Source organism: Balaenoptera physalus, assembly GCF_965194825.1.
Source record: "Balaenoptera physalus genome assembly, chromosome: 3".
In the NCBI taxonomy this organism is placed as follows: Eukaryota; Metazoa; Chordata; class Mammalia; order Artiodactyla; family Balaenopteridae; genus Balaenoptera; species Balaenoptera physalus.
This window is the reverse complement of record NC_138890.1, coordinates 16441394-16513482: the sequence shown is the minus strand read 5'-3', so window position 1 is coordinate 16513482 and position 72089 is coordinate 16441394. Positions and strand designations below refer to the sequence as shown.

The 72089-nt window shown below is 40.6% G+C and overlaps 1 protein-coding gene across 5 annotated transcripts; it reads right to left on the bottom strand.

Annotated features, from left to right (window-relative positions):
• Positions 1-51127: 51127 nt before the first annotated feature.
• On the bottom strand, positions 51128-62185 carry LOC309658760 (olfactory receptor 2T27-like). 5 transcript variants are annotated; one of them, XM_082457776.1, is made up of 4 exons: positions 61732-62185; positions 59166-59305; positions 53835-54783; positions 51128-52059 (listed from the first exon to the last, which is right to left on the bottom strand). In XM_082457776.1, the coding sequence occupies exons 2-4, from the start codon at positions 59192-59194 to the stop codon at positions 51988-51990; spliced, it is 1050 nt and encodes a 349-aa protein (XP_082313902.1). In that variant the 5' UTR covers positions 59195-59305; positions 61732-62185; the 3' UTR covers positions 51128-51987. The 5 variants fall into 5 exon arrangements, 4 of the variants coding, with proteins under 4 accessions (XP_082313902.1, XP_082313901.1, XP_082313900.1 ...); XM_082457775.1 differs by having other exon boundaries at positions 59166-59298; XM_082457777.1 differs by having other exon boundaries at positions 51130-51147; positions 51983-52059; positions 59166-62185.
• Between the last annotated feature and the right edge of the window lie 9904 nt (positions 62186-72089).

Sequence of the window (72089 nt, the reverse complement as noted above, 5' to 3'; positions counted from 1 at the left end):
AGACTATACTAAAAACCATTGAATTGTATACTTTAAAATGGGTGAATTGTATGATATATGAATTACATCTCAATAAAACTCTTTTAAAAAGACTATTATTTTATATCTTTAGAGAGATAAGAAAATACTATAGAAGAAAAGTAGTCTCCTAAAGCAGACTTTACAGTAAGTGAAACACTGGAGCATTGTGTTGCAGACTGCACAGGTGATGCATGCCCCTTTCTTGCCAACTGTACACTTTCAATAATGGCATCAAATAATGGAGGCCATTATAAGAAAGGCAAAGGCAAGGCTAAGAGTCTCACAGATTTGGGAAGTTCCTCCCTGCCGACTGGTACATTTGGCAGCAGTTTAAATTGTTGAACTTTTTCCTTTTTGTTATATGTATAGAGTTTCACTAAAAGTTTCACAAATAGAAAAGCTACCATTCTTTAAATTTTGTTTTAAATTGAAGTATAGTTGATTTACAATGTTATATTAGTTTCAGGTGCACAACATAGTAATTTGATATCTTTATAGACTATACTCCATATTAAAGTTATTATAAAATATTTGTTATATTCACTGTTCTCTACAATACATTTTTCTCTGTTATTTATTTTATACATAGTAGTTTGTGCCTCTTAAACACCTTCCCCTATCTACCACTTCCCACATCACTTTCCCCCACTGGTAACCACTAGTTTGTTCTCTGTATCCATAAGTCTATTTCTGGTTTCTGATATTCATGAATTTTTTTTATTTTTTAGAATCCACATATAAGCGATAACATACAGTGTTTGTCTTTCTCTGTCTGACTTACTTCACTGAGCATAATACACTCCAACCATGTTGTTACAAATGACAAAATTTCATTCTTTTTTATGTCTGAGTAATATTTGATTGTGTATATATATATATATATATATATATGTAATTTTCTTTTCCATTCATGTGTTGATGGACACTTAGGTTGCTTCCATATCTTGGGTACTATAAAGAGTAGTAGCCAAGTTATGGGTTGTTTATTTTTTTGATATTGAGTTGTATGAGCTGTTTGTATATTTTGGAAATTAACCCCTTGTTGATTGCATCATTTACAATTTTCTCCCATTCTGTGGATTGTCTTTTCATTTTGTTGATGGTTTCCTTTGCTGTGCAAAAGCTTTTAGGTTTAATTAGGCCCCATTTCTTTATTTTTGCTTTTATTTATTTTGCCTTGGGAGACTGATCTAAGAAAATATTGCTACGATTTATGTCAGAGAATGTTTTGCCTGTGTTCTCTTCTAGGAGTTTTATGGTGACCTGTCACATTTAGGTCTTTAAACGATTTTGAGTTTTTAGAAAATACGGTGTGAGGAAGTGTTCTAATTTCATTGATTTACATGATGCTGTCCAGCTTTCCCAACACCACTTGCTGAAGGGATTGTCTTTTTTCCATTGTATATTCTTAGCTCTTTTGTTGAAGATTAATTGACTGTAGGTGTATGGTTATTTGTTGTCTTTTTTGACAATAGCCATTCTGACAGGTGTGAGGTGATGTCTTGTGGTTTTGATTTGCAGTTCCCTGATGGCTAGTGATGTTGAACATCTTTTCATGTGCTGGTTGGCCATCCGTATGTCTTCTTTGGAAAAATGATTTCTACTCAGGTCTTCTGTCCAGTTTTCAATTGGGTTGTTTGTTTTTCCATATTGAGTTGTATGGGCTCTTTATATATTTTGGATATTAACCCCTTATCAGTCATATGATTTACAAATATTTTCTCTCATTCAGTAGGCTTGCTTTTCATTTTGTTGATGATTTCCTTTGCTGTGTGAAGGCTTTTAATTTTAATTAGATCCCATTTGTTTATTTTTTATTATGTTTCTTCAATTTGTATTTTGGTTTATTGATTTTTTTAACATCTTTATTGGAGTATAATTGCTTTACAATGGTGTGTTAGTTTCTGCTTTATAACAAAGTGAATCACCCTTTGTTTATTTTTGCTTTTCTTTCCCTTGCCTGAGGAGATAGATCCAAAAAAATATTGCCAAGACTTATACCAAAGAGTGTACTGCTTACATTTTCTTCTAGGAGTTGTATGGTTTCTGGTCTTACATTTGGGTCTTTAATCCATTTTGAGTTTATTTTTGTATATGGTGTGAGAAAATGTTCTAATTTCATTCTTTTACATGTAGCTGTCCAGTTTTCCCAACACCACTTATTGAAGAGACTGTCTTTTTCTATAGTGTATTTTGGCCTCCTTTGTCATAGGTTAATTGACCATATGTGAATAGGTTTATATTCTGTTCCACTGATCTATGTGTCTGTTTTTGTGCCTACCATGCTGTTTTGATTACTGTAGCCTTATAGTTATAAAGTAATATAGTCTGAAGTCAGGGAGCATGATACCTCCAGCTTTATTATTTTTCTCAAGATTACTTTGGCTCTTCAGGGTCTTTTGTGATTCAATATAAATTTAAGAATTATTTGTTCTACTTCTGTGAAAAATGTCATGGGTATTTTGATAGGGATTCCATTAAATCTGTAGATTGCTTTGGGTTGTATGGACATTTTAACAATATTAATTACTCCAGTCTATGAACATGAAGTATCTTTCCATTTCTTCGTATCGTCTTCAATTTCCTTCATTAATGTCTTATAGTTTTCAGAGTGTAAGTCTTTCACTTCCTTGGTTAAGTTTATTCCTAGGTATTTCTTTTAAATGCAATTGTAAATGTGACTGTTTTCTTGCTTTCTTTCTGGTAGTTCTTTATTAGTGTATAGAAAAACAACAGATTTCTTTATATTAATCTTGTATTCTACAACTTAACTGAATACATTTATTAGTTCTAATAGTTTTTGTGGTGGAGACTTTAGGGTTTTCTATGTATAATATAAAGTCATCTGCAAATAGTGACAGTTTTACTTCTTCCCTTCCAATTTGGATGACTTTCTTTTTTTTTTTTTTTTTTTGGTCTGATTGCTGGGGCTAAGACTTCTGATACTATGTTAAGTAGAAATGGCGAGAGTTGGCATCCTTGTCTTGTTCTTGATTTTAGAGGGAAAGCTTTTAATTTTTCACCATTGAGTATAATGTTAGCTGTGAGTTTGTCATTGTGACCTTTATTACGTTGAGATATGTTCCCTCTATACCAACTTTGTTGACTTTTTTTTTAAAGAAATTCACGTTCTTTTATTTATTTATTTATTTATTTATGACTGTGTTGAGTCTTCGTTTCTGTGCGAGGGCTTTCTCTAGTTGCGGCAAGTGGGGACCACTCTTCATCGCGGTGCGCGGGCCTCTCACCATCGCGGCCTCTCTTGTTGTGGAGCACAGGCTCCAGACGCGCAGGCTCAGTAATTGCGGCTCACGGGCCCAGTTGCTCCGCGGCATGTGGGATCTTCCCAGACCAGGGCTCGAACCCGTGTCCCCTGCATTGGCAGGCAGATTCTCAACCACTGCGCCACCAGGGAAGCCCCAGCTATACATATACATATATCCCCATGTCTCCTCCCTCTGGCGTCTCCCTCCCACCCTCCCTATCCCACCCCTCTAGGTGGTCACAAAGCAAGGAACTTAGGGAGGGGTAAGCTGGGACGAAATGAGAGAGTGGCATGTTTCTAGGTATTTGTTGATTTCCTCTTTGATTTCTTCAGTGATCTCTTGGTTATTTAGTAGTGTATTGTTTAGCCTCCATGTGTTTGTATTTTTTACGGTTTTTTTTTTTTTTTTTTACTGTAATTGATATCTAGAGTCATAACATTGTGTTTGGGAAAGATACCTGATATGATTTCAATTTTCTTAAATTTACCAAGGCTTGATTTGTGACCCAAAATATGATCTATCCTGGCGAATGTTCCATGAGCACTTGAGAAGAAAGTGTATTCTGTTGTTTTTGGATGGAATGTCCTATAAATATCAATTAAATCAGTGTTGTTTAATGTGTCATTTAAAGCCTGTGTTTCCTTATTTATTTTCATTTTAGTTGATCTGTCCATTGGTGAAAGCGGGGTGTTAAAGTCCCCTACTGTTATTGTGTTACTGTTGACTTCCCCTTTTATGGCTGTTAGCATTTGTCTTATGTATTGAGGTGCTCCTATTTTGGGTGCATAAAGATTTACAATTGTTATATCTTTTTCTTGGATTGATCTCTTGGTTATTATGTAGTGTCCTTATTTGTCTCTTGTAATAGTCTTTATTTTAAAGTCTATTTTGTCTGTTATGAGAATTGCTACTCCAGCTTTCTTTTAATTTCCATTTGTATGGAATATCTTTTTCCATCCCCTCACTTTCAGTCTGTATGTGTCCCTAGGTGTGATATGGGTCTCTTGTAGACAGCATATATACAGGTCTTGTTTTTGTATCCATTCAGCCAGTCTATGTCTTTTGGTTGGAGCATTTAATCCATTTACATTTAAGGTAATTATCAATATGTATGTTCCTATTACCATTTTCTTAATTGTTTTGGATTTGTTATTATAAGTCTTTTCCTTCCCTTGTGTTTCCTGCCTAGAAAAGTTCCTTTAGCATTTTTTGTAAAGCTGGTTTGGTGGTGCTGAATTCTCTTAACTTTTGCTTGTCTGTAAACATTTTAATTTCTCTGTCCTTTCTGAATGAGATCCTTACTGGGTAGAGTAATCTTGGTTGTAAGTTTTTCCCTTTCATCACTTTAAATATGTCCTGCCACTCCCTTCTGGCTTGCAGAATTTCTGCTGAAAGATTAGCAGTTAACCTTATGGGGATTCCCTTGTATGTTATTTGTTGCTTTTCCCTTGCTGCTTTCATTATTTTTTCTTTGTATTTAATTTTTGATAGTTTGATTAATATGTGTCTTGGCATGTTTCTCCTTGGATTTATCCTGTATGAGACTCTCTGTCCTTCCTGGACTTGACTGACTATTTCCTTTCTCATATTAGGGAAGTTTTCAACTATAATCTCTTCAAATATATTCTCAATCCCTTTCTCTTTCTCTTCTTATTCTGGGACCCCTATAATTCGAATGTTGATGTGTTTAATGTTGTCCTAGAGGTCTCTGAGACTGTTCTCAATTTTTTTTCTTTCTTTTTTCTATATTCTGTGCTGTGGGAATTATTTCCAGTATTTTATCTTCCAGGTCATTTATCCATTCTTCTGCATCAATTATTCTGCTATTGATTCCTTCTAGAGAATTTTTAATCTCATTTCTTTTGTTCTTCATCACTGTTTGTTTGCTCTTTAGTTCTTCTAGGTCCTTGTTAAACGTTTTTTGTGTTTTCTCCATTCTATTTCCAAGATTTTGGATCACCTTTACTATCATTACTCTGAATTCTTTTTCAGGCAGACCACCTATTTCCTCTTCATTTTTTTGGTCTGTTGGGTTTTTACCTTGCTCCTTCATCTGCTGTGTATTTCTCTGTGTTCTCATTTTGCTTAACTTACTGTGTTTGGGGTGTCCTTTTCACAGGCTGAAGTTTCATAATTCCTATTGTTTTTGTTGTTGACCCCTAGTGGGTAAGGTTGTTTCAGTGTGTTCTGTAGGCTTCCTGGTTGAGGTGACTGGTGCCTGTGTTCTGGTGGATGAGGCTGGATCTTGTCTTTCTAGTGGGCTGGACAGTGTCTGATGTTGTGTTTTGCAGTGTCTGTGAACTTATTATGGTTTTAGGCAGCCTCTCTTCTAATGGGTGGGGTTGTGTTCCTGTCTTGCTAGTTGTTTGGCATAGCGTGTCCAGCACTGGAGCTTGATAGTCATTGATTGGAGCTGGGTCTTAGCATTGAGACGGAGATGTATGGCACAGCTCTCACCGATTGATATTACATGGGGCCGGGAGATCTCTGGTGGTCCAATGTCCTGATCTCGGCTCTCCCACCTCAGAGGCTTAAACCTGACACAAGGCTGGAGCACCAAGCCCCTGTCAGCCACAAGGCTGGATGCAGTTGGTGGCAGCAGAAGTGGTTTCATGAGCATGGCGACGGCTCCTGTGCAGGGGTGGCAGTGGCAGTATTGGCCCATTGTATGCTTTTTGATTGAATAATTTATTCCATATACATTTAAAGTAATTATTGATAGGCAAGGACCTACTAATTCCATATAATTTGTTTCCCAGCTATTTTGTAATTCCCTTCTTCCTTTCTTTCTCTCTTCTTTTGTAAATTAATGATTTTTTTTAATTTATATATTTATTTTTGGCTGTGTTGGGTCTTCGTTTCTGTGCGAGGGCTTTCTCTAGTTGTGGCGAGCGGGGGCCACTCTTCATCGCGGTGCACAGGCCTCTCACTATCGCAGCCTCTCTTGTTTTGGAGGACAGGCTCAAGACGCGCAGGCTCAGTAGTTGTGGCTCACGGGCCCAGTTGCTCCATGGCATGTGGGATCTTCCCAGACCAGGGCTCGAACCCATGTCACCTGCATTGGCAGGCAGATTCTCAACCACTGCACCACCAGGGAAGCCTGAATTAATGATTTATTTAGTGGTGTGCTTTTATTCTCTTTTCTTTATCTTTTGTGTATCTAATGCAGGTTTCTGCTTTGTAGTTACCATGAGGCTTTCATAAAACATTTTATTGATATACAGTCTATTTTATGCTGCTAACAACTTAACTTCAATTGCATACAAAACTCCATCCTTTTATTCCCCACCCCAACAATTATGTTTGATGTCACAATATATGCAATTTTACATTGTGTATCGATTAACAAATTATTATAGCTGTAACTAAAAAATACTTTTTGCTTTAACCTTTATCCTATAGTTAAGTGGTTAACAAACCACAATATTACAGTATTAAAGTATTATGAATTTGACCATATACTTACTTTTACCAGTGTGTTTTCTGTTTTCATCTTACTTATTAGGTTCCTTTTATTTCAACTTGAAGGATTTTCAGCATTTTTAGAAGGCGGGTCTAGTTGTTATGAACTCCCTCATATTTTGTCTGTTTCTGCAAGTATCTCATCTTCATTTCTGAAGGACAACTTTTCTGGGCAAAGTATTCTTGATTGGCAGTTTTTTCTTTTAACACTTTAAATATATCATCTTATTCTCTCCTAATCTGCAAGGTTTCTGGTGAGGAATCTGCTGGTAGCCTCATGGGGGTTTTCTTGTATGTGAGGAACTTTATTTTTCCTGATGCTTTGAAAATGCACTTTTTGTCTTTGATTTTAGACAATTTTAAAATAATGTGTCTTGTAGGAGATTATTTTGGGTTGAAATTTAGTGGTGGGGGTTTATGAGTTTCGTGAACTTTGATGTCCAAATCTGTTCCCAGATTTGAGAAATTTTCAGCCATTATTTCTTTCAATAAACTTTATGTCCCTTTCTCCCTGTCTTCTCCTTCTGGCACTCCAATATGCATAGGTTTCTTCTTTTCGTGATATCTCAGTTTTCACTAGACTTTCTTCACTCTTTTTCATTCTTTTTTTCCTTTGGTCTTCTCTGAATGGATAATTTTTAATGACCTGTATTCTTCCTCATAGATTCTTTTCTCTTCTTAGTCCAATCTTTTGCTGATGTTTTCTATTGCAGATTTTATTTCATCTTTGTATTCTTCAGTTCCTGAATTACTATTTAGTTCTTTTTAATAATTCCTATCTCTCTGTTAAAGTTCTTATTTTGTTTGTGTATAATTTTCTTGATTTCATTGACTTGTCTTTCTGTGTTTTCCTGTAGATCACTTAACTTCCTTAAAACAACTATTTTGAGTTCTTTATTGGGAAAATCACAGACCAAATCATGGATATCCATTTCTTTCTTTTTGAATTTTTCTTGCTCCAACTCTGTGCTAGAATTTCTCTGCTGGACTCCCAGACTTCCACAAAGGCACTCTTGTCTGTGGGTATTTATTTGTCAAAATTAGTGTTCTTTGAGAGAAGACAGTAGAAAACTCTTATTCTGCCATGGTAATGATGCCACTTCTCCTAAATTTGGGTTTGACTTTAGAGAACATAGTGAGCCTTTTGGCTCAGAAATGTCTTAGCCGTTCTCACTGCTCACAATAGACTAAGGCTGGGTGATCAAATAAGTAGAGGCAACACAATTTCAATGATCTCCTTTGCCATATTTTGTGTCTTGAGTCTTAAACAATAGAAATTTATTTTTGTACAATTCTGGAGGCTAGAAGTGTGAGATCAAATTCTTGATTTCAGGGTTGGTTTCTCCTGAGGCCCCTCTCCTTGGCTTGTAGATGGCCATCTTCTCCCTGTGTCTTCATATGGTGGTCCCTCTATGTGTGTCTGTGTGCTAATCTCCTCTTCTTATAAGGACATCAGTCATGTTGGATTAGGACCCACTCTAATGACCTCATTTTAACTTAATTATCTCTTTCAAGACACTATCTCCAAATACAGTCACATTTTGAAGTAAAGGGTATTAGGTCTTCAACATATGAATTTTTATGGGACACAACACAGTCTATAACAACTAATAACGTTCAATTTCCATGCTTCTATTTGTCTAGCCTCATGTGTGAAAATTTGGCCTATGAGCTGCCGAATACACTCTGTCTGTATACAACAATCAGGAAGGTTTAGAAGATTTGAAAGTTCAGAAAGTTCAAAGATTGAGGACACCAGTTGGTAAAACTTCAGGTCAGAAACTGCAACTTTGAAAGGATACTTTGTGTTGGGTTGGGAGACCACTGCTTGAGGAGAAGTTGTAGAGCTGTTGCCCATTATTTGATATTTGGAAGTATTGCAACAAATAAGTGTAGAGTCTGTGATCACTTGCTCAGACATATTTTTGGAGCCAGCAGATGGTCCACATTTTGTAGATATCAGACGGGTGGGCTGATTCTGCATAACCTGTTCATCTTCTTCATGTCTTTAGCTGAAATATAGACTTTATGTTTAATATGGAACATTGCCTCATTAGTATTTGGGGGACTGGCAGCTATGTAAATAGTTGGCTGATTTCTAGTAAAGTCTGGCTGTCAACAAAAGAGGAAGTGCTGCAGGTTCAAAGCCCAGACAAATGCCATTTCAAAGAATTCTTTCTTTTTTTTTAATTTTTAAAATTTTAATTAATTTATTTTTTAATACAACAGGTCAAATAATTATTTATTTTCAATTATTATTTTCAACTTGAACCTTCACAAAGGTTCAAGTTGAATTTCAATCTGTTTTTTGAAGGTTCTGTTGAAATATTCTGAATATTATATTGACTAATGCATAGATGATTGTGACCTACCAGATGAATGAACTCTTCGTGGTTGTAGACTAAATGGTGAGCTGATGGACACAGATGAGAATTCTGGTGGCCTTGCTGACCTGGCTGTTGGATTGTTGGGTTAGATGCAGGACAAAGGGTCCACACCTAGGCTGGAAAGGTAGACAGACTTGTTGAGGGTGTATGCAATTATACTGAGACACCAGCCAGAATGCAGCTGGTTCTATACAGTTGTGTTAATAAAATCAAATTTCCCTCCATACTCTTATCACAGATGGAAGGATACCATCTATGTGCAAATACGTTGGAGCATTATGGTCAGCTGGGATATTTTGGGCTGAAGTTACTATAATGGGATTGAATCTGGGAGTTTGTTGAGGAAGCCTAGATTCTTTAGCTGCCTGAGTAAAATCTAAGATATGGTACCAAATTTGAAGCACCAGGTAGACTGGACATTCTAAAAACCTTAATGCCTTGGGGAACTTGAGCTGCTGCTGTCTGTGGTTCTTGCTAAAATCATTCACTATGGAACTGCCCACCTTGAAGTTGCCTATCAATGATGCTGCATATTCAAATCCTACTTCCTTTTTTCATTTCATTCTTGTCCATGGTGGTCAGCATTCTGAGACTACATGTCTAGGTTGAGAAAAGTCATGTGATTGTGGAGACCATACATTTCAAAGCCAACTGTGACATATGGGTCTCCTCTACAAACAGGCTAGTTACTTTCCCAAGGGGAAGCCTGGATATTGTCATCCATAGCATGCTCTTGGCTACTATAGCCACAGATGCTTCAGAACATTTTGCTTTAGGACCTATAAGACCCAAAGATCAACTTGGTGGCTTTCTGAACCATTTGGATATTGTCTGATTGGACCTACTTGCACAGTGGGTAATTCTAGGCCTCGATGGAAATAGTACTCATCTTTTCAGTCAGGCATTTTCCTCTTTACCAGTCATCTTGCTGGTACTATGGTCAAGAATAATAGTTGGACAAGGTGGTCCTCCTGATGCCTCTTTCCCTCCCTCTGCTTCCACACCCCATTCCACCCTCTTTCATATATATATATGTTAACATCTCATTTTACATTTCATTATTCCTATTGATTTTCTCTCATCTCATGAAGTTTTCCTGTTTCATAAGGTCTGTTTTCCCTGACTTCCTCAAGTCCTACCTTCCAATTCATCTTCTGACTGTGTATGAGTGTGTGAATGTGAGTGTGCACGAGTGCATGTGAGAGTGTGCATTGCCTCTGCTTTCTTATATCTCTATAGAGAGAAGTCTTTCCATGCAGTCCTGAGTTCCTTTGAGTTCTGTCAGGAATAAGGTGGCACCTGCCCTTTTAGATTTTCTGGACTCTGATCAAAGGAGAGGGGACATTTTAGATTTGTGTGTTTGCTTTGCCAGACAAAAGGCCCATCTGTCAGGGGTGTAGGAGTGTGTTTACTAAGGGAATTCAGGCTGGAGGTGGTCATCGGGTAGAGCTGAACAGCTGGAGCTGAACAGTTTTGTGTTTGTGACTTTCTCAGGGTAGAAGAAGACCTGGGCCACTTCTATAGTGGATGCAGCCTGGGTTCTACTTACAAAGTCAGGACCTTTAGGGAAAACCTTATTGTAAAAAGGTAACTGCAATCCCTTTCAGGAATTCAGGAAACTGATTGTATTTTATATTTCTTTCAGAGAAATATCAGTGTTTATTAAAGGAAGAAAAGGCTAAATTCAAGAAATGTGGCCCTATTTACATTTGAAAAGTTGAAATCTATCATCACATCATAGTACATGTTTATCACATGTTTCAAGAATTAAATAGGAAGCATCAAATAATAGAAAATTGGTGTTCTTAGATCAAGAATAACAGGAACAATCATTCACCAATATTACTGAGCACTAACCAGGCATTAGCATCAAAGATGCTGAGAATACAAAAGTGAACAAAGCAGATGGAAATCCCATCCCATGGAGCTTGCAGAAAGGAAGCTATGTGACTTGTCTATGTAACAATTAAAGGCATTGTATGCACAGTAAAGGAAACCGTCAATAAAACAGAAAGAAAACCCACAGAATGGGAGAAAATATTTGCAAATGAAGTGGCTGACAAGGGATTAATCTCCAAAATATACAAACAGCTCACGCAGCTCAATATTAAAAAAACAAACAACCCACTCAAAAAATGAGCAGAAGATCTAAATAGACATTTCTTCAAAGAAGACATACAGATGGCCAAGAGTCACATGAAAAGATGCTCAACATCACTAATTATTAGAGAAATGTAAATCAAAACTACAATGAAGTATCATCTCACACTGGTTAAAATGACCATTATCAAAAAATCTACAAACAATAAATGCTGGAGAGGGTGTGGAGAAAGGGGAACCCTCCTACACTTTTGGTGGGACTGTAAATTGGTACAGCCACTATGGAGAACAGTATGGAGGTTCCTTAAAAAACTAAAAATAGAACTTCCATATGATCCAGCAATCCCAATCCTGGGCATATATCCAGAGAAAACCATAATTCGAAAGGACACATGCACCCCAATGTTCATTGCAGCACTATTTACAATAGCCAGGACATGGAAGCAACCTAAATGTCCATTGATGGAGGAATGGATAAAGAAGATGTGGTACATATATAACATGGAATATTACTCAGCCATAAAAAAGAATGAAATAATGCCATTTGCATCAACATGGTTGGACCTAGATATTGTCATACTGAGTGAAGTAAGTCAGACAGAAAGACAAATATCATATGATACTGTTTATATGTAAAATCTAAAATATGGTACAAAAGAACCTATTTACAAAACAGAAATTGAGTCACAGATGTAGAAAACAAACTTATGGTTACCAAGGGGGAAAGGGGGGGATAAATTGGGAGATTGGGATTGACATATACACACTACTGAATATGAAAGATAACTAATTAGAACCTACTGTATAGCACAGAGAAGTCTATTTGGTGCTCTGTAATGACCTGTATGGGAATGGAGTCTAGAAGAGCGTGGATACACGTATATGTATAGCTGATTCACTTTGCTGTTCAGCAGAAACTAACACAACATTGCAAATCAATTATATTCCAATAAAAAAAATTAATTAAAAAAAGAAACTTCTTTTGGACTTCTAGCCTTCAGAACTGTAAGATAATAAATATGTATTGTTTTAAACAAAAAAACAAACCAAAAAAGATATTGTAATGGGAAAATATTCTCCTAAATGTATTGTTAAACAATAGACTTTGAACCACATAACAGTAATATAATAAAGATCAATATCTTTATGAATTTTATACATACATATGTTTTATGTAGACTGTCATAAACTTTAACAAAAATGTCAAGGTGTTAATATATAAATGATCAAAGAGCTTGAAGAAATGTGAAACCTCACAGAACTTGCTCACTGCCTTGACCTGCATATGACTTGCTGATATCTGGCTTTTAGTTTCTGAAGAGAATAGGCCATTGTTCAGAACCTGCAGGTGAAGCCTTATATGCCTGGGTCATAAAAGGAGAGAGGTGAGAACAGCAGACAGGGAGGATAGTGGAGACCTTCTGCAGACCACTGTTTCCAGGATGTCTCAGCTGGGTTTGGCTTTGCTTTCTGTGCTCTCTCAGCTCCTGCATCTGGCTCTAAGGGACCTGCACTCATGAGTGTCCCCATCCCAACCACTTTTCCCAGATGAGGAAGCCACAGGTTTAAAACCTGGAGAGTGAATATGCCACTATCCTCTCCTGGGTCAGCTCTGGTCTTCCCCAGAGGTGGCCTGGGCCCAGTGCTCCCTGCGGCTCATCCTGGCCTCCGGACATCCTTGGGCTTGTGGGCAGTAGACAGCAGCTCTCTCTGAGTGCCCTCCTGTTTCCTTCTTGGGGAGGGCTTTGTCAGGCCTCATGGGCCCCACGAAAGACCCACTGCTCCCCCTACCATGCTACCGAGTCCAAACTCATTCTGCTCACCACATGACAGGTCAATAAATCAGGAGATGAGCTGTGTTGGGGCAAGGAATAATGACTTTATTCAGAAAGCCAGCAGACCGAGAAGATGGCAGACTAATGTCCTAGAGAACCACCCCAGTTAGAATTCAGGCTTCTTTTATGCTAAAAAGGGGAAGGCAGAGGATGGGGGAGTTGGCTGTTGCAAACTTCTTGGTGCAGGAATCCTTTGTTCTTGCAGCTGTCCACATAGGTTTTGTCACAATGTTCTTGTAAACCTTTAACAAGACAAATGTTATTCTCTGTTCTGCAACTTTTTATCTCTATATGAATGGAAAAGTGTTATACTCTTAAAGGTCAAAGCCTTAAGAATAAACTATCCTGTATATTTTAGGCTATAGGCAACATTCTTTTTTTTTTTCTTTTAATTAACTAATTTATTTTTGGCTGCGTTGGGTCTTTGTTGTTGCGGTGAGGGGGAGCTACTCTGTGTTGCAGTGTGCGGGCCTCTCATTGTGGTGGCTTCTCTTTGTTACAGAGCATAGGCTCTAGGTGTGCGAGCTTCAGCAGTTGTGGCACGCGGGCTCAGCGGTTGTGGCTTGTGGGCTCTAGAGCGCAGGATCAGTAGTTGTGGCGCACGGGCTTAGTTGCTCTGCAGCATGTGGGACCTTCCCAGACCAGGACTTGAACCCATGTCTCCTGCATTGGCAGGCAGATTCTTAACCACTGCACCACCAGGGAAGACCTAGGCAACATTCTTAACTCAAAGCAAAAGCAATAGAATACAAAGGTTAAAGTAAAAGAAACAGATCTAATATGGAGTGAGATTTGTTCTTTCCTGTTACAACCAGGCTTGCCATTCCTGGGCAGTGCCCGGGCTGAGTGAGCATCCTCCTTATGGTGTCCCTCATCTCCAGGGAACCTCTTCAGCTGCTTCCCTCTTCTTCTTCTCTCTTACCTTCTCTCTTTGAAGATAAGGTCTGTGCCCATTCATTGTTGCTTAGCATTTCAGACACAAAATAGGTGCTCAATAAATGATAACATTAGCTGCTCAGTGAAACAGGCACCGTTTGCTCTAAGTGCTGTTTATATGTTAATTCAGATAAGCTTCAAAACCACCCCATGAGATCACTCCCATATTATCTTTATTTTATAATTGAGGAAACTGAGGCACAGAGACGTTGAGTCACTAGACTAGGGTCACACAGCAGAACCAGGATGTAAACCCAGATTGTCTGACTCTGAGGTCGTTAGACCAGGGAGCAGGATGGTCTCTGCTCTTTCTTAACACTGTGGACTCGGGGAGTGGTGAGGGATAAGCAAGATTCACACTTGGGCCTCCCACTCTCATCCCACTCAGCACCAGCCTCATGGCCAGCAGATAGAGACAGGGCTTCTAAGGGCAAATCTCTTGGCACCAAAAGCAACAAAAGTGACAAAGCGCCCTGGATGACTCTAGAAAGTATAAAGTCAAACGGGTCCCAGGTGGCAGCCCTGGAACCCCATCCATCTATCCCCTACTGCTTGGTTTGGTTCTCCGCCATGCTGAAACTCTGATCCTTCGGCAGGTTCCAGCTGCCTCACACAGCTGGCCTCCTCTCTGGGATCTTAACATGTTCACTTCAGCATTTTCCTCATCAAAGGATCAGATGATACCTTGGAGATCCCCCGAGATTGGAGAAAGAGAAGAAGCCAGAGAATAAAGAATGAGAGCAAGGGCAGTAATGGGAAGAAGGGCAGGCTGGTGAGGAGGCATCTGAGGGCTGAGACTGTATTTACATCTCACTTGACTATGACAATGGCTTCTCATGCGTGAGGTGATGGGTCAAACCTGAGTGCCATTTGCCCTGAGGCTCAAGCTCTGGCGGTAATGGCCATTTGTCTTTCATCACTGAGACCACACCATCCCCATGCTGCCTGACGGCACACGGTGGTCAGCAAGGGGCTTAGGGCTGGGTCCAGGGGTAATTCTTCACAGAGGGTCACACACTGGAGCAAAGACACCACACAGCAAGACAATACCAAGAAAGAACAAGGTGAGTTGACACCCAGTGTCCCAAGCCTCTGGTCACACGGAGCATACTTGAGCAATGCAGAGCTAGAAACCAGGAAGGTGGACAGGATGTTTGCTTCCTGCTGAACCTGTCTTCCTCCCAGAACAATGCCCACTCTCTCTGCCTGCACCTTGTGTTGTCAGAAGCCCCATTCCTCTGTAGCTTCTGTCTCCACCTGCCCTGGGCATTTCTGTCTCAAATCTTGAAGGCTTAACCAGGGTCTGGTGCTAGCCCCTCACTGAACCCAAAGGGTAGAATCCAGCCCAAGTGAAAATAGAGGGTCAACTCCTCTTGGTCAGTCACTGACTGGGCTGGTCCCCATGCTCTGCTCCTCCCTCCACCTCTCCTCCAGCCCTCCTTCAGGGTCTAGTTTTTATTTGGAATGGGACATAGTCACTGCTCCTGTTCCCTTCCTTAGTGCTCAGCCTTGTGGGGAATCCAGGCTTCCACTACAAACTCCGAATAAGCATCAGCACTTCACCACCCAGCCCTTGTCGGTCTCAGCTCTGACATCCTGACAAGTCAGGTGCCTCTTGAGATGGACCACAGTACTTCCCCTGTCCCTCTGACTCAGACCACTGAGGACTTGTGGCTCAGGTGCCCGGTTCCTCTAACCAGAAGAAATCTCTCAAGAGAAGAAAGACTTTATCCCAGGCAGGGGTTTCTTGGGGTTCACTGTGGGCCAGGGTCTCCCCTCCAGCCTGAGGCTCCCACAGCATGTCTGGATAAAGGGGTTGCCACCTTCTCTTCACTGGCCTTGTAAGAGAGACCACCCTGTAGCCCTGCATCCAACTGGTCTGGTTTGGAGACTTTGACCCCCGGAACAGTCCAGGGACCCAGTCAGGAAGCAAATGCTCCATAAGAAATGCTGACTGATCTGTGAGAGTAAAGAGAACAAACAGGGAGATACTAGTTGATGCTGGTGTCAACAGCTGTTCTCAGTACAGTGGACTCATGTCACCCTCACACCAAACTAACCTAAGAAGTGGGGTTCAGTCTTATCCCCACTTTCCAGAGGGGGAAACGCAGGGCCAAAGAGGTGGGTGAGTGGCTCCCACGTGTGTATGCTTAGCCCAGCACATGGCAGGGAGAAAAGGGAGTGGGTCCCTCTCAGAACTGTGCCCAGGAGCTGAGCTGATAGGAGGGGGATAATTCCGCATCACATGGTTTTTATCTGGGACATGGTACATAACATCATTTCTGGTAACAGGAATGGGCACAGCTGACTTGAGAGAGTGGGATCTCTGCAAGGAGGTTGGCGGGATGATTCTGAAACCAAGGGTGAGTGGGGGCCACAACTCAAAGATAGTGAACACCTGGACACTCCCATGCTTTAGGCGTTCCCCCCAGGAATTGGTGTGCCCTAGGTGGACCTCTGGCACCCTCCCACAGTAACCACAGCCCTGAAGGATTTGCTGAGAACTCACCCTGAGAAGCAGGACGTTGGCACAGAGTCAGGTGGTCCCAGGCCTTGCTCTGTCCTCCCTGGAGTTGAGAGATGGGGCCAAGGTTCTCCATCAGTGATGACAAAACTGGCTCATTTCACCCAACCATCTCTGCTTTCCTGAGCCTGGTCTGTGCTTCAAGTTCCAGACCACACTGAGAGCCAGGCCGAGTGGGTGGCCAGCATCATTGAATGACAGCAGGTAGTTGGATTTAACTGGTGAACTTCTAATCCCAGACCACACTATAAGTTTGGTCTCCCAGCCTCACACTTTCTCTGCCAGAAATCATCCTTGTCTCCAGCACCTCAGTTGGTCAGGAATTCATAAGCAAGTAGCATTAGGAGAAAGGGGAAAGTTTGATGGGCAGAGGAAATAAGAGAATCATAAAACGTACAGCTTGAGCCACACCTTCTTCTTGGGCATTAGGGCAGAGCTCTGCTTTGGGAAGCAGGCGGTGCTTTTGCTATTTCCAGAAGTGGGGTGGCAACCGTCTGTGACAGGGGGCCCAGGCAGCCTGGTGGAAGCTACGGACCCCTTCTCATGAAAACAATTAAACCACATAGGATTATTATTATTATTTCTTAACATTTTTATTGGAGGATAATTGCTTTGCAATGGTGTGTTAGTTTCTGCTTTATAACAAAGTGAATCAGCTATACATATACATACATCCCCATATCTCCTCCCTCTTGCGTCTGCCTCCCACCCTCCCTATCCCACCCCTCTAGGTGGTCACAAAGCACCGAGCTGATCTCCCTGTGCTATACGGCTGCTTCCCACTAGCTATCTAGTTTACATTTGGTAGTGTATATAAGTCCATGTCACTCTCTTACTTTGTCCCAACTTCCCCTTCCCCTTCCCCATGTCCTCAAGTCCATTCTCTACATCTGCGTCTTTATTCCTGTCCTGCCCCTAGGTTCTTCAGAACCATTTTGTTTTGTTTTTTTTTTAGATTCCATATATAACCACATAGGATTATAATTACAGTTGACCCTTGAACAACATAAGGGTTAGGGTGCTTCCTCTCCATGCAAAATTTGCCTACAATTTATAGTTGGTCATCTCTATATGCGATTCCTCCTTATCCTTAGTTCTTCCGTATCCACTCTTCCATATCCATGGATTCAATCAACTGCTGATCATGTAGCAAGTACTATTGAAAAAAATCCTCATATAGGTGGACCTGTGCAGTTCAAACCCCTGCTGTTCAAGAGTCAACTGTACATTGAAATACAGTTATAAAACTCTATTAATGTATGGAATAGTAGCCAATATGCTTCTTTATTAATGTATCAGACACCAGGCTCCAGCAGGGGACTGATAAGGACATAATCTGGAAGTAGTTGATGAAGGCAAAGAATACTTTATGTCTGCAGATGTCATGTGATAGGAAAACCTCAGAAATTTCTAAGGGTGGGTGGTTTTGCTGTGGTTTGTGGACTCCATTTATGGAAGGAAAGGCTAAATTTCAGTTAGAGGATAGTGAAAAAAGATGCAATCCTTCTTCCTATCCAAGCATGGGAAGACCCTGTGTTGCACCTCACAGCTCCAGAGTCCAAGACTTTGGGGGTTTCTGGGCATCTGGTCAACCAGAATGAGGTTAGAGGTGGTTCTTGAACAGGTTTCATATATATATGTTTGTCTCTAAGACTATTTGGGTCAGCTTATGATAATTATGGAAGATGAGACCTGGAATTCAGAGTGTGAAATAGGTTTTGTCATTTCCTGAAAACCTGCCTTCAGGAAGGAAAAGGTGGAGGGGCCCCAACTACTCCTTGGTCCTTACACTGTGATGTTTCAGACTTTTTCTCAGAGGACGAGTCTGAAGGTAAGTGGGGCTTGTGGCTCACGATTTCTACAAGACATGGAAGCTGAATTTCCTTCCTAAGTTGGCAAAATTCAAAATGGGCTTTTGGAAAGGAGCATTGATGACACAAGGTTAGAAAGAATATCAGAATTCATCTAGCGAATCCTGGCTCTGTCATTTTGTTAGAGAACCTATGTGTCTTGAGGGATGGTGAGTAACAGATGCAGCGGGAACTGGCTCTTTGGGGGAAGGTGACTTTGGAGTTGAGAAATCAGGGTCCTTGGCTAAGGGGCTATTTGTCTCAGAGTACGACAGGCTCAGACCTTAGAGTGGTTTCTGCTTCTTGGCCAGATAATCCTATTTCAGCTATGGAGGGAGCTCCAACACCTTCCATATCCATCCAAGAAAGAAATCCCTCATGTGAATTCTTCTTAAGGAAGGAAGGCCCTGCTCCTGTGGGCCTCTTGATGACAGAGATAGCATCCTTTTCACCTTTACATCCCCCAAAAGAGGCATATCTGGCATAAAGCGAGGGCTTGACAAATTCTCACTTGTGAAACAAATGAATGAATACATGGGCAACCCTGTATAGTGCTTGGGTTGTCTGACAAGAGACCTGGACCCCATAGCCCTGACCCTTCTGCTCTCACTGGGGCTTCTGCAGTGCCACCACGCCTCTATCTGCAACCCCGAAGAACCTCCTCACCACCTGTGTTCTCACCACCTTGGTTTTCAGCTCTGTAGGTAAGAATAAACAAATGGCCCCTTTCTCTCAAAGACTGGAAGGGTAAGGTGGCAGTACAGGAGAGGAATGCCCACTTAGGAGAGACCAGGTTCAGCTCCAAGTGCAGTGATGAACACTTCAGAGATGGAGACCCCCATTAGCATCCCAGGCCATGGGCAGCTGAGAGGGCCTGAGCCTGTCCAGAGGGTGGTGGGTCAGTATGAGTGGGGCCTTATGTGGCCCTGGGGAGGAACTGTGGACTGAGTGGAGGAAGGTAGGTATCCAGCCCCACAGGGAACAGGTTTCATGGCACTTTGACTCTCAGGAATGTTTGGCTATTGGAAACATCAACTACGATTCTTGACAGTTTTCATTCCTGAATTACTTTCTGAACAATTTTAATTTCTTTTTCATAGAGAGTTACCAATGTGTAAACTGCTCTATTTATACATGTACTACTGACCCACAGACAACTTGTGAAACGTCTCAAAGCTGCTTCAGCTACAAGCAAGAATTGAAGGCAACAGGTATGCTGTGCCAGGCCCCTGCCCATGCTGCTAGGCATGTGGGACGGACAAGGAAGGTGTTTAGAGTGAGGGAGGTTGCTGTGTTCCCCAGCTTGATGGAGCTCCTCATTTCCCTGTGTAACAGAGTTCAAACCTACTGCTCGCCACATGACAGGCTGATAAATCGGGAGACTAGGTGTTGGGCAAGGAATGGTGATTTTATTTGGAAAGCCAGCAGAAGATGGGGACTAGTGTTCCCCAAAACCATCTTACCCAAGTTAGAATTCAGGCTTCATTTATTTATTTATTTATTTATTTATTTATTTATTTATTTATTAATTAAAGATATTTGCCATGTATTTCTTCTTTAGGTCCTTTTTTTTTTTTTAATTTATTTTTATATTTATTTTTGGCTGTGTTGGGTCTTCGTTTCTGTGCGAGGGCTTTCTCTAGCTGCGGCAAGCGGGGGCCACTCTTCATCGCGGTGCGCGGGCCTCTCACTATCGCGGCCTTTCTTGTTGCGGAGCACAGGCTCCAGACGCGCAGGCTCAGTAGTTGTGGCTCACGGGCCTAGTTGCTCCGCGGCATGTGGGATCTTCCCAGACCAGGGCTCGAACCCGTGTCCCCTGCATTGGCAGGCAGATTCTCAACCACTGCGCCACCAGGGAAGCCCCCAGGCTTCTTTTATACTAAAAGGGGAGCGGGTGTAGCTGGTAGTTGCAAACTTCTTGGTGCCGGCCAGACTCTGGAGGGGATATGATGATCCTTTGTTGCTGCAGCTGTCCATGTAGGTCTCGTGACCTGCTCCTGTAAACCTCCAACAAGACAAATGTTATCTTCTGTTCTGCAACTTTTTATCTCTAGGTGAATGGAAAAGTGTTTATATCTTTAAAGGTCAAGCTGGGAGGACTTGAGAATGGGCTATCATATATATTTCAGGCTATAGGCGACATTCTTTTACAAAAGGTGCAGAGCCAGCATGACCGAACACAGGAAACAGAGCACAAAGGTTAGAGCTAAAGGAATAGATCCAATATGGAGTCAGGTTTGTTTTTCTTTGCTACTCCTGTGCATCTTCTATTTTACCTTGCTTCCTTATGTCATGCCCTACCAGGATGGGGCTGGAAGTGTGGGGTGGGTATGAGGTGGCAGGGAGGGAGGCTCCAGGAAAAAGGATAGGCCATCCTGGTTCATCATGAACCTCACTGAGATATGACACTCCCATTCTAACAAATGCTAAGGTTACCATGTGCAAGTTCATGTGCCTGACACACAGTGAGGTCAAAAAAACTGAAATGTCAGAGTTTGGAGCAGAGGAAAGTTCATTGCAGGGCTATGCAAGAGGAATGGTGGCTTGTGCTCAAAAAACTTTGAACTCTAAGGTTTCAGCAAAACATTTTTAAAGGCACAGTGAGGGAGGGGTATCCGTGAGGCATGTGATCATCTCATGCACAATTCTCTGATTGGTTGATGTTGAGGTAATAGGGTGGTTAATGTTATCCATCCTTAGGCGCCAGAAGGTCTGGGGGCTACGTGCTCATGATCATCAAGTAATTAATTTCTTCCACTTGGTGATGGTTTTTAGCGTCTGAAAAACTCAGGAAATATGTATGAGATACTATTATCTGGGCACTTCCAAGAGGAGCTACAGCAGAGGATATGGGGGAGGGGTTTGTCCCCGGAAGGCCCCACAGGATGCTCTTCGGTTACACTAACAAACCATCCCTCCGTTTCATTCCACGGACCAATGCAGAAAGACTCTTTTGAAGAAGTGAAAAGACTGAAAACGAAGTGATTGGAGGCACAGAATTCTTTAATACTTGCTGCCCATTTGGGATCACTCTCTCTAAGGCTCAGAGGGGAAGTTCCCTCTGGGATTGGTTCTTTGCAGGGCAGCTCTTACAATTTTTCGAGGAGAAAGGCTGTTCTTCAAGTTCGTGTGTCCCACTGGTCTTCTCAGCATCACTGGGGGATAATCAAACATTTGGGTACAAGCGTCAGTGCTGCCAAGATGAACTGTGTAACCAAGGGGAATTACAAGGTGAGCGCCAACACGTCTCTACTCTCTCTCCCTTCCCAGCCCTGTTCCCAATTCATTGCCTTAAGTCTCTGCTTTCCAAGTACCTTCCTGTGACACGTGTCTCTGCTTCTGAGCTGCCCAGTGATTTTGCTCACTGATTGCCTTTCCTCCCTGTGAAGGGACGGATACAAGCCCTTCTGCACAGGAGACTGAATGACAGTTAGGTGGCTGGAACTGGTCTTGGGGATTTACTCTAAGTGTGATTAGAGGTTAAATTATTTACTTTCCCATTCCAGCTGAAAAGTTGTCTTTCCTCACCTGTTTAATTCCTCACTCCCTTAAGAGTACTTTTTAGACCATAGCTTATCTTCTCTCCATTATCTGAGTACTTTTCTCCAGCCAAGGCAGAGAAGAACAGGTAACATCAAATTACTAGAAGATCCTTTTGGCTACATCTTCCCACTTAATACCTACCTCCCCTGCACCCTCCATGCCATCCTAGTTGTAAATAATTTTGATTTTGGGGGGGAGGAATCCTTGAATAACCATGACTCAAGGAGAGGGGCTAATGTTTTCAGCTCTTTTTAAAACTTATTCTTTAAGATGAAAATTTTCTCTTCATTCAGTGCCTCAGAAATCCCTAAACCCCAATGGCATTAAATGTCCTGCATGCTTCGATGTGGATGACATTTCCTGTGAACCAGTTTTACTCACCCGTACTGGTGCAGAGACAAAATGTCTCAACGTTATTGGTCAAGGTACGGATATTTTGCCAGGTGTTTTGATGTTCATCTTAAATGTTATATTGTATTAACTATCTATTGCCGTGTAACAAATTACTCCAAAACTTGACAGCCTAAAACAAAACAGTCATTTGAAAAAGGAAAAGAAGAAGGAAAAGGAGGGGGATGCGGAGGAGGAGGAAGAGAAGGAGGAAAAGGAGGAAGAAGGGGAGAGAGGGAGGGCAAAAGTGCAGTTTTTAAATAATCTAATCTCAGAAGTGACATTATCATTCTGCTGTATCTTGTTGGTTGCACAGACTAACCCTGATACAACAATGGAGGAAACTACACAAGGGTGTGAATACCAGGAAATGGAAAACATTGGGGGCCATCCTAGAGAATAAAAACCATAGACAGCAAGGGCTAGTACAGGGGCAAGTGCTGGTTATCCCTTCAGGGTTTGGAGGAAGCCATCTGTCAGGAGAGGAGAGGATAACACAACTGCTTCCCATAGCAGAGTCTGAGACTTGGGAACATGTCATATCACGACCTCCTGGAATTGGGCCTTGACTCTTTGGCAATGAAGAGGGTGACACTTCAGTTCTGGCTTTTCATCATCACTACCATTATTGCTATTACCAAACAACCATAATCAAACACTTAATTTTTACATGGTGTCATTCCGAAATCTGTAGAGGGATGTGTAATTTTCCTGAGTAGGATAAAAGTATATATTTGTGATAAAGAGCAAATGTGCCATTCAGATAAGAATTGGGAGAATAACCATAGTATTGGACTGTACAGCTAGAAGGGGCACCATCAGTTCTTTTCTGATCAATTTGTAAAAGGTTTCATGAAATTAGTGGTATTTTAGGAGATGATTAAATGATGGGAGAGAGAATGTGGTGGGAATGGAGGCAAGTTATGCCTTTTCTTTTTTTGAGAAGATTTTGAAGAAGGACCTAGGGCTATCAGATGAATTGGAGATGAGTGATGAAATTGGGATGTCACAAAGGACACAAGGGAGGGCTGGGGCTTTGATAATGGGGCAGTCTCTCTACTCCAACTTGCCATGGAAAGCATAGACATGCAATGAGGTTCTACCATGCTAGCATCGCATTAAATTCATAGCCCTGGGGAGAAGGAATCTGATCCCAAGGGGGGTCTGTATTTCTTCCCTCTGGTTTCCTCAAGGAGGCAACGGTAAGGAAGAAAGCAGGCACCACAGGGACATTTTAGCTGAATACATGAGTTGTGACCTCCAGCCTTCTTCCCTAGATCAACTATCTCTCCCCTAGTCAGGACACAAGGGCTCCAGTGTTAGCCATGTGTCTGAGACTGCAGGGGTCCTTCCTAAACTGGGAAGATGTTGGGGTCGGAGGGAAACAAGTCTTGGTCCCTGAACAGAGCTAGAGCTGTGGTTGTTGCTTCTCTCACAGAGGACAGAAATCACAGACTCCGGGGCACTCTGAGCACCTTTTTCTTCGTCAAGGAAGGCAGATAGAATAGGATGTAGGTGAGGAGGTGAGAAGGATGAGAGAGAAGACTAACTCCTGGATCTTTCTCTTGGCAGTTGGTCCTTTTCTTGCAGTTTTTGCCATGGGTTGTGCTACTGAAACTGCCTGCAACTTGAAGAATATAAGTTTATTGAGTAACATAAAACTCCATACATATTGTGTAGAAAGCAATGGGAGACCCCAGGTGACGTCCATCACCTCATCAATCCTGACTGGTCTCTTTCTACTCAAAGTTTTGCTTTGATTTTTCAGGCCTCGCCAAGCCATTTTCCTACAAACCTGAAGAAGCTGGAGTACTTGGACGGCTCCCCTCCCCAACATTCCCCAGACATTGCAGAATTCAAGGGCTGATACTTAAGTGTGTGGGTAATTACTTGTACTTTAGGGAAAAAAAATCCCATTCATTCTTCTAAGGGGTTCTTTCTTCACCCAAAGTAGCACATTTCAGAGGAGGTATGAGATGACATCTATAAGAATCACTGTGATCTGACCTATGTCACTCAGTCCAAACCTTCACACACACCCAGAACACACCTCTTTCCTGACACTCTCAATTTTTACTCCTAATCCTTAATTCCTCATTGCCCCCCAACCAATGCTTTTTTTTTTAATTAATTTTTTATTTTACTTATTTATTTTTGGCTGTGTTGGGGCTTTGTTGCTGCACGCGGGCTTTCTCTAGTTGTGGTGCACGGGCTTCTCATTGCGGTGGCTTCTCTTGTTGCAGAGCACGGTCTCTAGACACACGGGCTTCAGTAGCTGTGGCTCATGGGCTCTAGAGCGCAGGCTCAGTAGTTGTGGCGCACGGGCTTAGTTGCTCTGCGGCACGTGGGATCTTCCCGGTTCAGGGCTCGAACCCGTGTCCCCTGCATTGGCAGGCGGATTCTTTTGTTTAATGGTTTCTATTTTTATTTTTTTTAATTATTATTTTTTAACATCTTTATTGGAGTATAATTGCTTTACAATGGTGTGTTAGTTTCTGCTTTATAACAAAGTGAATCAGTTATACATATACATATGTCCCCATATCTCTTCCCTCTTGCGTCTCCCTCCCTCCCTCCCTCCCTATCCCACCCCTCTAGGTGGTCACAGAGCACCGAGCTGATCTCCCTGTGCTATGCGGCTGCTTCCCAGTAGCTATCTATTTTACGTTTGGTAGTGTATATATGTCCATGCCACTGTCTCACTTTGTCTCAGCTTACCCTTTCCCCTCCATTCTCTAGTAGGTCTGTGTCTTTATTCCTGTCTTGCCCCTAGGTTCTTCATGGCCAATGTTTTTTTTTTTTTTTTTAGATTCCATATGTATGTGTTAGCATACGGTATTTGTTTTTCTCTTTCTGACTTACTTCACTCTGTATGACAGACTCTAGGTCCATCCACCTCACTACAAATAACTCAATTTCGTTTCTTTTTATGGCTGAGTAATATTCCACTGTATATATGTGCCACATCTTCTTTATCCATTCATCCGTCGATGGACACCTCTCCTCGCACACCCCAAAACAATGGTCTCTTGCCTCTTAGGCAGGTCCAGACTTTTTCCCAGACTCCCTCCCAGCTAGCTGTGGCACACTAGCCCCCTTCAGGCTGAGTTCGTGCAGCCAACCTCAGTCCTCTCCCTGGGACCTGACCTCCGAAGCTGGAGCCTCAGCTCCCAGCCCCCTCCCGCCCCGGCGGGTGAGCAGACAAGCCTCTCGGTCTGGTGAGTGCTGGTTGGCACCGATCCTCTGTGCTGGAATCTCTCCGCTTTGCCCTCTGCACCCCTGTTGCTGGGCTCTCCTCCGTGGCTCCGAAGCTTCCCCCCGCCCAACCCCCATCTCCACCAGTGAACGGGATTCTTAGTGTGTGGAAACCTTTCCTCCTTCACAGCTCCCTCCCAGAGGGGCAGGTCCTGTCCCTATTCTTTTGTTTCTGTTTTTTCTTTTTTCTTTTGCCCTACCCAGGTACGTGGGGAGTTTCTTGCCTTTTGGGAAGTCTGAGGTCTTCTGCCATCGTTCAGTAGGTGTTCTGTAGGAGTTGTTCCACATGTAGATGTATTTCTGATGTATTTGTGGGGAGGAAGGTGATCACCACGTCTTACTCTTCCACCATCTTGAAGGTCTCTCCAAAAATGAGGTGTCTCTTTCAGTTCTAAGTTGTTTCCCCCATCCTGCAAATGGAGACTATGCGTACAGAGAAAAAGTATACAAATATACAAGAAAAGACACAAAATCCAAAAGAGAAGAGAGGATGCACATGAACGCGCACACACACAAACAGCTAGAGAGAAACCCAGGCAAGTCTGTAGGTAAAAGAGGCACCTATGCAAATACAGAGGGGGAAAAAAGCAAATAGAAACAGAAGGGAAAAGTGCGGATAAACTTTTATTAAGGAAGGTCTCCATCTTGTGGCGGTGCTTAGTGTTACTACCAGTTAAGCTGTTTTGTTTCCATTTCCAACCATCCCTCCTTGCATGCATTCGTCCATCAATCCAACTGATATTTTTCAGCACCTGCTATGTGACAAGCATGTGCTAGAGCTTCAGGATAGGGTAGGGAACAAAATTCCCTGCCTTCACGAAGGTTATGTTCTACGTGGAGCTTATGTGGGTGGTAATTTGACAGATATAAAGTGTGGTATGTTAGGTCAGAAAAAAATCACAAAGTAGGGATGAGAATATGAACAGCTGGTGGGGGAGGGAGTAAGAATTGTCAGTAGGGTGACCAAGGAAGGCTTCACTGAGAAGGTTAGAGTAAAGGCTCGTGATTATGTGGGAGAAGAGGTATCCAGGAAGAGGAAACAGCTAGTGCAAAGGCCTTGATGGGAGCGGGGCTCTTCAATCAGGGTGAGAAGACAAGTTGGGGTTGCAGTGTAGTGAGCACGAAGGTGAGCAAGAAAGTGAGCATCAGGAGAAAGAACAGCAGGTCCAGATTATACAGACTTTGGCTTTTGCTCCGAGTGAGGCGGGGTAATGCTGGAGGAATTTGAACACAGGAGAGACGTTATATGACATCATCACTCTGGCTGCAGAGTAGAGCAGGCTCTAGGGAACCCAGACCAGTTAAAGCTACTGTAATTCTACGGGTGAGAGATGAAGCAGGCTTGCATCAAGATGCTGGCAGCGGGGATGGTAAAAATGGTAGGATTTTAGATATATTCTGAAAATGGATTCAACAGATTATCGAATGGGCTGGATGTGGAGTAGAGGAAAAGGGATGGTAAATGAAGATAGAATTTCTTCATATTACTTCCGTGCATTAAGTCAAATTAAGCTAAAATTTTTCATTTTTATTCCAAAACTTTTAGGTTGGCTTTAATTAAATAACAAAACAACAAAATCTCAAAAGTGAAAAGTTAAGTTTGTATGGGAAATGTAGTTATAGTACAATTGAAAGTTGAGAAATATTTACTCAAAGTGACACCTTTGGTTTTTGGTTTTAAAATAGTTATTCTGAAGTTCTTCTTTCTTCAAATAATCAGCTGACATTAGTATCGCTCAGATTACTAAAAGCAAGTTAGAAGAAGGGTTTCCAGGACACACTGCTGTTCACTCCTCTGCTAATATATAATTGCTCAGCCTGAATGACTCGTGTGGGCACAATGGCGAGCTCCTGCCTGAGCATCAGGACATTCACCCATGGCTAGCTCCTCTCTGGAGAATCTGAGGCAGAGGAAAGGCAAATAAGGGCTGACAATGACCTAACACTGTTTGGGGAGGATCTTCCCACAAGGCTGAGAAGATTAGAGCGAGCATCTATGATAAAATCGCTGTGTGAATCTCTTAGGAAACAGGCTGACCTCAGTTTGGGGCAAGTGGCTAACAGACTACCCACTTAGTGTGAACAAATGCCTGTCCTTCTAAAAGTTGCTCTCAGGAGGGTTCATGACTACAGATTTAGTAAAGAAGAACCAGTTATTACGAAGCAGAGTCCCATTCAGAGCAGCAGGGAAGCAACATTGGGAGTGAAGCATCTTCCTTGGGGTTTATCGCTGGGATCTGGCCAGTGGCCAGCCTCAGGTCAGGATAGATTCCTTTGTCCAGAAGACTGAAACAAGGGGCTCTCCCAGGATCAGCTGAGCTCTTGGCTTCCACGTCCTTGCTGAGCAAGCTCCTGTCTTGGTTGAATAGGTTTTCTTAACTTTTCTCATTGCCCAACCTTTTGGCCTAATCTGTGTCTTACCATGTTTGTTGTAATTCCTCTCCACCCCTAGGAGGTCAGCAAGGAGGAGTTTATAATAAAAATAATTGTAATAATTATCTTTAAGCTTCAAAAGATAATTTTAGAGATAAGTTTATAAACAAAGTACAACTTTGATAAGATCCTGGCAGGACACTTCTGACTTTAATCAGATTTTATGACTACTGTTACCAGTCTGGCTAAGGTATTCTGGCTGTACTTGTCAAGGAAGGTACTGGAGAGGGGATCAAAACCCCATGTGGGTATGATGAGTAATGAAAACTGTTTTTTATGAGTTATGTATTGGTTTTCTTTTTTTTTTTTTTAAGATTTTTTGATGTGGACCATTTTTAAAGTTTGTATTAAATTTGTTACAATATTGCTTCTGTTTTACGTTTTGGTTTTTCTGGCCACGAGACATATGGAATCTTAGCTCCCAGACCAGGGATCAAACCCGCACCCCCTGCATTGGAAGGCGAAGTCTTAACCACTGGACCACCAGGGAAGTCCCTGTATTGGTTTTCTATTGCTGCATAAAGAGTTATCACAACATAGTGGTGTAAAGTAACATAGATTTGTTAGATTCTGCAAATGGATTCTGTCTGGGCTCAGCTGAGTTCTCTGCTTAGGGTCTCCCAAGGCTGAGTTCAAGGTGCTGGCCAGCTAGGCTCTTACTTGGAGTATCAGAGGAAGAATCCGTTTCCAAGGCTGTTGGCAGAATTCAGTTCCTGTGTTATAGAACAGAAGCCCCCATTTCCTGGTCATTGGCTGGCTGCTCTCCCATCTAGAGGCTGCCCCATTTCTCATTACATCCTCCCCCACCTCAAAAGCCAGCAACGGTGTGTCCAGCCCTCTCAATTCTAATCTCTGACTTTGTCTTCTGCCACCAAAGAAAACTCTGCTTTTAAAAGGGTTAGTGTGATAGATTAGGCTTACTCTGATAAACTTTTATCTTTTAAAAATATTTTTTATTATTTTTATTTTTATTTTTTTAAAATCTTTATTGGAGTATAATTGCTTTACAATGGTGTGTTAGTTTCTGCTTTATAACAAAGTGAATCAGCTATACATATACATATATCCCCATATCCCCTCCCTCTTGTGTCTCCCTCCCACCCTCCCTATCCCACCCCTCTAGGTGGTCACAAAGCCCGGAGCTGATCTCTCTGTGCTATGCGGCTGCTTCCCACCAGCTATCTATTTTACATTTGGTAGTATATATAAGTCCATCCGACTCTCTCACTTCATTCCAGCTTCCCCTTCCCCCTCTCCATGTCCTCAAGTCCATTCTCTACATCTGCGTCTTTATTCCTGTCCTGCCCCTAGGTTCTGCAGAACTTTTTTTTTTTTTTGATAAACTTATCTTAAGGTCAATTGTGCTTAACATCATAATCAAAGGAGTGCTGTTTGGTCATATTCACAGGTTCCAGGAATAAGGTCTGAAATCCTGGAGGCCATTTAAAAATTCTTTGTAGCTACCAGAAGTTCTGGCTTCTGGCATAATGGAATGGAAAGGCTGACAAATCCTCTCTCCAAAAAGCTTCTATGAGAGCTGGATGAAGTAAAGCACGTGCACACACACACACACACACACATTTCCACGTCCTGTAATTCAATCAAAGGCACATGACAAATTGGCAAGTGTCTACTGGTGAAAACTCCTGAACTCTGGATAAGAATGCTGAGTCTGGGTGTTTTTTGGTTTTGTTTTTTTAATTGAAGTATAGTTGATTTACAATGTTTCAGGTGTACAGCAAAGGGATTCAGTTATGCATATATATATACATAATCTTTTTCAGATTATTTTCCATTATACGTTATTATAAAATATTGAATATAGTTCCCTGTGCTGTAGAGTAGGTCCTTGTTGTTTGTCTATTTTATATATAGTAGTGTGTATCTGTTAATCTCAAATTCCTAATATATCCCACCTCCACCCCCCCCCCCCTTTTCCCCTTTGGGAACCATAAGTTTGTTTTCTATGTCTGTGAAGACTGGGTCTTTGTAGCTGGGGTTGTTGCCGTCCTCTCCTGTGTGCTGCTCTCCCTACCCCCATGAAAACATTAAGTTTTACTGCCTCTGCCAGGGGGGGCTCACTTGATTTGGAGTGTAGTCAGGGTAAGTGTGATCTTGGTGGCCAACAAACAGGGAGCTTCTGGAGCTGTTTGGGGCAAACAATGGACTGGCTGGTGACCTGGCAGATTTAACACAGAGATCTGGGAGGTGAGATAGCCACAGGGGGCCTGAAAATTTCTCCACACATCCTGCGTTCACTGGAGGCTGTGTGTGTGCATACACAGCAGGCACCAGAGGGATTCCAGGCCACCCACAAACACGTGGCTGATGGTGTCTGCACATGTGAAAGTCAATGCTGGGACTGATTTGAAAATAGCCTGAAGTTTGGGTGTGTTCCCTGTCCACACTCAGATCCACTGGCGGAGAGTGGAAACCTTACCTGCTCAAGGTGTTGGACACACCCTCTGACCAATCTATGGCTGAACACTAAGCTGAGTAGACACAGGGGTGACCCCTAGGGAATCCAGCTTCAAAATGAAAACAATAAAAACAAAATGAGCAGAGATATCAGTGAACACACACTACCGGAAGATGGACTTCATATTATATTTAGTCCAGCTCTGAGACCTGGATAGAATGCATAGAGCAGCTATTTGAAGACTTGAGAAATAAATAATAGCAGGTGGTTTGGGAAAGAAGACCAGAATTTAAACTAACACTGAATTGATGATGAGTTTACCATTTTCTTCCTCTGGTATCTCCTGGCATTGGGCACCAAGATACAGTAAAAAAGAGCACCGGGAGAAGCTCTTTAGTTCAGTCTCAAAGAACAGGTGGGGACTCCTAATGCTCAGAGAATGTAGAAATTCCCCCTTTGTTTGTTCTTTTGTGCACCCAAAGAACACCACTGTGGCAGTGCAGTGGCCCCAGTGAGATCCTGCAGGAGCCAAAACCTTGGGGAAGGGAATTTTTTTTTTTTTTTTTCAATCTCCAGCCCTTCTGGAAGGGGAGAGGGGCTGGAAATGGACCTAATCATTAATGACCAATTATGCCTATGTAATATAGCCTCCGTAACAATCCTAATCAAAGGGGTTTGGAGAACTTCCTGGTTGGTAAACATGTGGAGGTGCTGGAGAGGGCATGGAAGCTCTACGTGCCTTCCCACATACCTTGTCCTGTGCATCTCTTCTATCTGGCTGTTTCTAACTTATATCCTTTTTTTTTTGTTTTGGGACTATCTTTTCATTTGTATTTTTTAGACATGGGAAAGACATAAAAGATTTGGGGAAAGCTCATTTTAAATATCTAGGATTCTACATTTAAATCACTTTGGAAGTCTCTACGTTTTTGCTTCACTTTAATAGTTATTGATTCACCAGTTTAATAGTTGCCTACTTCAAAATTGTAATGATCTATAGTACAGGGACAACTTGGACTTTTGACTGGCTTGTGACATGAGAGGCAGTCTTGAGGTACTGAGCCCTTTAACTTGTGGGACCTGACAGTAACTCCAGGTAGATAGTGTCAAAAATGACTTGAATTATAGGACACCAACTTGGTGTCTTCAAAGAATGGGAGAATTGCTTAGTGTGGGAAAAAAATCACACATTTTGTGTCAAAAGCATTCAGTGAGTAGGGAGAAAACAGAAAAGTTTTCCCTTTCAACTGTATATGTGTGTTTCACTGAAATCAGATAAGGCAGCACCAAGTGTCAAGTTTTAGCTTTTCACAGCTATGCAAGAGAGTGAGTTCCAATGTCTCCGTCATTCCAGGAAAAGAGACTAAAATGGAGCAGCTAGTGAGGGAGGGGGAAAATGAGAGAAGTGGGACGTCAGAGTAGCTGAAAGAGCCAAGTATTTCAAGCCATGGAGAGGAGGTATCAAGATAATGTTTGTGTCCATGCCAATTCCAAGAGATCCCAGGCCTCACAAACCAGGCTAAGCTACATTAAGAGGAGGACAAAATAGTTTTGTGAAGGAAAATTATGCTTAGAATTGGGAGCAGCCTCAGAAATCTTTTCACTGTAGCCTTGGGGAAAGAAGAGATTGAAAGATTAAAAGGTCCATATTCTCCAGTGCTCAAAATGTAAACTTTGAAATCTTCATACCCTGTGAGCAAGGTCAGAGTGGCTAATATGTCCTCCTTGGAAGTTAAACATAATGCATAAATCATAACCCATTCTTTCAGATACAGCAAAGAAGGAGTAGGAGGGAAGAAGAGAGAATATTACATTCTTCATTTTACATGCTGTGCTTCTCCTCTTCTAACCCCCATGACAGAATTTAAACTTCTTGTTTAAATTCCTTTATCCGGATAGACTGTAAAATAGATTGTAATATCCACAAGGATCCCATAGACCATGTATTTTGGCATATAGCAGGCATTTCATAAATATATGTTAAAGTAAATTGAGCTTTCCTCTTTTCCCCAAACAAGAAGAGAGATAAATCTTCCTATGAGGTTAAGGGAAATAAGAATATAGATGGATATGACCATATAAATGGGGTATTGAAAGCAGATGAATTTACATTTTGAGTTAGAGTCAAGATCAATTGTTGAGTATGAGAGGGAATTCCCCAGATGATGGGTCACAGAAAGATGGAATGCCTTGGAGAGCCCAGGGAATAAAGGACTAATGAAAGAGCTACCTATTGACTTTTATTTTGAAAGTATGTGGGACTGAATATGTCAGAAATACTAGTTTCATTAGGAGGCTTCTGGGAGAGGCATCAGGTGAAAGCTTACTCTTGCCTCTATCATGTGTTACTTTGTCACAATCATTGCTTTTCCCTTGCCCCCAGAAACCAGTCATAACAGCCTGGTCACTGGTGTCAACAACTTAGTACTAGAGTCCTGATGAAAACAGGCAAATACAGGGCAATGCATGGGCTCCTTGACTCTCTTCTCCTCCAACATCACAGGGATAGTAGAGTATATCTAGGGAGGTGGACTTCTCCCAGTGCTGTTGCTTCCTAAGGGGTTTAAAGGTAAACCTGGACCAGAAGAGTTGCTGGTGAGTCAACCAGAACAATCAACAGTGACTTGTGTGGTGCTTTGGGGTTTATTGGCTCCCCTCTGATCTGTCTTTGAACTTGTGGAGACTGACAAAGACTAGAGCCAGTCTTTGGTCCTTTCCTCCGGCACAGTACCAGACAAAGCAGCTGATACTCCTGGGGTAACATAAGTATGCAGGTTAAAAGAAATAGACACCTGATAACAAGAGAGAGACAACAAAGCGGACAGCATATGCCATCTGACACATAATGACCAGAATAGATCATCAATCTTAGTATCTATCAAAATAAAATGTAAGGCAAAAATATAACGAACAAAGAAGGACACTGCACACTAACATCATAAAACTATTAATTCAGTATCACAATATATCAAGCAACAACAGATGGAACTGCAGGAGGAAATGAATACACTGACAAGTCTTTTTTTTTTTTTGGCTGCACCACACGACATGTGGGATCTTAGTTCCCCAACCAGGGATCAAACCCAGGAGCCCTAACCACTGGACCACCAGGGAATTCCCAGAATACACTGACAACTCTTGTTGAAGATTTTAATCTTAGAAACAGCTGGGTCAAGCAGGAAAAAATAAGCAGACATATCCAAGACATGAACAGTTAATAATCATGAACTATCAGGCATCAACAGAAATATATAATCAACAAACACAGGGTGATCTATATTATTCAGGCTATATTTCCCACTAAAATTAAAAGTTAACAAAGCTAGATTTTAAAAATTCCCATGTATGGAAATAGATAACATATTACTAAATCCATGTAAGGAAATCACGAAAAAAATGAAATAAGCTCCGCTACCAACTCAAAAAGTTTAAGAGAGATTGATAAACACTAAAAAAAAGGAAGGAAATAAAACCTATGAAGGCAGAAATCAGATAGAGAACAAAAAATATAGTAAATAAGTAAAACTAAGGTCTTGTTCTTTGAAAAGGTTAACACTTTAAAATTTTGATTAGCAAGACTGATCAAGGAATAAAAGAGGTGATGCAAATAAGCAATACACAGAATGTAAAATGGGAAATAACTATAGAAAGGTAAACCAGAGATTAAAATATGAGGGTATTATGAGTAACAATATGTTAATAAATTTCATATCTTACATGAAGTGGATAACTTCCTAAGGAAACTATAAAAATGCCAAAATTGGTTCAAGAAAAGATTTAAAAGTCAAAGTGGTAACTAATCGCAGACTTTCATTTCAAAAATTCCAACCCCAGAGGGCTTTATGGGTGAATCCAAGCAAATTTCCAAAGAAGAGTTAATTTTAATCGTATTCAAGTTGTTTCAGAAAAGAGAAAAAGAACAAAACCTGTCCACCAAATTTGATAAGGCTATCGTAATCCTGATCCCCAAATCAGATAAGGCAGAAAGGAAAGAAAATTATAGGCTCATTTCACTTATGCATAGCTGCAGAAGTCCTCAAACAAATAGTAGCTAACTGAATGCAACAGTCCATTAAAACTGATAAATCATGATCACCTTTGTTTTGCCAAGGAATGTAAGGATAGTTTGACATCAGAAAAACTCTGTAAATGTAATTCATGACACTAATATAAAATAGGAGAAAAATATAATATTTTAATTGTGCAGAAAAATATTTGATAATGTTTAGCATCTATTTATGATTACAAAATCTTCACAATCTTGGAATAAATGGGAACTTCCTTAACTCAGTAAAAACTTATACAATGAATGCTATATACTTAATGGGGAAACTTTAAAATCAAGAACAAGATAAAGTTCCCTACTAACATTGGGACTGTTTAACACTGTATGAAGTTCCAGGCAAATGACTTAAAGAAAGAAAAATGAGAGGTTTACATGTGAAGGAAATAGATAAAACTCATTTTTTTCAAATGTGATCATTTACTAAAAAAAACCTGTCAGAATCAACCAAGAAACTGTTAGAACTAATAAGAGTATTCTACCAGGTTTTCAGACCCTAGATAAATTTACAAAAATCATTTTTTACATACCAGTAATTACCAGTGGAAGCTATAATGGAAAATGTACAATAGCAATAAAACATCTTATATTTAACTTAACCATTTAATAATTTTTATTATGGAAAAACTGAATATGTACAAAATGGATTGAATTGTATAAAGAACTCCCATGTATCTATCAGTCATCCAGCTTTAGCAGTTATCACCATATGACGAATCTTGTTTTATCAATACCTCCACACATTGACATTATTTTGAAACAAATCCAATAGTATACAATTTAATTTGTAAATATTTCTATTTATATCTCTAAATAAGAACTTAGAAAAAAGACAACCACAATACCATTATCATATGTAAAAAGTTAACAATTCCTTAATATTAAGTATCCAGTCAGGTTTCATATTTCCCAGCTGTCTTATAAAAGTGCTTTTACTTCATGAAAGTTTGTATGAGTCAGGATTCACATCAGATGTACACATTGAAATTGGTTGATACAGTGCTTAAATCTCTTTTAATCTATAGGTTCCTCTCTATCTCTTTCTATTTTTTTCCCCACAACTGTGTTTGTTGAGAAAAGAGGTTTTTTCATAGATGTTCCCACAGCTCAATGATGTTGTTTAACGTTCCTCTAAATTCATGATTTGATCAAATTCAGGCTTTTTTTCCTTCAATTTTGGAAGTCTCCTTCATTGGTACTATTATGTTGTTCCATCTAGAGGGACACCATATGTGGTTGCCTCTCCTTGGTACTGTAAGCTGCCACTTAAAATCATTGCCTAAATCCTCATTAGGTGTATATTTTATCACTTCTTCTTCATTTACTAGCTAGAATCCCTCATGAAGTGAAAGTTCCCTCCATTAGCTACTTGGGTGGTTACCTAGAGGTAAACTTCATATAGGAAATACAGGTAAATGCCTGATTCCTTTTCTTCATTTTATTTCTTAATTTTCAAATTAATGAGTCAGTTCCTTAGTTTTGTTCAAATATCTTTATGAACTCATCAATTAAATATGTTTGATGTGTTTTATTTAATCCATTGTATTATTCATGTTGATACTCACTGGTCTCATCTTTTACCAACGGGAGACTTCAGCTTGGCCCTTAAATCCTTCTGACACAACCCTAGTAACGTCCTGATGTTCTGGTATGACAAAATGTTCCAAAATCATCTGGTACCTTCCTGTCCCAGATTTGTTATCAGCTAATTCTCCAAGGAGCATTGGTTCCTTTCAGAGGAAAATAATATTTGGAGACAACCATCTGGGCACTGAAACTGGGCTAGTAATTGTTTCAAGGCCTTTTGAGTGGACAGAGCTGGGAGACATTAAACTTTTTAAAAGATTAAATGCATCATGAATTCATACTTCCAATTCAAATTTAGGAATATATGTTTTTAATTCACCTCTTAGATCTTACATATTTATTTCCTTTTTCTACTCTGCAAATCCTGGTTCCCAGAAGACCCCAACATAATCACTCGTTTGTTTTATCCTGCAAACACTGCACAGTTTCAGAGTAACAGTAACAACATTATCAATAACAATATCATTCTTGACAATGGTTTTTAACTTTTTTTGTAGTGTGTATGTGCGTGTGTGTGTGTGTATGTGTGTGTGTGTGTGTGTGTTTGTGTCCTTAGGGTATATAAAGTCAAATTTTAAAGTCCCTTTGTAAGAGGTGCAAACTACTAGGTATAAAATAAATAAGATACAATGATGTAAAGTACAGCACAGGGAACATAACCAATATTTTATAATAACTTTAATTGGAGTATAATCAATAAAAATATCAAATCACTACGTTGTACACCTGAAACTAGTACAACATTATATTCAACTGTACTTCAAAAAAAGTATAAAAAATAAAATAAAGTCACTTGGAATAGTTTTTCTCTGTGATGATTATGTTGCCTGTTAGATGCAGAGTTAGATTCCTTTGCTTCATTTTCCTTTTAATATTAGGAATTATATTTTTAAAATTATTTTTGTTTGAAATTTATGTAAAATATTTTTGCATTTCCAAAGTTGAATTTACAAAACAAGGTATTGATCAAGATGTTTAGCTTCTATCCCTGTCTCCCCCTCTTTTCACATTATTTCTCTCCTCCCCCCTAAGTAGCAATTTTGGGAAAAAACTACAGTTTACCCCTTCATTTATTGATTTAAAAAATAGTATCGTTTTCTTAGATAAATGGAATCATAAATATCCACTTTTCTCCACTTTTCTTTCTTCCCCAAATAATACATTCTGGAGAGAACACTCCATAGTAGTATATAGAGATATTCCTTGTTCCTTTTCAGGCAGTATTCCATTATGTGGGTGTTACATAATTTACTCAACTAGTGTCCTAATTATGGACATTTTGGGTTGTCTCTAGTCTTCTATTATTACAAATATTGCTATAATTGTAATATTATTAATATTAATTATTATATAATTACTATATATAATTGTATATAGTGTACAATTAACTGATAGTAATAATATAATTGTATTGTGTACACACCTTTTCATAGTTTTCCCACTGTAACTTTAGGATAGATTCTTAGGAGTGAGATTGCTAGGTCCAGAGGTAAAAGCTACGTTTCTACCAGCAATGAATCAGAATGTGCTGTACCTGTGTGGTAGATTTTTGCCAATCTGAAGTAGGAAATGGTATCTCAGAGAGTTATAATGTTCATTTTTCTCATTATGAGGAAGGTTGGGCATCTTTTCATATTATTAAGAGTCATTTACATTTCTTTTTCTGTGAACTGTTCATTTCTCCAGCGTAACTTTTTTTCTATAGAGTTATTTTTCTTCTTTAGTTTTAGAAGATTTTTATATATTAGGGATGCTAATTATTAGTCTGCCATATATTTTTCCAATTTATCACTTTTCACATTTTCTTAGCTTACAGTCTATGTGTTTATTATTCAAAAGGTTTTGATGCTTATGTAATAATATTTATTTTTGTTTGTTTTTTTTTTATTTTTATTTATTTATTTATTTATTTTTGGCTGTGTTGGGTCTTCGTTTCTGTGTGAGGGCTTTCTCTAGTTGCGGCAAGTGGGGGCCACTCTTCATCGCGGTGCGCGGGCCTCTCACTGTTGCGGCGCACAGGCTCCAGACGCGCAGGCTCAGTAGTTGTGGCTCACGGGCCTAGTTGCTCCGCGGCATGTGGGATCTTCCCAGACCAGGACTCGAACCCGTGTCCCCTGCATCGGCAGGCAGATTCTCAACCACTGCGCCACCAAGGAAGCCCCATAATATTTATTTTTGATCTTAGGAAAGGTTTTGCTACATCTAGGTTATAGAGGAATTCACCCACGTTTCTTTTTTTTAATTTAATTTTTATTTTATATTGGGGTATAGTTGATTTACAATGTTGTGTTAGTTCAGGTGTACAGCAAAGTGGTTCAGTTATACATATACATATATCCATTCTTTTTCAGATTCTTTTACCCATGTTTCCTTTAGTACCTCTATGGTTCAATTTCTTTTAACATTTAAATTTCTGGTCCATTTGGAATTTACCTGCTATATGGTTTGTGAAATAGACCCATTTTTTTCTTTTTAAAAAGTATGACATGTAGCTTTCTCAATACTACTTATTAAAATGTCTATCTTGGTCCCACTGTTTTGAGGCAATTGCTTTCACTATATACTAATTTACAAATATAATTGACCTGATTTCTAGATTTTCTGTTACGTTTCATTGAGTTGTCTGGCTATTCATATGTCAATACTCCAATGTATTCAACCACATTTTTAAATTAAAAAAAAAAAACCTTTAAAACATGAATAAAGGACATAAAAATGACTCAAAGTAATAAAACAACATTTTCCCAAATTATAAAGATACAGGAATAATTAGTCAGTCATGGAAAAAACATAACAATAAATGCTTATGTTATAAAATTCTATATTTATACTCATAATATCTATCACTCTCTATTGTCATTGCCACTTGAATAGTCTTCCCTATGTTAATGTAAGCCATATATACAATGTTTATTGCTGTACCGCAGTGCTTTTTACTTATGCTGAATATTTTTATTTTGGAAGCAGAATGGGGCCAGAGAAAAATTACAAAAAAATTATGCCTTTTAGATTGCCAAAAGTTAGAACACTGGATAAGGCAATAGAGATGGGATGTGAAAGTATAGGATTCCTCAAGATGGGATTGTAGACTGCTGCAGAACTTCTAAAGAGCATATAGCAGTAGTAGTCAGATTAAAAAAATACATACCTTTGCCTAACAATTCTACCCCTGGTATATACCTGCTATAGAATTCTCATCTGTTAAATTCTCTTCTATGTCTATAAAGGAACATATGTTCAGTGCAGCACTGTTTTTCAGTGTGGGGAGTAGGGGGGAGTTGAAATACAGTTGACCTTTGAACAACGTGGGGGTTATGGGCACCAACCCCCATGTAGTTGAAAATCTGTGTATGGATTTACGGTGGACCCTAGGTTTCTGTGGTTTCACCTCTGCAGATTCAACCAACTGCAGACTGTGTAGTACGGTAGTATGTATTTACTGAAAAAAATCTGCAAATTCAGTTCCATGCAGTTCAAACCCATGTTGTTCAAGGGTCAACAGCAACCTGATTATCTAATCAATGGGGATTTGATACGGAAAATATGATGGATGCATGCCATGGACTAGATGGATACCTAATAATATGCACGGATTTCAAAAACATTTCAGTGAGAGAAAAAATAAGAAACAGATGAGAAAACCATCTCATGGCATGTAAGTTAAAAATTCATACAAATATACAACACAAAAATAAGCATTTTATTGGAATTCATACAAACAAAAGCATATTTATTGAAGACACTCTGATGTGGTTCATGGCAGTGGGGGAAGAGTGGAATAGAAAAAGGGCTTTTTGACCCACCTCCTAGAGAAATGGAAATAAAAACAAAAATAAACAAATGGGACCTAATGAAACTTAAAAGCTTTTGCACAGCAAAGGAAACCATAAGCAAGACGAAAAGACAACCCGCAGAATGGGAGAAAATATTTGCAAATGAAGCAACTGACAAAGGATTAATCTCCAAAATTTACAAGCAGCTCATGCAGCTCAATATCAAAAAAACAAACAACCCAATCCAAAAATGGGCAGAAGACCTAAATAGACATTTCTCCAAAGAAGATATACAGATTGCCAACAAACACATGAAAGAATGCTCAACATCATTAATCATTAGAGAAATGCAAATCAAAACTACAATGAGGTATCATCTCACACCAGTCAGAATGGCCATCATCAAAAAATCTACAAACAATAAATGCTGGAGAGGGTGTGGAGAAAAGGGAACCCTCTTGCACTGTTGGTGGGAATGTAAATTGATACAGCCACTATGGAGAACAGTATGGAGGTTCCTTAAAAAACTAAAAATAGAACTACCATACGACCCAGCAATCCCACTACTGGGCATATACCCTGAGAAAACCATAATTCAAAAAGAGTCATGTACCAAAATGTTCATTGCAGCTCTATTTACAATAGCCAGGACATAGAAGCAACCTAAGTGTCCATCAACAGATGAATGGATAAAGAAGATGTGGCACATATATACAATGGCATATTACTCAGCCATAAAAAGGAACGAAACTGAGTTATTTGTAGTGAGGTGGATGGACCTAGAGACTGTCATTCAGAGTGAAGTAAGTCAGAAAGAGAAAAACAAATACATTATGCTAACACATATATATGGAATCTAAAAAAAAAAAAAAAAGGTCATGAAGAATCTAGGGGCAAGACAGGAATAAAGACTCAGACCTACTAGAGAATGGACTTGAGGATACGGGGAGGGGGAAGGGTAAGCTGAGACAAAGTGAGAGAGTGGCATGGACATATATACACTACCAAACGTAAAATAGATAGCTAGTGGGAAGCAGCCGCATAGCACAGGGAGATCAGCTCGGTGCTTTGTGACCACCTAGAGGGGTGGGATAAGGAGTGTGGGAGGGAGGGAGACGCAAGAGGGAAGAGATATGGGAACATATGTATATGTATAACTGATTCACTTTGTTATAAAGCAGAAACTAACACACCATTGTAAAGCAATTATACTCCAATAAAGATGTTAAAAAAATAAAGTTTGAAAGAAACTTCTCTTTGTGATGAAACATTTATAAGATGTTCAGCCTAGGATGGATGGTTCTGTGATACCCTATGAATGTGAGGCTGGCCTGCAGCCCTTTCCCACCACTGCAAAAGGATAACCCTGCATGTCATAGGTTCCTCACAATCCTCTTTAAAAGCATATCTCTGTAAGTATGATTCAACACAGCCCTGTCTGCAGAGACAGAGAGAAACAAAAACATTTCTGACAGTTTCCTACCTAACAAGTCTCCCTCACTATCGTGGAGTCTTCTATGAAAGTATACTCAAAACCTGCCGGGACAGAGCAGACAATGCTTCTAAGCCAGAGAGAGGTCATATGTATAAAAGATTTGGAGTTCCCTAAAAACTCCAGGTGGCTCTAGAACCCCTGCTGAAATCAATCTCAATTCTTCTTGGACCTCCTTGAAGGGTCTTTTTTTTTTTTCAGGTTGAAAACTGCCCCTTCTATTGAGTAAGAAGAACTCTCACGTTTAGCTTTCTGAGATTTGCTGAATAATGGGTGAATGTTTGTGGATTCATGACTCCTAACTCTCAAGGACAGGGAAAAACCAAGTCTGGAAGATTTAGCCAGTAAAGAAACAAGCCCTTTTTACATTCAGTTTATGACCTATGTAAACAGCAGAAAGATCAGCTAAAGGTGTTGGCTCCCTGTGGCACTTCCAACGGTGAGAAGGCAACAAAAGGAGCCTGATGACTGCAACATGGATATTCTGCTGCTGAGAGGCCCATGCCTGGATGCAGCGTAGCAGTTTTACAGCCTTCAGCTGTACCCTATAGAGAGTGAAACAGCAAGCATCAGACCAGAACTCGGAAAGTAATAAGAAACTTCCCACACTCTCCTGTTCTAGGAGGATCACGAGGTGTTCTGCTGAGACTCAACTTAGGTACATATACTGCCCACATGGATATGTGAAAGGTCACCAGGAAGCAGCTGCCCTATACTCACCAAGTCTTATCTTATACCTCAGGCTGCTCCTCTGTCTGGTCTTCTTTGTATGATAACCACAATTCTGTCAGGCACACCACCCATCTCCTTACCTCACTGATAACACAAGCCAAATCCAAACACTACCATATCCCAGTTTACAATCTCCCTGTTAAATACAACCCATGGATTGGAAATGAAACGCTTTCTTCAGTAGAGGAGGAAAAAACCTATGTCTGAGTGCTTTGGAAATTTAAAAAAAAAAAAACATTGGAGAATTTAAGATATATAGGTTTGAAGTAACATCCTAGCATGATGAAACATCTCAGGACTGAACCTCAAGAGATAAAGATTTTAATCTAAATTTTGCCACCTACTCAATAAATAGTACTGGAAAGCCAATGACTTTTCTGGGCCTCATCCTGTAAATGAAAGGATGAAGCTGGCTTCTACATGTGGGATCCCCTGGTATTATAAACTTTCCCTGATCACAATCTTTAACAAGGTTTGTGCAAACAGGGAGAATGGGACAAAGTTCTTAGATGCCTAGGGATAATTATGGAGCATTTGTTCCTATAGATAAAAAACACTTAAATCAACAAAATTATTATCAAAATCCCAATGACATCTTTTGCAGAAATATAAAAACTCATCCAAAAATTCATATAAAACCCAAAAGGACCCCAAATAGCCAAAATAATCTTGATTAAAAAACAAAGTTGAAGATCTCACACTTCAGATTTCAAAAGTTACTAGAAAGCTATAATGATCAAAACAGTTTGGTACTTGCATAAAGAGAGACATATAGAACAATGGAATAGAATAGAGAGCCCCAGAAATATACCCTTGGGTACATCATCAATTTATTTTTGACAAAGATACCAAAACCCATTCAATGGTAAAAGGACAGTCTTTTCTACAAATGGTATTGGAAAAACTGGATATCCACGTGCAAAAAATGAAGTTGGACCCTTTCCTTAGACTGTATGTGAAAATTATCTCAGCATGGATCAAAGACCTAAAATATAAAAGCTAAAACTGTAAACCTCTTAGAATAAAACACAGGGAGAAATCTTCATGACATTGGATTCGGCAATGATTTCTTGGATATGATATCAAAGCACAGGCAACAAGAGAAAAAATAGTTATAATGACTTCATCAAAATTAAACACCCTTGTGCCTCAAAGGACACTACAAAAGAGTGAAAAGGTAACTCATGGACTGAGAGAAAATATTTGCCAATCATATATCTGATAAGGGATTAATATATAGAATATAAAAAGAACTCCTATAACTCCACAACACAACAGCTACAACAAAAAGCAACCTGATTAAAAAATGGACAAAGGGCCCAAATAGATATTTCTCCAAAGATCTACAAATGGTGAATAAGCACATGAAAAGATGCTCAAAGTCACCAGCTATTGGGGAAGTGCAAATCAAAGTCACAGTGAGATACCACTTTACATCCATTAGATCCATTATATCTTTATTACAGGAAAGAAAGAAAGAAAGAAAAAAAGAAAGAAAGAAAGAAAGAAAGAAAGAAAGAAAGAAAGAAAGAAAGAAAGAAAGAAAGAAAGAAAGGAAGGAAGGAAGGAAGGAAGGAAGGAAGGAAGGAAGGAAAGAGAGAGAGAGAGAGAGAAAGAAAGAAAGAAAGAAAGAAAGAAAGAAAGAAAGAAAGAAAGAAAGAAAGAAAGAAAGGAAAATAATGAATGAAAGAATGAAAGAAAGAAAGGAAGGAAGGAAGGAAGGAAGGAAGGAAAGAAGAAAGAAAGGAAAAGAGAACAAGCAGAGTCAAGGATGTGAAAAATTGGAACCCTGTGCATGGCTCATGGGAACGTAAAATGATGCAGCCCCTGTGGAAAACAGTTTGACAGTTTCTCTAAAGTTAGCATAGAATTACCATAAGATTTAGCAATTCCACTTCTGCATATGTACCCAAAAGTACTGAAGGCAGGGACTCAAACAGATATGTATATGCAAATGTGCACTGCATCAGTATTCACAATAGCCAAAAGGTGGAAACAACCTAAATATCCATCAACAGATGAAATAAACAAAATGTGGTAAATACACACAATGGGATATTATTTATCCTTAAAAAGGAATAAAATTTTGATACATGCTACAACACCGATGAACCTTGAAACATCAAGCTAAGTGAAATAAACCACACAAAAGGACAAATATTGTATGACTCCACTTATGTAAACTCTCTAGAATAGTCAAATTCATAGAGACAGACAGTAGAATGGTGATTTCCAGGGACTGAGGGAAGTGGGGAGTCAGGAGCACTGCTTAATGGGTATAGAGTTTCTGTTTGGGATGATGAAAAGTTTCTGGAATTACATAGCGGTGATAGTTGTGCAACATTGTGAATGTACTTAATTCCACTGAATTATACACTTTTTAAAAATTGAAATATAGTTAATTTACAATATCATGCTAGTTTCGAGTGTACAGCAAAGTGATTCAGTTATAATATATATATTCTTTTTCAGATTTTTTTTTTAGATGTTAGATGTAGCTTTTTTTTTTTAATTAATTAATTTATTTATTTATGGCTGTGTTGGGTCTTCGTTTCCGTGCGAGGGCTTTCTCTAGTTGCGGCAAGCGGGGGCCACTCTTCATCGCAGTGCACGGGCCTCCCACTATCGCGGCCTCTCTTGTTGCAGAGCACAGGTTCCAGTCGCGCAGGCTCAGTAATTGCGGCTCACGGGCCCAGTTGCTCCGCGGCATGTGGGATCTTCCCAGACCAGGGCTCGAACCCGTGTCCCCTGCATTGACAGGCAGATTCTCAACCACTGCACCACCAGGGAAGCCCTTCATATTCTTTACCATTATAGGTTATTGCAAGATATTGAGTATAGTTCCCTGCATTATACAGTAGGTCCTTTTTGTTTACCTATTTTATATATAGTAGTGTGTATATGTTAATCTCAAACTCCTAACTTATCCCTCCCCCAATTTCCCCTTTGGTAACCATAAGTTTGTTTTCTATGCCTGTGAATCTATTACTGTTTTGTAAATAAGTTCATTTGTATTACTTTTTAAAGACTCCACATATGTGATATCACATGATATTTGTCTTTCTCTGTCAGACTTACTTCACTTAATACAAATTGTACACTTAAAAGTGGTTAAAAGGGTAATTTTTATCATAACTAAAAAAAACCAACCAACTTTTAAAGCCCCGACAGAAGGGTTTTGTGATAATTTGATGGAGGCAGGTCAGTACTGTATATCTGATGACTACAAATATTTAAAATTCTCACGTGGAGTAATGTGGCCTAAAGACTGGAGCAAAGTAGACTTGCTACTTTGAAAAATTCCCAACTCTACTACAAGAAGAGTTGTCCACAGTTCCTGCTCCAATAGTGACCAAAAGCCTCCTGTGCATCTTGCTCTGAGCCAGAACTCAGCCTGTATCATTTATCTTTGGTTCCCAATGGATGTTTGATTCACATCCACATGGAATGGAGAGAAAAAAAGCCTGAATCTGTCCTCATTGCCACTCAGTGAAGCACTGTCCTAGAATACGATAAGGTCTCATTTCTCTCAACTATACTAAGAGGAAACTGGTATTCACTGTTTGCAAAAAAGAAAGGAAAATAAGCTTCTAAGATCAAACTGTCCCATTCATTGGAGGTCAGGAAACTTCTATACATCTCATTCATCAGCAGAGAAATGCAGATACATACATCAGAAAATCACTTAGTGTAATTCAGAATTCTGAACTCAGTGCTTGCAGAGATGTAGTAGAAGCAGACTGGTGCAACCTGCTAGCAGGAACATTGATCATGAAATCTCACTCCAGAACATGCAGCCCAGAGCCTGTTTTCCACAAATCCATCAGGAGACACAGTACATGTGTCCTTGGATGGGGGTTTGGTGCCCATTTCCCAGGGAAAGGGCAAGTCAGGGTGATAAATGTTACTGCAGACAGAAATAATGAACTAGATTCATACACAGAAGCATACACAGATCCCAGATGTAGCACTGAATAAGAAACTGAGAAGCAGTAGCATTTTGGCATAAATTAAAAATGCACATAATAATACTAGATATTTTTCATGGATAATTTAAGTTACTATGCAGAAGGTTGATTGGAAGGATCAATATTACATATACCAAAGCAGATGAATACAGATGGAGAAGAAAGGAAGGGGGATGAGGGGTGATGAGAGAATAAAATGAAACAGGGATCCTGTCTAGCATTGACTTAAATTAAGTAAGTCATGTAATTTTTGTACCCTAGAGATCCAAAAAAGAAAGAAGGAGAAAAAAAGCAGCCAATGGTTCTGATGGGACAATGTGTAGAAAGAGCACTTTGCATTCTCCTGAAAGCCAAGATGGGAATGCATATGCAAATGACTCTTCTTTTGCCTGTTTGTTCCTGCTTCAAGTAGACCTTGGGCCTCTACACACCATTCTCACTTTGGTGCAGGGCAGGGATCACCTAGGAGGCATGGGGGAAGAAAGAGTAGGCTGCAACAGTTTAACTAGATGGGCTGGGAGGCAGCCCAGGCCCACAGCAACCCCAGCCTAAGGTGCTGGCACAATGAAAAAACCTGCAGAGTAAGCAAGACGAACTGCCAATGATTGTCCTACTACCTGCACTTCCAACACTGGACCTTCCTGTCTTCAGGTCTGTAAATACGGAGTGAGTGGTCCATAGAATGAAACCTACCAGTGTTGTCAGCGTTGATCCTGAACCACCTGCTGTGGTGAAACATCTTTCATTAGGGGTAAAGCCTATGGCCTCAGGCCTTGTCTTTGCCACCCACCACCTTGGACAGGTCTCTTAGCTCTCTGCACCTTGCTTGGTCCCTTCATCTATAAAATGGGATGAATGATACTCTCTGACATTTAGAGAAAGCTGTGGTCAGGGGTGACAGTGTTGTCATTGTGCCAGTGACAGTGTTGCCATTGTGCCTCTCAGTGGAGAGGAAGACAATGTCCTCCACAGTTCCACTAGACTCCCGTCAGGGAGAAAATGAATCTAAAGATTCATGACTGAATCTGGCCTGTCGCAGGCACTAGAGGCCCTGCCTCTTCTTTACCTAAGACTCACTCTAACACGAGAAAATAGAGTAGAAACCCAGAAAGGTTCTGAATGCATGACTGGCCAGTGACACTGAGAGCCAGTGCCAGACTCATGTAGGACCAGATGACCCTTCCATGCCCACCTTCCCCCCTCCAGAGCCCAGAATGGCAGTCACCTCTGAGGATGAGGGTGAGGGTGAGGAAGAAGGCCAGGGCCCAGAGGTTCAACAACCAGCTCATTGTCTCCAGCATTCTGTCCGACGTAGCTGTGGAAGAGAGAGTTGAGTCTGAAATCGAGGACCTTTCTCATGCCTTGGTGGCACCTTCACTGAGCAGGGAAGGCCCCAGGGTGACTCCCATGATCTGCCCACATTGGCCCACTCGGAGTCCTCAGGCGGAGGCGACCCAGAAGATAGTGCATGGGTATAGCTAAGACCCTCACTGCTCAGTGCAGCCTTGTGGCACTGGCAGGGTTGGGAGCCAGAAGCTCAGTGTGGGAACTTTCCCAGACCCTGCCTAAGGGAGGTGGGGGTGGGCTCCAGTGGCCAGTGCTGAAACAGCGGCCGCCTGAGGGAAGGGCTGCCACCTATGTTTCCCCTGGGGCCCACCCTGCCTCTACCCCTGTCCCCCCGGGACCCACCACTCCTCTCTGTCCCTCCAGGGCCCACCTCCACATCCACCCTCTGTCCTCTCATGAACCTTATCCCTGCACAGCCCTCTGTGTGTCCTGAGCACCTCACTCCCACATTTCCCTGGGAGGTCAGCTCTTCTCTTTTCTGCTCTCTCCCGTCTGTGTGTGCAACATGGGTCTCACCTGTCAAAAGTGAATGACTCCCTATTTTTCTTTTACTTAAAAATCTAACAATAATTTCTTATAAAATTTTCATTAAAAATTTTAATTGAGATATAATTGACATATATTAGTTTCAGGTGTATAACACAATGATTCAATATTTGTGTATATTGTGAAGTGATTACCACTGTAAGTCTAGTTAATATCCATCATCACACATAGTTATTTTTTTTCTTGTGATGAGAACTTTTAAGGTCTACTCTCTTAGAAACTTTCAAATTTATACAGTACGGTATTATAAACTATAGTTACCATTCTGCATATTAGCCTTATGTTTATTAAAGAATTGAATCAATTATTAATGTTTCAATGAAGAAAGCATGTGGCACAGATGGTCTCACTGTTGATTTCCACCATAGATTTAAGAAATAATAGCAGTTCCCCACAATCTTTCCAGAAAATAAGAGCAGAGGGAACAGCATTATCTTGGCCAATTCCAAACTCAGGTAAAGAAATTTCATCAATGGAAAACTACGGACTAATATCTCTTATAAACATAGATGCAAATTGAAACCAAAATATATAAAAAGAATTATATACCATGACCAAGTGAGATTTATTTCAGGTATGAAATTCTGGCTCAACATTTGAAAGTCACTCAATGTAATCTACCTTATTAAAAACCTAAAGAAGAAAAATAATATGGTCAATGATACAAATAAAAATCAATGATACAATATAAAGTATTTCAAGATTTCCAACACTCATTCATAATAAAATCTTTCATCAAACTAGGAGTAGAGGGAAATTTCCTCAACTTGATAAAGAAGATCTAAAAATATAAAGAAATTAATAGCTACCCTATTACTTACTGGTGGTGAGAGAGAGACTTAGTAGTGAGACAGAGAGACTGCACATTTTCCTCTTAGATCAGAATCAAGAAAGGTGCCCTATTGCAAAAGGCAAGAAAATGGAGTAGAAGGCCGATTCTAGCAAGGCACTGGTGTGGAGAGGGTGGCCAGCTGAGGAAGGTTATAAACTCCAGACCAACGTGTCACCTCTCAGTGGCAGAGTCTGCCTAAAGTCCGAGCAGGAAGGAGATGATAAATGGGGGCAGGGTTGTGGTGACCCTCTGCTTTAGTCCAATGATGAACGCTCCATATTGGAGTCATCATTTGGACATAGTGGACATTTTATAGGTTTTGGGGTCTGGACACCAGCATGGTCATCATGATTAAATGAAGCATTGTATTGCAAAGTGCTTTTTTAAATTGTGGTAAAATACACATAACATAAAATTCGCCATTTCAACAATTTCAAAGTGCACAACGAAGTGGCATTAGTAAATTCACAATACTGTGCCACCATCATTACTACCTAGTTCCAGAACTTTTTCATCACCCCAAAAGGAAACCCTGTATTGCTTAAGCAGTCACACCACATTCTCCTCTCCTCCCAGCCTTTAGCAGCCACTAATCTATTATCTGTCTCTGTGGATTTGCCTATTCTGGAATTTAATAAAATGAAACCCTACAATATGTGGTTTTTGTGTCTGACGTCTTTTATTTTAGCACAACATTTTCAAGGTTCATCCTTGAAAGCTGTTTTAGCATGTATCAATACTTCATTCTTTTTTATGGCTGACTAGTATTCCATTCTATAACTATATCACATTTTATTTATCCATTCATCAACTGATGGCCACCTGGGTTGCTTCCACCTTTTAGCTATTATGAATAATACTGCCTTGAGCATTCATGTACAAGTTTTTGCTTGAATACCTGTTTTCAATTCTTTTGGGTGTATATCTGGGAATGGAATTGCTAGGTTATAACATAATTCTATGTTTATCTTTTTGAGGAACCACTATACTATTTTCCACAACAGCAAAATGCTTTTAATCTGTACATTTCTAAAAAATATGTTTTCTTGGGGTTTATAATTCAGAATTAGTTCTAAATTAGTCTTTTAAAAGGGAAAAAAACTGGCCAGACACATAATTTAAATTAATTTAATAATTGTTTACTGAGTACCTACTATGTACCAAGAATGATCTAAAAATTGAAGATACATTAGTTAAAAACAGACAGAAGTTCTGCCCCAGGTAGGTCTTGCCTTATTAGGTACATGTAGAAAAGCTGGCTTTAATGTATGCTGATAATTTCTATTTGTTTCATTGTCTTATCAACTTCACTCACAAATTCAGAAGTATATTCCCAAGGGGGATCTCACAGAGTGAGTTCAAATGAAAGTTTTGGTAAGGGTATAGTTAAATGAGCACATCATATCTTAAGTATTATGTCCTTTGTCTTGGGAAGGATTTGGTAATTGTTAGGGACCTTTGTCACTTTCTCCTGGGTCATCAATATCTCTCCCCCATTTTCTTCTCAGGCAACAGTATTTTCTACTGTGCTGAGATCTTCCCTTTTCATTTCTGGAATTTAGCTTCATGCTTCTCCACTTTATTTTGGCATTTCTCATGTCTAATAGAGCTAGGCTTCCCCATGTCACTTGGCAAAGATTCCTTGCTGGCTCATTTTAAAAATCTTCCCATTTTCATGTTTTCAGGTACTACTAAAAGAAAAAAGCTAGTAGCTTACATCATAAATTGGAAATTCTGTGATGTGTATTTTCTTAAGTGCCAGGTCTAATTAGAGTGTGCCATTTTTTCTACGTGGAGATCAGATTCTCACAGTCACTTATAGCCCCCATGTTGTGTTCTGGTGTGTGATTTCTGGCATGCTTAACTTACTTTTCAGGAGGCTTTTTTCCTGGCATTCCAGCAGTGTGGGGCTACACAGTGATTCCCGCCACACTGTGAAAAGGGTCTGCTCTCTTCCTGTCACTTCTGTGGTGTGAAAATTTGTTAATTAGGATGAGGTTCACTGCAAGTGCAGAAAACAGAGTGGTTGATTTACTACATGACTTCAGGAACTCAGTTTCCTTCCTTGTTGTTGTTCTGATAGTCTCATTTCCTGGCTTCTACCTCATATTCGAAGATATCTGCTGAAGCTCCATTTCTCATGACTACATGTCAGCCAGGAGGGAAAGGTGGTGGTGTGGAGAGGAGTGTGACTCTGCCCTGACATCTGTGGACCCTGCTGAATGGCTACATTTACGCTTATGGTACACCGGCCAGAGCTTAGGTACATAGACATACCTTGCTGCATTGGTAACTGGGAAATATATTCCAGGTGGTATCTGCTTAGTTGAAATTGGGGTATGTTTATAAAGAAAGCCAAACTGGATATCTTAATATAGCTTGCTCTCTGTAGCACAGGAAGGGATGAGCAGACAGATTATTTTTTACTTGTTAATGATCAAAGCTTGCTCACATATTTCATGAGTGTGAGGTCAGATGCGTCAATAATTGCAAATTATGGCTGTCTTCTTTGTTTGGGCAAGTGCTAAGGAGTTAACGGTCATGCTTACAGAGTATGGGGTAGAAGACGGTGGTGGTGAAGGGGATCCTGTTCTGGAATTAGATGATGGGGATGTTATTATGAGATCTTGGCCTCCACATAATCCTTTGGAATACTCATTCTCCCTTTAGTGAATTACCTCTTGGGAAGAGAATGTGGTGAAAGTGTTTGGGTGGGAACGCACTTCTCTATGCTGGTCTCAATTTTTATTAAGAATCAATTAATTAATCCAGCTGCAGTAAAAGAGATGCAGATTGGGCTTTCAGGATGGATTTCTGGCCTCTGAAGACTTTTAGAGACGTCTTAAAAATATATAAAGTGATTGAGATATCACTTATGGTAGTTGCCTGATATAAGCAAAGACTTAGGATAGTAAAGTATGGGCTAATTTGGAGGTACAAGACTGCAATCAGGGATTATTCCTTCCTTCGTCCCTGCCTCCCTGCTGCCTTCTTCCTTCCTTTCTTCGTTTTCTAATACTTATTGAGGCTTTACAATGTGTCAGGTGCAATGCTAGACACTGTGGTGAAGTCATGAAGTCTCCCTGCTCTCATGAGGCTTACAGTACTGGGAGGACACAGACTTAATTGAAGAACTAATGGCTAGGAAGGAAATGGGACATGTGCAAAAGAACTTGACTTAGTTTGGGATTTTGGAGAAGAATTCCTTGAAGAGATGATACCTGAGCTAAGGAAGGAAGGATTCTAAGCCCAGAGGAGAAAGCAGCATCCCAGGCAGAGGAACAGCTCTGGAAATGACCTGGAAAGAAGGAGCAGAGGAGGAGAATTCAGGAGAAAGAAACATGAGATGAAGCCAAGAAGACTGCACTCTTCAGGGCTTTGTAAGCAATGGGAAAGATTATTTGTTTTATCTGAGAACATTCATTAATTCATGTAGTCATTCTTCAATATTTGATACATACCCACTATGTGTCAAGTGCAAAGACAACATTTGCCCTCATGGAGCTTACCTTATAGTAGGAGAAGACAGATGGTAAGCAATATATGTACGTAAAAATATATCACGTGTTAGATGGTGACATGTGTAAGAACAACGGCAATTGCTAAAACGGTTTAAGGGGAGGTTATGGAGTGAAGTTGTGGCAAGTAGTTAGATTTGTGTTCGGAGATCTCTTTGACTACATCTTGATAAAACAGTTGTGGTTTTGCATGTGAGGTGGGGTGAGAAAGGGTGCACGGAGACATGTTTGGAAATTCCTGCATCATCCACTGTATCTTTGGACTATGGTAGTGGTAGCTGCAACCTTAAGGAGTACACCTTGTAAAAAGGTATGGATTGGCATTCAAATGGATAGGACTTGGTGAGAGATTGAATGTGGGTGGTGATGGAAACCTACTGACCTGGTAAGGCATTCACTCATTTACCAGACATGAAAGTGAGATCATGCCTTTGTTTCTTGGCATGATGAATTTGGGGTGCCTTTGAAACATCCAGTAAGGTGTTATGGTGGAATTGGGTGGTAAAGATCTTGGAGGAGACATCTGGTTGTTCTATAAGTATGTGACCAACTTCAGTGTCAGCTGGTAACTGAAGCCATGGTCTTGAACGAGAGTGATGAGAGAGAGAGTGTGCACTGAGAAGAGAAGGGTCAAGCACCACGTTCTGAGGCACTCATCACTTAATGGGAAGGAGTGGGCCAGAAGTAGGGGGAAATCCAGAAATGTGGTGTCACTGCCAAGGGAAGAGAGATTTTCAAGGAGGAACTAGCAACAGTGCCAACGCTGTTGGGATGAGGTAAGAAAATCTTCTTTAGGTTTACCCATTCATTCAACAGGTATTTATTGATGGACTCTGTGTACCCGGCACTCTTCTAGGAACTGAGTACAGCATTAAAGATCAAAGCCTCTGTTCTCCTGAACTGCACATTCTAAAGAGAACAAGAAACATAGAGTGCACAAACAAAGTTAGAAAAAGATGGTGGGATGGGGTGGGAATGCTATTTTGGACAGGGTGGCCAGTGTAGGCATCTCTAAAAGGTCATATTTGAGCAGTTCCTAAATGAAGTGAAGGAGAAAACCATGCAAAAAATGTGGGGGAAAGTGCCCATGCATCGAGAACTCTGCTTTGAAGGACCCATAGGTAAGATTGTGCCTAGGAATTCTGAGGAACAGCAAAGGGGTTATTGCGGCTGGAGGAGAGGGAGAACTGAGAAATTTGAGGAAAGAGCCAGAGATTAAGGGCTTTAGGAGCCCTTTGGAGAGAATGGGAAGTCCTTGGACATTTAGTGACATAGAGATGATGAGTGATTGCTGCTTTGGACAAGGGATAGATGGAGAAGCCAGACTGGAGTTTGTTGAGGTGGGAAAGGTGGGTGGACATGAATCATTTGGACATCTTTCTGAAGAGAAGTGTGGGATCTGGAAGGGAATGGGGAGTGTCCCTTTCACTTTTCCACATGTGGATGTGGGCCTCTTCTCATCCCGGAAGGAAATCCTACTATGGGCTCCTGGAGCCAAAGGCACATCTTAGAGGTGGGGATCCCTCTCTCCTGGGTCTTAAGCAGTCCTACTCACCCCACACTTCCCTATGACCTTCTTCATTGCTCCTGTCACTTCCTTGTTCCTGAGGCTGTAGATGACAGGGTTCAGCATGGGCGTGAAGACCGTATAGAAGACGGACACTACATCATCCTGACCAGGAGAGTGGTAGGATGCAGGTAACATGTAGGTGTAGATAAGGGGCCCATAGAAGAGGTTGACAACTGCCAAGTGGGAGGAGCAGGTGGCCAGGGCCTTCCAACGTCCCTCCGCAGAGTACATCTGGAGCACAGCTGCCAGGATTAGGGCGTAGGAGGTGGTGATGAATGCAATGGGCACCAGGAGGACCACCACGCCCGTCACAAAGAGCACCAGCTCATAGATAGCCGTGTCAGCACAGGCCAACCTCAGCAGTGAAGGCACCTCACAGAAGAAATGCGCGATCTTCCTTGAGCCGCAGTAGGGGAACTGCAGGGTCAGTGCGGTCTGGATGGAGGAGTTGAGGGACCCTCCCAGCCACGAGGCAGCCACCAGGAGAAGGCAGGTCCGGCGGCTCATGAGCACCGGGTAGCGCAGAGGGTTGCAGATGGCCACGTAGCGGTCATAGGCCATGAGGGCCAGCAGGATGCACTCTGTGGCCCCCAGGAACATGAAGAAAAACATTTGTGCCCCACAGCCTCCAAACGAGATGCTTATCCATCCAAAGAGGAAGCCTGCTATCATCTTGGGGACAGTGACTGAGGTGAAGAAGATGTCCAATAAGGACAGCTGGCTGAGAAGGAAGTACATGGGCGTGTGGAGCCGGGCGTCTGCCCAGATCAGGAGGACCATGGCAGCGTTGCTGGCCATGGCAAGTGTGTAGACGACCACTACCATGCTGAAGAGGAACAAGTGCATCCGGCTGTCATTAAAAAGGCTGGTGAAGACAAAGCCGGTGGCGGAGGAGTGGTTCCAAGAGCCCCTGCCTGCCTCCTGCTGAGCTTCACTGTGGGGAGGAAAAATGAACTGGCTCACCAAGGGCGCAGAAGCATCCAACCCGAGTCAGAGAGAAGGTGATGGATGAAAACGGCAGAAAGTAACTGGCGAGGCTGGCTAAGGGGCTGTGGGGGTTCTTGATAATATAGTTGCAAATTTTTGTAGGGTTAACATTATTTCACAGTGAGAACCTACTATAAAAGTCATGGCATGCAGCCAAAGCACTGCTCAGAGGGGAACTTAAAACACAAAATGCAAATGTTCGAAAAGAAGAAAGACTGAAAACCAATGATCAAAGTTTCTATCTCGAAAAGCTAGAAGAGAAACCACAGCAAGTTAGAACACCTTATGTTTTGCAAAATATGCATACTTAGCAATATTTACAATAAATAAATAAATAAGCACACAGGAAAATTTTTTTTCAATGAAACATTTACTCTCATGCTTAATCGGAGGACTAGATCCACACATTATGTGAATTATGTGGTTCAAAATTCTTATTTACTTGAGGATTCAGGTGATGCATTTCTCGTAGAAATAGATGACAGCCTGTGACTGGGGCTGACAAGGTGTGTTTTATCAGCTAGCAGACCTGTGTCTTGCCTTGTTTCCCTTGTCACTTTGTCCCTCAGGAGTCCCAGACACACTCTTTGTTCTCAGATGCAGTAATTGCTCTTACATGGGTTTCTGGCAGTATGTTGTCCTCATCTTCATAACTGTCACCTCGTTTAAGTGGTCTCACTAGAGCTAAGTCTTATTATCTTAGTAAGAAGATCGCTTTTAAAATTTTTGGTAGTGAATGGGCCTCATTGTAAGTATAAATCTGTAGACTTCATGGTAGGAGTAGGGAAATCAGGTTCAATGTTTCCCTTAGGAAGGATCTGGGGACCTAAAGTTCTCCTTTCTTGAATTACATTTATTCAGGTAAAGTCAATTTCAATAAATGTCAAGTTAAGCTATGATGGGAAAGAAGTCACCCTAAGGCAGTTTTGAAAGGTGTAGACATGGGAAAAACTCCAACCACTTGCTCTGCTGTAAGAGAGCCTGGGGAGAGTTGCCACCAGGCAAATTCCATGAGCCTTCGAGGCCTCTAGGCTCTTTGGTGGTTCCAGGGTCCCAAATCCTAGGGAATGCTTGGAATTTTGCTTTGTATTTCTGGGCTTGAGTTTGATAGCAAGTGACTTAAATGGAGAGATTGAAGAGAAATAAATTGCCCAGTGTTCTATAATGAGTTGAGAATGTGGGAGAATGTTGGAGCTGGTGGACACCACTGGGTCACTGAGACAGGGCTGGAGGAGCAGCAAAGTGTTTCAGAGGCACAGCATGTCAGAGATGTGAGAGACTATGGCCTTTATCTGCATGTCCTTCAGAATCACTAGCAGGGCTGTACAATCGATGGAGATATGTATTTCCCGTTTCCCTGAATCTTCCCTGGGAGTGGGCCCTGAGCACCTGTACTTCTCAAATCTCCCACGCTACTCTGATGTGTGGTTTGAGACCTACTGCCCACATCTCATGGTTGAAGGTGTAAAGGAACTTTGAAGCCAGGACTTGCCTTAGGTCTCACAGTAGATCACAGGGAAATCCTCTCCTCAGTGCTTGTCCTGGCTCTTCCTGCTATGCCATGGGGCCCCTCTTATCCATGGCTTTAAACTCCACCTTTTCCAGGCTGCTCACACTGGGCACACAGATCCCTTAGAGATGAATCAAATACACTCAGAGTGTAGCAGGGTCTACTCCCAAAACCTGTCTCTGAAGCTAAGCACAAGAAGTTAACACTGTTAAACCCAAACATTCAAGATGAGCTTTTAGTGAAGATATGACATACTGCATCTATTTTCTCTGTTTTATGATGCTTTGTTGTCTTGACTCCTTGCAGACCAGGGAAGAACTGCCCCTCTTAGGGTTAGCCAATTAATAGAGATAGTAAACAACTTTCCCTGGAAAATGACTTTGATGTGAAAACAAACCATCTGCCTCCATTTACCAGGCTCCTGCTGTCCAGGAAACTATCCTTATGCCCCAGATCACCACAGGGCCAGGTCCCAGACAACGAGAGACCACCCTTGTAGCCCAAAGCCCACCAAAATTATTCAAACTAACCCTAAACCTCCTCAGCTGCTTACCCTGTCTCACCCAATTATCCCCCCAAAAACCACATTAAAGGCTTTTACCTATGCTTTCCCCCACACCCACCTCCTTCTGCCTCCTTACCAACCCTAGTTTTTTCCTGCGTGGTGTTGTGTGGTATGACATTCCTCCTTCTCTTGGGAACTGTGAGTAACAAACTATCTTTTCAATGGCAATCATCTACTGATCTGTTCATCTCACCATATCCTGCATAAAAACAAGTTCTCGGGTACATTTAAAATATTCCCCCAAAAAGAATTTCCTTATGTTGTCCCTGTTTTGGAAAACTTATAGGCACAGCTTGTGTTGTTTGGTGTCTCAAATGGCTCAGAACCAGTAGATTTTACAGCTGTAACGACCGTAGTCCAACATTCCCATTTTTTTCCATGAGCAGCGTGAGCCTTGGTCAACATATTTTTGATTTTCTAGGCCAGATCCAAAATCCTCCTAACTGTTCTAGAGTAGGCTTTCTCAACCTTGGCCCAATTGAAATTTTAAGATAGATCATTGCTGTGGGTAGGGGGCACACTGTCCTGTGCATTGCAGGACATTTAGCAGCACCTTGGATGCTTCCATTAGATGCCAGAAGTATTCAATCCAAGTTGTGACAAACAAAAGTGTTTGCAGACATTGCCAAATGTCCTCTAACAGGAAAAAGTTGTACCCAGTGGAGAACCTCAGCACTAGAACTCCACCATAAGTTACCTTTCTTTCCCTTTCCCCCTTCTCTAAGGCAAATGAAAAAGAATAAGAGCTCACCGGTATAGAATCTGTAATAATTTGAGCCAGATGTGGCAGAATGTCTGTTGCAGGTTTTACCCAGTTTTAAACCATTGTGCTTAAGGAATTAGTCTCTGTGGTCAGGTAGCTTGGGTTCAAGCCTCAGCTCCACCATTTCCCAGCCCTGTGACTTGGACAGGTTCCTCAGCCTCAGGCTCCTCATCTCAAACATTGTTGAGAGTATTAATTGGTTAATACCTGTAGAGTGTTCTTTGGGTACAGTCAGGCAGAAGGAATGTGCTGTTTAAGTGTCGGCTGCTATTAATGGCACGACTGTTACCACTTTTATAACCTTGAGCCTCTGCTTATCTCCCTGTAAAATGGGTCATGAAGCTCGTTTCTCAGGGTTATGGCAAATGTTGAATAAGAAAAATGTTGAGGTTGTGCCTTTTGCATAATACGTAGTCAATAAATGTTAGAACTCTTCCTTTCCTCACTTAAGAAAATTAGTTTTGCAAAATAATCATACAGTCAACACTTGTACCTGCAAAGAGCCCCTAGTCCCTTCCACCTGGAGGTTTCCTTTCTACAGGTTTTGTTCTCAGAAGCCTTGAAGGGGGTTCTGTATGTTGTGATGGGGTGGGCTTTTCTACTGCACACGGGATCTCCCATCTAGATTGGAAATTTCCTGTGATGAGGGACTCTGTCCTTTCCTTCTTTTATATTTCTCCACAGAATGTGGTTCCCTGTGGCCCTTGGCCAATGTAGGATGTGTATGGTGAGTAGATGAAAGAAACACACGCATCCACAAAACACTATTACCTCTATGGCCATCCTCTGGCATAGCCATCTGAATTCAACATCTGCTCTCTGGAGTTGTGCATGAGCACCTGCATCCAGAAATGCTTTTTTTGGTTGTCCTGACACTGTTTATTTTTCTTCTCATGGCAGTTTTTCAGTATTGACACACACACATCTGCATTGCAGTGTATGCAGTGAATGTGTGTGTGCATGTGTGTGTGTGTGTCTCAGAATCATTATTTAGGGTGATTCCTTTTCTTTGAGACTGTTCCCAGGAAGAAGAGGATATGATTTTCTATTCTTGCATCTTCTAGCTTGCTTAGATCTGAACTGGTACCCAGCAGGCATTAAAGAATTACTACAGTGAACAACCAAAAAAGGAATGCTCAATGTGAATGACCATTTTGTGTCGTTGGCTATATCTAGCCCAAGTCTTCATTTTCTCTCTTATGATTTTTCTGTACTGATATATTTTTTTATTCCTCTGCAGTTGGACTGATTTTTCTTTTTTGTAAAGCATAACATTGGTTTTTACAGTTTAAGATATCTACTTTTTGGAGAAGTATGGTATAAAAAAACAAACAAAAACATCTTCCAGATTGTCAGAGATGTTAAATTTTGCAGTTTGACAGAGGGGAAGTTGTAGATTTGCCCGTTGTCAATTATGGGGCTGCATAAATTGAGGTAAGAGTTCTAAACTACTTCCCCATCTCTCCATCTCCAATTTCATCCCCTACTCACCTCACATTTTCCCAGTCTGCAGTCTCCATGTGGAGCCTCAGTCTCCTGTTGACTTTTTTACCTCCTGGGCTCCAGGCTGAGGTTCAGAAACCAGGGCAGGTCCCTCGGAGAGTCCTCATGGAGAACTTGAAAGCTGAAGCCTGAAATCCATCTCCTTTCAATAGGGCATGCCTAAAGGTTTCCTGTTTTTCCCTTAGAGCCCCATCTTTCTACAATATAACCCATCCACCTTTACCATGATTAGTGTGAGCTGCTGCCCTGTCCCTAGTGCTCCTTTCAATTTCAGAATGCCATGCTTGAAAAGCTTTTGTAACTGAATTTGCCCCATTTTATCACCCACAGATGCAAGGATTGCACAATTCCATGTAAGCCAGTGCTCATGATTTAGCTGTGCTTTTGAGACTTACAGGACATATGTGCTAGGAAGATATAAATTGCTTAGCCCCAAATTACAGATAAGGTAATGGCATTTAGAGCAGTAGTTCCCAAATCTGTCTGCACATCGGAATTATCTGGGGAGCTTCAAAATACTGATTCCTGTGCCTCATGCCCAGAAGGAGAGATTGAATTGATCTGGGATATGGCTGAATTGTTGGAAGGTTTAAATGATTATCAGATGGTTCTAATCTGCAGACAAATCTGGAAACCACTAAATTAGGGATTTCACAAACATGCCAGATATGCCAAATGCTGGCACCCACGTATCCTTAGACCAACATGTGGTCCTTAGATCAGTAACATCAGCCACTTGCTTAAAATGCCAATTCTCAGGCCCCACCCCAGACCTATCAAATCAGAAACCCTGGGCGGCAGCTCAGAAGTCTGTTTTAACAAGTCCTCCAGTTGGTCTCATGATTGCTAAAGTTTGAGAACCACTGCTCTAGTCCATATGTTCTCAACCAGTGGTGATTTTGCCCCCCCCCCAGGGGACATTTGTCAATGTCTGAAGACATTTTTTTGGTTGTCACAACTAAAGGGAGGGGTGCTAAAGGTGTATAGTGGGAAGAGGCCAGGGGTGCTACTAAACACAGGGGTGTACAGGACAGCCCCCCAACAGAGAATTAACTAGCCCAAAATGTCCATAGTGCCAAGACTGGGAAAGCTTTCTCTTGGTCACTCTGATTTCCTGGGTGAGTTTTGCCCAAACTTAAGTTCCATAAAGGTATTCCTATTCCATGCTGCATGGAGCAGAATGATGAGCAGTGCATATTGTGGCAACTGAATGAGGCTGTTGAGTGGTTAAGTGAATGAACAAGACCACCACTCATGACAGAAGTAAAGGGATAGACCAAAGCTCATCCAGTTGACTAAAGGAGATGCTTTTGAAGTTGTGAAAATTCACACCTATTTCGAGCATCAAAACAACCTCAGCCTGAGTTTTATAGGATCCAAACAGACATGGTCAGGTGTTTCCTAAGCAATGGGCAGGTTGGCACAAACTGCCAATTTCACTGATGAGTATTTGAGGTCGTTAGATATACCCAGAAACACTGGTAGGTGTTTTTACTTTATAACACAAGGATGGAATCAGGCTATCACAGATGTGGCTCAGGCTGAATGAGGAAGAAACTGCCACTATACCACCTCTTGCTATTAGCCTGATTTATGGACAAAATTTCCACAGCTCTGCTTTGTTTAATGTTCTGTAATTGTGGCCAAAAGCTGAACTCAGTGTCAGGGAGACAATGAGCAGTTTGGTCACCTGTTGAAACAGGTGTTGAGACAGGTCAGAGGATAGCGGTGGTGAGGGGAGAGGTAAGCATCTCTTTGTTCCACAGTTTAACATGATGTTGGGATTTCTCAGCACTGCGGTCTCTAGACACCCATGGTTTTAATATTTCCACCTACCAGTTTACTGTGTGCCGGGATTGTGCTCAGTGTGCTAAATGCATGTGTTGTGCATAGGCATTGTTATCTGTGTTTTACAGAGTAGAAAGCCAAGATTCAGAGGATGGCCGATGCCAGAGTGGGGGGTTCAAACCCAGTCTGACCCAAAGCCACTACTTGTGGCACCACATCATTTTGTTTTGACAACCTTCTGACTGCTCTCTGAAATCTCACAGCTGCAAAATTCATGTGTGACTCGTCACCAAATGCCAGCCTAAATTCAAGGAATTACTTTTAGAAATGCCAGTTAACAGACTGACTTTAACCTCGAGCCAAGTGATTTACAAACTCTGCTCCAATAAAACCTGGATGGATCTATCTTAGAGAATGCTCCGTAACGGAACCACTTTGCTGTACACCTGAAAATAACACAATATTGTAAATCAACTATAATTCAATTTTAAAAAAAGGATTTTTAAAAAACCTAGGTGGAAACATCTAAAGAAACTTCTTACAGACAGGAGAAAAGAAGGTGGAGGGTGACTAACCACAGTTCTTAGTTCTCCTCTCCCACCAGCACTTTAACGAAGTCCCCCTGATTAATGAATATAGAATGAGATGGATTACAGGAAGGATGTCCTGGCAGAGAAAGCTGTTTATTTCTGAAATAGCTGACTGAGGCAGACTGTGGCTCTCCATCCTTTGGGATTCTTTACAAATAGGGGAGCAGACTCCTTACCTGTGTGAATACCTGAGGCCCTGCTGTTGGACAGGATGTCTTCCAAAACTGAGAGCTGTAATTCTCTCCTTGTTGGCGCCTAAGTATTTCCTAGGGATTTTATATGCAGGCAGTTAAGTAGCTTCAGAAAGAAGACACAATCTATATTGAAAAGAATTCTAAATAAGAGCAAGTGTCAAGGTCTGAGATAAAGTTCCTGGTTTCTGGACAAGTTGGGGCTTCTCTGAAAAAAACACACAATTACTTCCTTAGCCATAATGCAGTGTCTTCAGGGGCTCCAGGCCGCCCGCACTGTTTCAAACCCTTATAAACACAGTGGGGCAGACTTGGGAATTGTTGGTTAGATCAACACAGATCATCTCTGTGTCTGAGGGAAACTGCTCCCTAGTCAGCAATTAAGAGATGTGGAGAAGCGTCTTCCCCTCTTTCCTCCCTCCCATCCTCCCTCCCTCCCCCTCCTTCCTCCTTTCCTTCCTTCCTTCCTTCCTTCCTTCCCTCCCTCCCTCCTTCCTTTCCTTCCTTTCTTCCTTCCTTCCTTCCTTTCTTCTTTCTCCCAAATATCTCCTGAAGTTGCTTTTAGTTATAACTCTTTTTTTTGGTCCTGTTGTTCTAATGGGTTTTTATTCCTTAGTTGTGAAAGCAATCAGAATGGGAAGCAAACTATTCTTATCTCCCATTTCGTATTAGACACAACACATTATTTTTTATTATTATTATTATCCTCTTAGTAACTTTATGAAGTAGGAAATAGATTGTTATTTTACACATGAAGAAATACAAATTCAGAAGGTTAACTAGCTTCGTGCTCAAGGTCATCTGCCCAGCAGATGGCAGATCTGGGGTGTGAACCCAGGTCTGGGTCTTGGTGGAGACTATGAGTTTTCTTGTCTATCATGCAGCCAGTATGTGCTATGTGTAATTCATCAGTCCTAGATGGATATGTGGGAATTTAGGTCATATTAACATGCATGGACCCCCATGATGTGGCTGTTTGGTGGTTATGTCTACACAGGTCTATTAAACTGACATTTTAGAATGAATCAACCAGTTATTTCAGTGAAAACAATGGCTTTGGGCTATTTCTCAACAAAATTCATCAGATGTTTGATTGTTTTCCAACCAATAGCCTATCTCTGAATAATATAAAAGTTACAAAATATGATCTATATCTAATATCTCATTACTTGATTACTTCATTTTTTCTTTAGGCAACTGTGCATGTGTCAAACATTTGTTGCTACCAGCTGAATGTGGAGATCACAGAGACAAGATTGCTGTGCTTCCAGAATTTATAATCTCAATCAAAGCAAAATGAAGTGAGCTGAATACTAGTATCCTATTTTGCAGAAGTTGAAATTGAGACTCCAAAAGGAAAGCATCTTGTCCAGGAGCACTGAGCTTGGGGTAATTAATGGTTCCCAATTCTGCTAAGGTTATTCATATTTTAACCAAATCTAAACTTATTTTGTTGCTGCAGAGTTTTTATTCATTTGTTCTTACTTTTACTCATTCAACAAGTGTTTATTGGCCACTGACCATGTCTTGATGCAATGTTGGACTTTTGACCCATAGAGCTGGCAGGGGCTTATGGAACAGCTTTTTATCCTACAATATCTAATGGCAACCATCTTGTTTCTTTTTTAACATTTATATATCTAGATGCTCACCTTCCCTGAAGGTTCCAAGTGCCCAAATAGTCCTAAAAACTATGTAACCCGAATGCCAGGGAGAAAGAACCTCTCTTCCTTATCAACCTGGTCAGGGTGCTTTCTGTGGTTCACTGACCACTGCTGTACTGTTCTATCAGAAAAAGTACAACCAGAAACTATTGCATCTCTGCACACTTGAGTCAAGTTGCTTTTAAGTGGAAAGTAGAATAATAGGAGTTTCCTTTTTTAAAAGAATGTGGCCTTTTGTTCAGCCCCACTGTCACATTTCCTTTTATATTTAAAGTGATATTGGCTTTTTTTTTTTCTTTTTGTGGACATATGTTTTTATTTCTGTAGAAGTGAATTGCTGGGTCATAGGGAAAAGGTACATACATGTACCTTTTTTTAAAAAAAATAGATCCTTATTGGAGTATGATTGCTTCACAATACAGTGTTAGTTTCTGTTGAACAACAAAGCGAATCAGTCATATGCATATAAATGTCCCCATATCCCCTCCCTCTTGAGCTTCCCTCCTCTTCTCCCTATCCCACCCCTCTAGGTCATTGCAAAGCACTGAGCTGATCTCCCTGTGCTATGCTGCTGCTTCTCACCAGCCAACTATTTTACTTTCGGTAGTGTATATATTTTGATGCTACTCTCACATCGCTCCAGCTTCTCCCTCCCACCCCTTGTCCTCAAGTCCGTTTTCTATGTCTACCTCTTTATTCCTGCCCTGCAACTACGTTCATCAGTACCTTTTTTTTTTTTTGATTCCATATATATGTGTTAGCATACGGTATTTGTTTTTTGCTTTCTGACTTACTTCACTCTGTATGACAGATTCTAGGTCCATCCACCTCACTACAAAAAAATTCCATTTCATTTCTTTTTATGGCTGAGTGATATTCCATTGTACATCTGTGCCATATCTTCTTTATCCATTCATCTGTCGATGGACACTTAGGTTGCTTCCATGTCCTGGCTATTGTAAATAGAGCTGCAATGAACATTGTGGTACATGACTCTTTTTGAATTATGGTTTTCTCAGGGTACATGCCCAGTAGTGGGATTGCTGGGTCGTATGGTAGTTCTATTTTTAGTTTTTGTTTTTTTTTTTCTATTTTTAGTTTTTTAAGGAGCCTCCATATGTTCTCCATAGTGACTGTATCAATTTACATTCCCACCAACAGTGCAAGAGGGTTCCCTTTTCTCCACACCCTTTCCAGCATTTATTCTTTCTAGAATTTTTGAAAATGGCCATTCTGACCGGTGTGAGGTGATACCTCATTGTAGTTTTGATCTGCATTCCTCTAATAATTAGTGATGTTGAGCATCTTTTCATGTGCCTCTTGGCCATCTGTATGTCTTCCTTGGTGAAATATCTATTTAGGTGTTCTGGCCTTTTTTTAACTGGATTGTTCGTTTTTTTGATATTGAGCTCCATAAGCTGTTTATATATTTTGGAGATAAATCCTTTATTTGTTGTTTCGTTTGCAAATATTTTCTCCCATTCTGAGGGTTGTCTTTCTTGTTTATGGTTTCCTTTGCTGTGCAAAACCTTTTAAATTTAATTAAGTGCCATTTATTTTTATTTTTGTTTTTATGTTTATTTTTGTTTTTACTCGGAGGTGGGTCAAAAAAGATCTTGCTGTGGTTTATGTCAAAGAGTGTTTTTCCTATGTTTTCCTCTAAGAGTATTATAGTGTCTGGTCTTACATTTAAGTCTTTAATCCATTCGGTGTTTATTTTTGCGTATGGTGTTAGGAAGTGTTCTAAGTTCATTCTTTTAAATGTAGCTGTCCAGTTTTCCCAGCACCACTTATTGAAGAGGCTGTCTTTTCTCCATTGTATGTTCTTGCCTCCTTTGTCATAAATTAGGTGCCCATATGTGCGTGAGTTTATCTCTGGGCATTCTAACCTGTACCATTGATCTATATTTCTGTTTTTGTGTCAGTACCATACTGTCTTGATTACTGTAGCTTTGTGGTATAGTTTGAAGTTGGGGAGCCTGATTCCTCCAACTCCGTTTTTCTTTCTCAAGATTGCTTTGGCTATTCGGAGTCTTTTGTGTTTCCATATGAATTGTAAAATTTTTGTTCTAATTCTGTGAAGAATGTCATTCATAAGTTGATAGGGATTGCACTGAATCTGTAGATTGCTCTGGGTAGTATAGTCATTTTCACAATATTGATTCTACAAATCCAAGAACATGCTATATTTCTCCATCTGTTTATGTGATCTTTGATTTCTTTCATCAGTGTTTTATAGTTTTCTGAGTACAAATCTTTCACCTCCTTAGGCAGGTTTATTCCTAGTTATTTTATTTCTTTTGTTGCAATGGTAAATGGGAGTGTTTCCTTAATTTCTCTTTCTGACTTTTTCTTGTTGGTGTATAAGAATGCCAGAGATTTCTAGGCATTAATTTTGTATCCTGCAACCTTACCAAATTCATTGATTAGTTCTAGTAGTTTTCTGTTGGCATCTTTAGGATTTTCTATGTATAGTATCATGTCATCAGCAAACAGTGACAGTTTCACTTATTTTCCAATTTGTACTCCTTTTATTTCTCTTTCTTCTCTGATTACTGTGGCTAGGACTTCCAAAACTATGTTGAATAAGAGTGGCAAGAGTGGATATCCTTGTCTTGTTCCTTACCTTAGTGGAAATGCTTTCAGTTTTTCACCACTGGAAACGATGTTGGCTGTGGTTTTGTCATATATGGCCTTTATTATGTTGAGGTAAGTTCCCTCTATGCCTACTTTCTGGAGAGTTTTTATCATAAATGGGTGCTGAATTTGTCGAAAGCTTTTTCTGCATCTACTGAGATTATCATATGGTTTTTATCCTTCAATTTGTTAATATGGTGTATCACATTGATTGATTTGTATATATTGAAGAATCCTTGCATGCCTGGGATAAACCCCACTTGATCATGGTGTGTGATCCTTTAAATGTGCTGTTGGATTCTGTTTGCTAGTCTTTTGTTGAGGATTTTTGCATCTAAGTTCATCAGTGATACTGGTCTGTAGTTTTCTTTCATTGTGACAACTTTGTCTGGTTTTGGTATCAGGGTGATGGTGGCCTCATAGAATGAGTTTGGGAGTGTTCCTCCCTGTGCTATATTTTGGAAGAGTTTGAGAAGGATAGGTGTTAGCTCTTCTGAAAATGTTTGATAGAATTCGCCTGGGAAACCACCTGGTCCTGGGCTTTTGTTTGTTGGAAGATTTTTAATCACAGTTTCAATTTCAGTGCTTGTGATTGGTCTCTTCATATTTTTTATTTCTTCCTGGTTCAGTCTCAGAAGGCTGTGCTTTTCTAAGAATATGTCCATTTATTCCAGGTTGTCTATTTTTATAGCATATAGTTGCTTGTAGTAATCTCTCATGATGCTTTGTATTTCTGCAGGGTCAGTTGTTTCTTCTCCTTTTTCATTTCTAATTCTGTTGATTTGAGTCTTCTCCCTTTTTTTCTTAATGAGTCTGGCTAGTGGTTTATAATTTTTGTTTATCTTCTCAAAGAGCCCGCTTTTAGTTTTATTGATCTTTGCTCTTGTTTCCTTCATTTCTCTTTCATTTATTTCTGATATGATCTTTAAGATTTCTTTCCTTCTGCTCACTTTGGGTTATTTTGTTCTTCTTTAGTTGCTTTAGGTGTAAGGTTAGATTGTTTATTTGAGATTTTTCTTTTTCTTGAGGTAGCATTTAGTTGCTCTAAACTTCCCTCTTAGAACTGCTTTTGCTGCAACCCATAGGTTTTCGGTGGTCGTGTTTTCATTGTCATTTGTTTCTAAGTATTTTATGATTTCTTCTTTTATTTCTTCTGTGATCTCTTCGTTAATTAGTAATGTATTGTTTAGCCTCTATGTGTTTGTATTTTTCACAGTTTCTTTCCTGTAATTGATATCTTGTCTCATAGCGTTGTGGTTGGAAAACATACTTGATATGATTTCAATTTTCTTAAATTAGCCAAGGGTTGACTTGTGTCCCAAGGTATGATCTATCCTGTAGAATGTTCCATGAGCACTTGAGAAGAAAGTGTATTCTGTTGTTTTTGAATGGACTGTCCTATAAATATCAATTAAATCCATCTCTTTTAGTGTGTCATTTAAAGCTTGTGTTCCTTAATAATTTTCATTTTGGATGATCTCTCCATTGGTGAAAGTGGGGTGTTAAAATTCCCTACTATTATTGTGTTACTGTCAATTTCCCCTTTTACAGCTTTTAGCCTTTGCCTTATGTATTGAGGTGATCCTGTGTTGGTTGCATAAATATTTACAATTGTTTTATCTTCTTCTTGGATTGAGCCCTTGATCATTATGTAGTGTCCTTTTTTGTCTCTTGTAATAGTCTTTATTTTAAAGTCTATTTTATCTGATATGAGAATTGCTACTCCAGCTTTCTTTTGATTTCCGTTTGCATGGAATATCATTTTCCATCCCCTCACTTTCAGTCTGTATTTGTCCCAAGGTCTGAAGTGGGTCTCTTGTACACAGCATATATACAGGTCTTGTTTTGTATCCATTCAGCCAGTCTGTCTTTTGGTTGGAGCATTTAACCCATTTACATCTAAGGTAATTATCGATTTGTGTGTTCCTTTTACCATTTTCTTAATTGTTTTGGATTTGTTATTGTAGGTCTTTTCCCAGAAGTCTCTCTGAGACTGTCCTCAATTCTTTTCATTCTTTTTTCTTTATTCTGCTCTGTGGTAGTTATTTCCAATATTTTATCTTCCAGGTTGCTTGTCCATTCTTCTGTCTCCATTATTCTGCTATTGAATCCTTCTAGATAATTTTAGATTTCATTTCTTGTGTTGTTCATCATTGATTGCTTGCTCTTTAGTTCTTTCCGGTCCTTGTTAAGGTTTCTTGTATTCTCTACATTCTATTTCCAAGGTTTTGGGTCATCTTTACTATCATTACTTTGAATTCTTTTTCAGGTAGACTGCATATTTCCTCTTCATTTGTTTGGTCTGGTGGGTTTTTACCTTGCTCCTTAATCTGCTGCATATTCTCTGTCTTCTCATTTTGCTTAACTTACTTTTTTGGGGGTCTCCTTTTCTCAGGCTGCAGGTTTTTAGTTCCTGTTGTTTTTGCTGTTTGCCCCCAGTGAGTAGAGTTGGTTCAGTGGCTTGTTTAGGCTTTCTGGTGGAGGGGACCGATGTCTTTGTTCTGGTGGGTCGGGCTGGATCTTACCTTTCTGGTAGGCAGGGCTGCGTCCGGTGGTGTGTTTTGGGATGTCTGTGAACTTAGTATGATATTAGGCACCCTCTCTTCTACTTGGTGGAGTTGTGTTCCTGTCTTGCTAGTTGTTTGGCATGGGGCATCCAGCACTGGAGCTTGCTGGCCATTGGGTGGAGCTGGGTCTTAGCATTGAGACGGATATCTCTGGGAGAGCTCTCGCCGGTTGACATTACGTGGGGGCCAGGAGTTCTCTGGTGGTCTAATGTCCTGAACTCTGCTCTCCCACATCAGAGGTGCAGGCCTGAGAGCCGGCTGGAGCACCAAGACTGTGTCAGCCACATGGCTCAGAAGAAAAGGGAGAAAAATAGAAAGGAAAAATAATAATAAATAAAATATAAAATTATTAAAATAAAAAAATTTTAAAGTAATAATTTAAAAAAAGAGAGCAACCAAACCAATAAACAAATCCACCAATGATAACAAGTGCTAAAAACTATACTAAGATAAACATAAAAATCAGAAACAAGTCAGTTGCAGACAGCAAACCCAAATTCTACAGTTGTTCTCAAAGTCCACTGCCTCAATTTTGGGTTCATTCGTTGTCTATTAAGGTATTCCACAGATGCAAGGTACATTAAGTTGATTGTGGGGATTTAATCTGCTGCTTCTGAGGCTGCATGGAGAAATTTCCCTTTCTCTTCTTTGTTTGCAAAGCTCCTGGGGTTCAGCTTTGGTTTTGGCCCCAATTCTGCATGTAGGTAACCTTCAGGCATCTGTTCCTGCCCAGACAGGACGGAGTTAAAGCAGCGGCTGATTAGGGGGCTCTGGCTCACTCAGGCTTGGGGGAAGGAGGGATACGGTAGTTATAATTGGAATGCGGGGCAGGCCTACAGTGGCAGAGGCCATCAAGACGTTGCAACAGCCTGAGGTGCAACATGTATTCTCCCAGGGAACTTGTCCCTGGATCATGGGACCCTGGCAGTGGCGTGTTACACGGGCTCCCAGGGGGGTGTGGATAGTGACCTTTGCTTGCACACAGGATTCTTGGTGGCTGCAGCAGCAGCATTAGCATTTCATGCCCGTCTCTGGGGTCCGAGCTGATAGCTGCAGCTCGTGCCTGTCTCTGGAGCTCATTTCAGTGGTGTTCTGCCTTTTGTGGACAGACAGGGAAGGAATCCCCTCTCTTCACATACCCCAAAACAATGGGTCACTTGTCTCTTAGGAAGGTCCAGACTTTTTCCTGGAGTCCCTCCCAGCTAGCTGTGGCACACTAGCCCCTTTCAGGCCATGTACACACAGCCAACCCCAGTCTTCTCCCTGGGATCTTTCCTTCAAAGCCCGAGCCTCAGCTCCCAGCCCTCACCTGCCCCACTGGGGGAGCAGACAAGCCTCTCAGGCTGGTGAGTTCTGGTCAGCACCAATCCTCTGTGTGGGAATCTCTCTGCTTTGCCCTCTGCACCCCTGTTGCTGTGCTCTCCTCCGTGGCTCCAAAGCTTCCCCCCCATCCACCCCCCGACTCTGCTAGTGAAGGGGCTTCCTAGTATGTGGAAGCTTTTCCTCCTTCACAGCACCCTCCCAGTGGTGCAGGTCCTGTCCCTATTCTTTTGTCTCTGTTTTTTCTTTTGACCTACCCTTGTACATGGGGATTTCCTTGCTTTGGGGGAAGTCTGAGGTCTTCTGCCCGCATTCAGTAGGTGTTCTGTAGGAGTTGTTCCACATGTAGATGTATTTTTGATGTATTTGTGGGGAGGAAGGTGATCTCCTTGTCTTACTCCCCACCATTTTGAAGGTTCCCCTCTTTCAGCATTTTAAATATGTCATCCCACTGCCTTTGGGCCTTCATAGTTTCTGATGATAAACCAGTTGTTAATCGTTTTGAAAATTCCTTATAGGTGAATTGCTTCTCTCTTGCTGTTTTTAAAATTCTTTTAAATTAGCTTTTGGCAACTTGAACCTTGAACAACAGAGATTTGAACTTCACGGGTCCAGTTATATGTGTTTTGGGTTTTTTTCAATAGTAAATACTACAGTAACACAAAATTCGTGGTTGGTTGAATCTGTGGATGCAAAACTGTAGATATGGAGGAATTGTGTATACAATGGGCCAACAATACGTTATATGCAGATTTTTGGGCAGAGGTTCTGCACCCCTAGCCCCCACATTGTTCAAGGGTCAACTGTACTGTGTCTTGGTGTGGATCTTTTAAAATTTATTTTATTTGGAATTCGCTGGGCTTGTCAGAAGTGAAGATTTGTTTCTTTCATCAAATTTTGAAAAGTTTCCGCCTTTATTTCTTCAAATATTCTTTCCTCTAGTTTTTCTCTTTTCCCTTTCTGAAATTCCACGATGCATATATTGGTCCTCTTGAGGGTGGCCCACAGGTCCCTTAGGCTTTGCTCACTTTTCCTCATTCTTTTTCTTCTTACTCCCCAGATTGGTTAAGTTCAATTTTCCTATCTTTAAATTTACTAATTCTTTATCCTGACTACTAAAATTTTATGTTAAACTGAGTTAGTGATTTTTTCATTCAGTGATTGTACTCTTCAACTCCAGACTTTCTTTTTATTTTATTTTTTATAATTTCTATATATTTTTTGATATTCTTATTTAGTTTATGTATAGTTTTTCTGGTTTTCTTTTATTTTTTCTACATCTTTATTGGAGTATAATTACTTTATAAGGTTAAGATGGTTTTCTTTTGTTCTTTTTCCATGGTTTCGGTTAGCTCTTTGAGCATATTTTGGGCATTTGCATCAATGTATTTATCTAATAAGTCCAATGCCTGCTCTTCCTCAGGGAGAGTTTCTATTAATTCATTGCTCTCTTTTGAATGGGCCATAATTTCTTTTTTTTTAATATTTTAATTTTATTGGAGTATAGTTGATTACAATGTTGTGTTAGTTTCAGGTGTACAGAAAAGTGATTCAGTTATACATATACATATATTCATTCTTTTTTTAACATCTTTATTGGAGTATAATTGTTTACATTATTGTGTTAGTTTCTGCTGTATAACAAAGTGATCGGCTGTACGTATACTTGTATCTCCATGTCCATTCCCTCTTGCATCTCCCTCCCACCCTCCCTAGCCTACCCTCTACGTGGTCACAAAGCACTGAGCTGATCTCCCTGTGCTATACATCTGCTTCCCATTAGCTATCTATTTTACATTTGAAAGTGTGTATATGTCAATGCCACTCTCGCACTTTGTCCCAGCTTACCTTTCCCCCACCCTGTATCCTTAAGTCCATTCTATACATTTGTGTCGTTATTCCTGTCCTGTCCCTAGGTCCTTCAGAACCATTTTCTTTTTTACATTCCATATATATGTGTTAGCATACGGTATTTGTTTTTCTCTTTCTGACTTACTTCATTCTGTATGACAGATTCTATGTCCATCCACCTCACTACAAGTAATTCCATTTCATTTCTTTTTATGGCTGAGTAATATTCCATTGTACATATGTGCCATATCTTCTTTATCCATTCATCTGTCTATGGACTCTTAGGTTGCTTCCATGTCCTGGC

Bases quoted from the DNA above. Each gene is read 5' to 3' on its own strand.
- LOC309658760 (XM_082457774.1), bottom strand. From the start codon at position 59,194: ATGGAGACTGCAGACTGGGAAAATGTGAG. The intron at 54,784-59,165 runs GTGAGTAGGGGA...TCCTCCCCACAG, and splicing joins GCAGACTGGGAAAATGTGAG to TGAAGCTCAGCAGGAGGCAG. The intron at 52,060-53,834 runs GTGAGTAGGACT...CCTTCTTTCCAG, and splicing joins AGGTCATAGGGAAGTGTGGG to GTCATTTCCAGAGCTGTTCC.